This window comes from Harpia harpyja, chromosome 2 (genome assembly GCF_026419915.1).
Source record: "Harpia harpyja isolate bHarHar1 chromosome 2, bHarHar1 primary haplotype, whole genome shotgun sequence".
Classification (NCBI taxonomy): Eukaryota; Metazoa; Chordata; class Aves; order Accipitriformes; family Accipitridae; genus Harpia; species Harpia harpyja.
The window spans coordinates 84277182-84347974 of NC_068941.1; the positions used below are offsets into that span (position 1 = coordinate 84277182).

The 70793-nt window shown below is 47.6% G+C and overlaps 2 protein-coding genes and 1 long non-coding RNA gene across 4 annotated transcripts; 2 read left to right on the forward strand and 1 right to left on the reverse strand.

Annotated features, from left to right (window-relative positions):
• Positions 1-31560: 31560 nt before the first annotated feature.
• On the reverse strand, positions 31561-35247 carry FOXI3 (forkhead box I3). Its single transcript, XM_052780790.1, has 2 exons — positions 34458-35247; positions 31561-33385 (listed from the first exon to the last, which is right to left on the reverse strand). The coding sequence occupies exons 1-2, from the start codon at positions 35161-35163 to the stop codon at positions 32796-32798; spliced, it is 1296 nt and encodes a 431-aa protein (XP_052636750.1). The 5' UTR covers positions 35164-35247; the 3' UTR covers positions 31561-32795.
• On the forward strand, positions 34762-40198 carry LOC128138970 (uncharacterized). 2 transcript variants are annotated; one of them, XR_008234196.1, is made up of 4 exons: positions 34762-34854; positions 36857-36987; positions 37688-37775; positions 38233-40198. It is a non-coding gene; the product is annotated as an uncharacterized LOC128138970 (long non-coding RNA). The 2 variants fall into 2 exon arrangements; XR_008234197.1 differs by lacking the exon at positions 34762-34854 and adding an exon at positions 35768-36566.
• A 14835-nt stretch (positions 40199-55033) lies between these two features.
• Positions 55034-62618, forward strand: LOC128152688 (uncharacterized). Its single transcript, XM_052811263.1, has 5 exons — positions 55034-55275; positions 57765-58153; positions 59614-59751; positions 61506-61635; positions 62468-62618. Exons 2-5 carry the CDS (start codon positions 57913-57915, stop codon positions 62604-62606), a joined length of 648 nt encoding a protein of 215 aa, XP_052667223.1. The 5' UTR covers positions 55034-55275; positions 57765-57912; the 3' UTR covers positions 62607-62618.
• Positions 62619-70793: the final 8175 nt, after the last annotated feature.

Here is a 70793-nt window from a genome sequence, read left to right on the forward strand (position 1 = left end):
AGGGATTATCAAAGCGATGATCACAACAATCAGTTCGCTCTGGCCCAGCTGCATCAATGTGACATCCAGCCTTCGTCACCCAGCAGTGTATTACCCAATGACAAACTGACCCATCCGGCAACTTCTGGGATCTTTTCTGCTTGTCCAGGCAGTGCAGAAATACCCTGAGACACCTTCCCCAGGTGACCTGAGCTCTTCCTCGTGCCAGGTCCTGACACAGGGGCACAAGCCTTGCAAGCTGGGCTGCTCCATGGGTAGTGATGTGAACTTACCCCCCCCAGGCAGATGTACCGTTTAACTGCTTCATACCAGGGAGGGCGTAGGTGGGTTCTTGCTTTCTGGGAGCGCTGACTCACACTTTGGGGCAGCAGTATCCTTCTTCTGTGCTGAGACCTTACCACAGAGCTCCCCATCCACCCTGGCATCCCAGTAGCCTTTCCTCATCCATCGCCTTATTTCCACCCTTTGGGTACCTGGGCCCTCCATGTGCTGCATATATGACCATGGCCCAAAAAACCACATTCCCGTTTCCCCTGTCCTCCCTCTCCCCTGTGTCTCGCCCCCCTCCCCCCACCTGGGGATGAATGAGACGCTCGCTGTGGCTGCAATATATCATTCTTACTATTTGTTATGAGGTTTTAATGAGTGCGGAAGATTAGGATGTTTGCAACAGCGTAACAATAAAATACATATCTCGCTCATTCCTTGCCAAAAAGTACTTACAAATAATAAAAGTGAGGCTAGCTGAATGCATAAATCTCCTTTCACAAGCCCCCACCCACTGTGCAATAATTAGTACAAAGTGCAGTGCTAATAGATCATCTTACTTGTGTGGGAAACTTGACATTATGCTTTGTTTATATTATCCCTTTGGCAAGAATCTGCATGGCAAATCCTGGCAGCCAGCAAACAAGAGGCTCTCAAGGAAGGTTTCCAGACTGTCGTGCAGAACAGCAAGCCACAGGATTGCGTGCTGGTCAGGATGCCGAAACCAGCTGGGGAGCTGAAGCGTTAGATCCAGCTTTTATGGAGTTGAGCTACCAAGTTTCCAGCTGACTAGGAGCAACATCCTGCGACTGATTTGCAAAGGGCTGTTCCCACCCCAGCCACAACAAATCAGTGTGAACCTTGGCTTCAGGATGGTGCCCTTTGCTTAATTATATATTCAGGGCCCAATTTACCGCCTGGGCCTCCTAATGGGAACAGACGGGGTCGCCCAGACTTGAGACAGGCACTGAATACGGCCCCTGCAGTCTCTGGCTGTGCAAGTAGAGGGTTTTCAGCCAGTGCCCAAATAGCTCCAGCTCCCAAGACCCTTCTCCTCCACTCAGCCCCTACGGAGACCTTAGCTGATGGGGGAATCACCTCCACTGGGACATCTGGCTGTGTCCCATGGTCCAGGGTTGCTGCAGTACGACTTGCCCAGGGCATGAGAGGTCTCAAAATGCTGCCGGTAGATGCAAGGGCCGTCTTCAGCTCTCTGATGACCACAACGAGCGGTGGGTCGATGTGCTGGGTGGAAAGCCAGCCCTCACTCCCCGTGCCTGCTGCTCTTCACCCCACAGCCCCCCTCTCTCTGGTTGTGCTCAAGTTCCTTCCTTTTGCTTGTTCCTCCACCCCAGGGAGCAGTGGAAAAACCAGAGCCCAGTGCTTGGACGTAGAGACGCATTCCTGTCCAGTGAATCACAAACCATTAGCACCACAGGTCCAGGTATATTCACAGGAGGGCACATTCTAGGGAGGAAAAAAAGGGTTTCTTGCCAGTTGGGAGAATGGGGAGGGGAAGCTTTCCTTTTTTCCTCTGAGAAACTTGGGAGTCACATGCAAGCTGGCTATTTTGGGAGTTCAGTGAGGGAGTGCCACCAGACTGGACCTTGTCCTAAGGATATATCCCAACAGTGACAGCTTGTGTTTGCAAATACCTTACAGCTCACCACCCAGCACCTTCCTCTGCTGAGGGTCTCCCCAGACTTGTCCCAGTGCTCCCCAGGAGGCTTTTTCCCGTATGCCGGTCTGGGCAATAACAGAAAGCCAACAATGCCAAGCTACATGCTTCCATGTGGGCTTTTTCACTGCTGTCTCATGAAGCACCTACACAATGTGCTCCGCTAGGTCCCTGTGTTCTGCCACGTGAGGTCCTGGAGCATCTACCCCTGACTCAAGCTGGCGTTGGGGTGTGCTAGTCATGGTGACCTTCCCTTCCCTTTCTTCTGAAGGGCATTTGGAAGGACTATCGTGGGAGATGAGCTGATCTGCTAGACAAGCCCCAGCAGCCTTCACAGCGGCAGGTGTGGCTCGGACTCCACCTTTGGACAGGCTTTAGCCATGCACGTCCAGGTTCACTCCTGCTCCGGCAAAGTCTCAGTGTGCCCTCGATTCCCCACTTCCCTGCTGGACCCCTCCTCACTACATCCCACCCACTGTTCTTGCTCAAGGCTAGCCTTCCAAATACACTGAGGTTGTCCTGCTTCATGGCTAGGGAATGGAGACGAGGTGTCTTATCCAGATGGAGAAGTGACTCATCCTCCTGAGAAATATGTGGCGGAGTCGCCCAGTGCAGGCTGCCCTCTGCCCTTCTCCTCCAGCTCTGTGGTGAAATCACCAGGAAAGGGAGAAGGTTTTTACCCACGGGCCCAGTGGACACGTTCATTTGCAAATTTACACCCTGCTTGGTTTTTTTCATTTGGGTATGCATTCTCCCATGGGTTCACAGCAGTGTACTCTACCGCTGGAAGAAATCTGGAACCAATTCCCTGACTTTGCATGGTATTTTTAAAGCTTTAAAATAAGAGTTGGCAACCGTGGCCCCACATGGGCATGACGAAGAGCTCGCTTTGTAAGGCGTTGGTCAACTGGGAAGAGTATTGCAAACATGTGCTCTTCCACGCCAGACCCAGCTTGCTAGAACCACTTCAGATATATTTATTATTTTCTTTATGCCGGCGGGCTCAAGGAATCCCGGTAACGTGCGAGTAATCCTGAACAAAGTGTGAACCACAGAGGCAGCATCGCCATGCTGACGAGGCTGGTTCAGGCAGGAGGAACTGGGCAGAGCCCTGACATTTCGATGACTGGTGAGGTTATTTGAGGGGAAAGCGTTGGGAGCCTGGCGTCCGGCAGCCAGTGCCGGCAGCAGCCTCTCCTGCTACCCGTGTTGACTCTGCTGGCTCAGGACAATGGCAAATGGGCTGAAACATTGACAGTTTCCCCACAGACTCTTCCCAGAGTTACTAAAATTAACCTTTTTATTCCCCCCCACTGGAGGAATATAAAGCTTTTACTTCCCTTAACCTCTCTTTCCCACCCAGCGGGCAAAGAGTTTGTCAGACCTACAGTTAAAATAATAAGTTAAGGGTTTCCAATGGTGCAAGTCAAACTTCACATTTCCTAATGATTCCAGATGCCTTTTTTGTCCTCAGACATTTCGAGTTAAACCTCTATGAAACTGACCTTTTGGCTTGTCAGTCTCTGTAAGGACCCCAGAGATGAAACACTTCTTTCAGTCTGTCACTACTGTCCGTAGACTGCCCCCCCCCTTATCCCCCCTCCTCTATTTTATCAGCAAGAACCCATAATTGAGCCCCTTGACAATAGCAGGACTGTGCATTTCTTTGTCAACAACAATGGGCCGTCCAAGTTCATTACTGGAGATTGTTTAAAAATTGATTCATGGGCCAGTAGTAGTAGCTTATTATACAGCATAAGTGACAGTGTGATCTGGATGAAGGCCGAGTCATTCTTGACCAGTCATGTCCAATTAGAAAGAACATTGCACACATTCCTGTTGGAGCCACATTAATGAATTAGTCCTACCACAAACTGAGAGAAGCTTGCAGGACCCTAATACCTTTTGTTCCTAAGGATAATTCAGTAATTTATAAAGAGAACAGTGCAGAGCACTTTAGCAAAAGAATAGTAATCCCAAGATTCAGACAGTCCTTACACTTGTCCTTCCTTTCAGGTTTCTGGTGAGCTCCGTTCCCTTCGAGCTCTACGTTTCCCCATATAGCACAAACCTCCACTAGCCACCTCTGCGGCTCCCAGGGTTGTGGTTGCAGTGCTGGTAGAGACCAGGGCTCTGCGGGCCTCTGTGCACCTGAACTTGGGCCAAGATCTGGCATCCAGGCTCTGCTTCTCAGGATAACAGAACAGCCCGGGCACACGGTATGTCATCATCATGCAAAAGTCACATCCAAGGGCATTAATGTATTGCGGTGCTTCCTCCTTGCTCTGCGGATACACACTGGTGTAACTCCGCTGTCTTGGCAGAGTTACGTCTGGCCAACACCTTGTGAAAAAGAAGAGAGGACCATTCAAAGCACAATTTTCAAGCTTAGAAGTCTAGAATTGGTGTTTAAGCTCTTAAATCACAAAGCTGATTTTTAGGCATGCCAAAATCAATTTAACTTGCAGGGAACAGCTCCCTGGGATGAGGAGACTTCAGTGGATTTGGGACATCAGACACCCAGACATCAGAGGACAGTTCGTGTGTATAAAGTCCTTGCAAAGGCTGTGTTAGGGGGAAAGATGGAAAGAGGTGAATGTGTCCAGCTTGCCAGGTGCTGACGAAGTCCATGAGTGGAAGGTAGGAACACCTTCAGCTGATATCTGAAGGATGCTGAGGAATTTCTTGCATAGGTACAAGCAAATGCAAATCATGGATTGAATTATTTCGGCAGAAAACATTTGTACTTTGCCATGGGAACTGCAGAAAGAGCGAAATCGAAATAGTATAAACTCCCAAGGGAGAGAAGGTTATCAATCTTCTCCATTACAAAATCGACTCCCAAGAGGAATCCCCCTACCCGGGGATGTTTAGATGTTAACTGCACAAAACACAGTTTAGTTTGCCTACTCAGTGGATGTGATCACAAGTGGTTACTGCTGCCACTGTCTTCTAATATATAACAATTTTTTATATGGAGCAGATTCTGCCTATTGCTTAGTAAATGTCCTTCGTTAAGGACCATAGAAACCCATTCTTGGTTGGCCCACTTGTCCTTAAGTAGCATTAGTGGTAATAGAAGTAGAAGCAGTACAGCAATGTCATCTTCCTAATGACATAATAATATTGAGACTTCTAAAACCACCCGAGCAGATGAAAAGTAAGTAATTCACAGACAGCGATACCAAGCTGTGATATTTTAATAAGAAATGTTATTTGTCATCAAGCTGTCCTTGTTGTGGTTGTAATGTTCATATGCTGTCACTCAACAGCCTGTGAAATTTTAATGTTTACAACTTCAAAAGACCTGCGAATTTTTGTAGCTAGTAATCATTGATCTGCATTCTCCCTGTCTATGGAAGGTTTTAAAAATATACAGTTCACCATATACGCTACATCATACCTGTCTAGGTCGTGCAGTTTTAACCTTGTGTAAGCAGAAATGTAATGAAAGTATATATGTAAATGATTGTTAAATTTGCCAGTATCTCAAAAACCAGAAGAAATAGCATATAATTTGTCTCTAATCTTAACACAGTCACAATTAAAAACGTATATAGTTAAAAGTTCAGTGATGAGTCATGCTACTAAAACGTGTTTACATATCTATTCTGAATGGAGCCTGCATCATCCTGAGGATGGATAAATAAACATTAGCTTTTGAATGAGAATATTTGTTGGAAAACAGAGATTCCACTCTGTATTCAGTACTACACCATTACCACCAGTAAAAAAGTCTGAAAATGAGAGCGTATACAAACACACATACATTCATAGTAGACGACTAAGTACACACACGTGCTGAAGGCTTACTGAACTGCAGGATTATATTCTTGTTCACCATTTTGATAATACAAGGACTTAATGGAGGGCTTCAGCTCCTCTTCAGATTCAGGAAATTTTGGGTTTATGTCATGATTTTATAAATTATGTCTTTTATATCCTGGTCTGGCAAACAGTGGTGTACAGGTAATCCTGATGCCATTATTTTGCTTCTCCTCTGACTAAAATTGTCAACCCAGGGGCATGAATTCTACCATCTCCCATTTAAAAACTCTAGGGAAAAAAGGTGCAGAGATATTAGAAATCCAATTCTCTAACCTATGCCTCAGTTTTTGGCATCATCATTGGACTGGAAGGGACTTCAAAAAGTCTATCTCCACACCTCAAGGCTGTTCCACACATTGGATATGCTTTCTGAAGGTGTCCAGTGATGCAGGCATCCCAGCCCACTCACCAAAACTACCCCACTGCTTCCTGACCTTACTGCTGGAAAGGTTTCCTAATGGCTAAAATGAATTCAGAGACCATTACTGCTTGTGCTGCTCTATGGACACGGAGAACAAACCATTCCCTTCTTCACAGCAGCCTTTTACATATTTGAAGGCCATCAGCCTATTCCCATTCTGTCTTCTCCTCCTTAGGCTAAGCAATCCCAGTTTGTCCAATCTTTCTGTGTAGGTTATGACTGATATAGACATTTTCTGTTAACAACTTCTAGAATCTCTCCAGTGGCCCACATCTTCTTTGAACAGTTATGCTGAGAAACTGAAATACTATTCCAGCAAAGCCCCACTGGTGTTGGAAGGACTGAAGGATTGCTTCAAGGGGCTGGTGTTTACACATCCCAGGATGGTGTTTGTTGCTTTCACAATGTGATGACTTCAACTCTTCAAGCAGCCTAATCCCCAGGTCCTGTCACGAAGACTACTACCCAACCAGGCATTGTATATCTGTGCAATTGAAGTAACAACATTTTGTTTTCTCCAGCCTAAATCTTTGACTTGGTAAGCTCATTCCAAGTCCCTTTCCTCCAATGTGCTGGTGTTCCCTCACACTTGATCCTCAGTGCTGGCTTTCCATGATTATGGCTTGGCACATCATCCCCTGTGTTGAAGGGAGAGCAGATACTTCTGAAAACCTGGATGTGAACCAAAAGTCACTCTTTTGGTAAGCTAATACCAGTCTTCTGCTTCATGCACAGACTCAGTCTTTTCTGCAACCTGCTGTCCTTATGATCGAAGAACGTTCCCCTGAAGCCAACTGCTTTGCTTGCAGAATGGTCTGCAGTACCGAATCCTTCCTAGCATGTCTCTGCTGCTTGACTGAGCCATTTAACCTCACCCTCAGGAGCATCCAAGCCTATTTATTTTTGAAGGAAGTACTGACTTTGCCCAAAGATCTTCCAACCTCCAAAATCCAAGGCTGAGTTCTGAAATGCATCTGCTCATTCCTCTCTGCCTGTACTCAGACTTGTAATTAGAGCTTCCTCCAGCAGATAAAGAAGACAGGAAAGACACAGAGGTGAGTCTTTTCAGATTCCACCTCTTAGAGTTGAGATTTACTACTCTGTTATTTGTAAAAGCTGCAAGAAGCAGCAGGGGACCTAAAGTGGGATCAGTTGAAGAGGGAAATAAGCAGTTATTGAATAGCGTGTGGTCTCTGCAAGTCATTAGACGGTGACCATAATGGCTCTTCACCCACAGTTAATTGTTACCTGCGTTTGGATTTTGCCTTGCTCTCCCTGTTGATTTCATTGTACCCTGCATGTACATTTTGTACTGAATCATTAACAAAATCGTGAAGAACAGGACGGGCAGACTAACTCTTTCAACATATGCCAATTTGCATGTGAAATAATATCTATAGTGTTTACTAAAATTATAGGCAGAGTCATCTTACTGTCTCAGAGAAGTTTTTGGGAAGGGAGGCTATTTGTTTCTCAAGGTGAGCTATCGGCTGTCTATTGTGTGTATTGAACATACATGAGCTCATGTCTTATACAGAAAAAAACCCTCCTCTTCTATGCATAGGGGCTTTCACACTCTAGACACCTGGTCATCACCATGGCTGGCCCCTTGTCCCTGCCTTGTGCCCTGCACTGAAAAAATCTTTCCATTTTTAGCAACCCAACATATTTTAACAATTGACAAGTGAAACAGAAGTATACTTCTGGACTGGTCAGAAGCTCTGTCTCACAGCAGAAGCATCCATTATAGGTAGTCACCTCCCAATAACAAAATGCTGACTTAGGGTCTTTGGACCACGTCTTGGGGAACATGTAATTCTTATTGTCAGGCTGCAGAGGTATTGACCTTCTGGGCTGTGAGAGCTGGTGCGGAGGGAGGGAAGGGGCACAGCAGTGGCCGCAGGAGCTGACCAAATTCAGAGTTATCCCGGCAACAACTCTACAACCAGAGCCCATCCTGACAGAGATCTTCAGGGATAAACATGGAAGACAATCAACAGGAATAACAAAGTATCAATATCTTCATTCGGGGAGCTGGCTCACAGGCATGTAGGTATCTATTCCAAAGCCACGACTTAACTTAATTTTCTGCTTACCAGCCGAGTGCTCTGACCACAAAATTGCTCTGGCTGTGAAAGCTCCCATAATGGTGAAGCAGCATTGAAAACGGTCAAACTCTCATTTGCCTGATAAAAAGAAATGTCTGCAAGCTGGGAAGGTAGCTGTGGGAGACTTGGAGAGCTACTTTTGCAGTAAAAGATGTCAAACCATTTGGCTAAAGGATACCATGACAAGGCTGATGCTCAGTCATAAAGCAGAAATCCATACTCATGGCAAGACAAATCTCTTGAGCATCTAAATGTGAAAACAGATGCCAGAAATCCAGTTTTCCACCATGATGGATGAAACAATTCTATAGTTCATAAAAAAAATTTTTTTGCAAGTTGCAGGCTGTTCAGGTGTGACACGATCACAACCACTTGAGTTAATTTTATAGGGCCAGCTATGAAAAATGACCATGGGCCTCCCCATGTAAGTAAGCGAATGACAGGGAGTGCTGGACCTGTATGAGGAAGATCACCAAACTACTGCAGAATGTTGGCTGTGTGCTCACATTCTCTGGGCATGTTTCAGAGTCTCTCCTCTATATTTCCATGTTCTGTGCACTAAATGATCACCTGGAAGATGCTGAACATGAACAGGAAAATATACTAAGGGTATCTAGTCCATTTTGTGCACACTTAAAGAGTGCAGGAAACCATGCAAAAGCAATTACCTTTTAATACATGACCCCCATCTGGCTGTCTAATCAAGAACCTGCTTGAAGGCACCCTGCTCCATCAACACACCACAAGACCTTTGCAGGGGATGTGATACATCCCATTCTGGGATGGACAGCCAAATGAAAGCATGCTTGGAAAAGGACGGGAAGGAAACTGGAGTGATCTGGAAACTGCAGGGAATTTTGAATACCTTAATTTCTGCATGAGCAGATTTCCGTATGTAATCTACAGAAGCTTTCCCCTGCAACAACAGCCAAACACACACAGGGAAGGCAGATATCTGCGTGAGAAGAAACTCGGATGACTACACATATTTTGAAACACTTTAGGGTTCCAGCATCTGCAATGGCAGAGAATTTACTCATTGCCATAGATGTGGGATCCAGCTCAGCTATGTGCGCACCAGCTGTCACGACTGCACACAACCCATATTGGAGGTACGCGTGCATGGGAGGCACACCAACTCTCCTGACAGTGAGCAGTCCTCCCTAACTATGAGTACATTATCTGCAAGCTTCCCCATATATATCCTATTAAGGAAAAGTTTTAAAGAGTGGGAATTACAATGCAACTCCCTGGGCAGGAAGGGAGGCAATGGAGAGCTGGAGGCAGGAGTCTCTTTATCCAGACAGTTGAATCCAGCAGAGATGTTCCCAGCCTTGGAGTAGAATGTGAATCTCAGGCAAGATCAGGAGCAATGTTATCTAACGTACCTTGCTGCCAAAGCCTCCTTTCCCTTTCTGCTCTGAGAATTCTCTCCTTACCCTCTGCGTTGGGTACTGTGAGTACTTACACACTACGAATGTTGAGTTTCCTCTGAGCTGACTGAGGCTTTGCCAAATTGGGTTTTGTTCCCTTTTGGCTAGTTTTCTGTTAGCTTTACAGCAAAGGTGTCACATCTTTTCTTCAGCTGGGTGTGTTACATTGGATTGTATTAAGGTATATCTGATGGCACTAATATACAGTAAGATTCAAAGTCATACAACATGTTCCGGCACAGACAGCATTATGAATTTACACATAGCATTGTTTAGATCTCGTATCGAATATCCTCTGGCATCAGATCTGAAATGAATTCTATATGGCAACCAAAGAAACACTCTGTCTGAATAACAAAAAAAATAAAGAGAGAAAGAACTTTGCTGTATCACTAGCTCTAATCTGGACAAATGGCAAGCATCCCAGTGAGCAGCAGACAGGCAGCCCCATCGCTGCGAGCCCTGTGCTGTTCCCACAGCCCCCTCTCCCCTCCACACCTTTCTTTCCTCTCTCCTGCCTGGACTCCCTTTCTGCCATGAAGGGCTTTCCAGCCGTCCTGGCACTGGAGCTCCTCTCCACCTTCTTCCAGCTGAACAACGGTCTTGTCCATCGCCTTCCCCTGGTTTGGATGGTGACTTCTCTGGCCATGTTCAAGGCTCCCTGGCTGTCATTCAGCAAGAGTGTAGGCAGGTCTGATATTAATTTAAGCCACTGTTAGGGTTTGGTCAGCAGAGGTCTAGAGGCACAGCAGGCAATCGGTTTCCAGCCCTTTGGAGCCATGAGCAATGCAGGGCACTGCGAGAGCAAGGAGAAGTAATCACTAAAGCAGGAGTTCTTCGGGAAGACAGATGGGCCGGATTGGGTCGAGGTCTGGAAGCAGCCTGAGGACAAAAAAAGCCGCCTGTCCCTTTCACAAAGACCCACCACCACGGTATCTTCTTGAGTAGGAGAGGTTGTTCCCTCGCCCCCAGCACCACAGGGATCCTCAGCTACTCTCCATGGCCCAGGGTGGTTATAACAACTCACACCAGCTACAGGTCTGTCTTGAGACTTACATCTGTGATTCTCAGGGTAAGTGAAGTTTTCCAATGAGCAGTTCTGCTTACACAACTGACTCCCTGTTGGTTTCCCAGTCCATGCCCTAAAATCCACCTCTTTCACTGGATTTCCATTTTCCATCTATCAGTGCCATCTATAAGGACCTCTGTACCATGGTACCTGGAACCAGACAGCTCTGCCACACCAGCTAACACTGGAAAACTTTAAAAACTCTCATCCTGTCTCCTCACAGCAATGAAATTAGGACATGGGGCATGAGGGATGGAACTTGTGTTGAACTTCACAGTTCTTCCACCTCTCATCTGATCTTGTCCAACCTCACGCCAGACTGTTCAGAGCTGAGGGGAAGGATATCCTTGTGACTCCTTCTGCTCTGTCGTGGGCCTTTTACATCACCTTGAGCATGTCAGGAATAGGCATTTAGGCACTTAAATTTCAATAGAAATTGATTTTAAGGGGAATTAGGTGGTCGAATAGAATTGAGGCACTGACATATTTTCAAAGATGTTAATATCTGACTGCCTCTCAGTGGATGGCGAGGAAAAGAAAGCCTGTGAAGATCACGAATACCCTGGCTAGAAGTCCCTATGAACACATGAAGGTGCATTTAAGTGGTGCTGCCTGCGTATGGGCACACGTGAACAGGATTTACGTTCCCCACCTTCAGCCACCTGAAGGTCCAGGCTCTGCTGTGGACTGGTTTCTTTGGTCTCCTCTGAGGGTGAAGGAGAAGAGTGGGAGCCCAAGGAGGGTGTGAGGTCTCGCTGGGGTGGACAGGATGCCTCTGCCTCCCCCTTACTCTATGGGGCTACAGGGAAAGCACTAGCTTAGGCACAGACAACAGATTTGGTGAATCCAAACCCCTCTGTGTGTCCATAGTGGGTGAAATCGTATCCTCCCCCATTAAAACTTTTCCAGCTTTGGAAGGACACCAGGGTTTTACTTCATCGAGCTGCTGTGTGCCTGTATGTACATTTTACATAATGCCATTAGTCCCCAAAGTTGCCTGAACTCGCTCCAGACCTTCCCAATGGGAGTCTCTGGTGTGGAAGGTGACGAGTAAACGTAAAACATCATTGTTGGCCTGTCTGTAACGCTACAACGGAGCATTAAAATTTTGTGTTAAAGTTTCTGAACATGATTTTAGACAGCGTGTTAAAGGAGCTGGGTCATTGCTTTGATAGCTCTGACTGTGAATTGCTCGGGTCTGCTCAAGCATGCAACCCCTTCGTGAGCCACTCTGTTTTTGACAGTGCCACAACCACCGGTTTCACATCACAGCTTCTGCAGCTAGACCTCTCGCTGGCCGGCGTGCCCCACGCGGCTGCGTTTCCCATGGAGGAGACCCAGGTGCCTGACGTTTGCCGAGACCTTGCAGGCTTGTGTCCCTCTGATTCTCCTAGGAGGGTCACAGCTGTCCTTCTCATTGTGGGGACCTGGTTCATAATCACCCTCAGATGGCTGCTGATCTCCCCTCCATCCCAGTAAACTGTGCAACTTCAGGACCGACTTAAGCCAGCTGAGCATTTGAGTGTTTATCGGCATTCAGCTCTGGCTGAGCCAACATCATTTTTCCCTCCGCTATCACAGAAGGCTGTGAGGAGGCCAAAAGGAGAGATGCATGCACAGCCAGAGCTTTCTGGCAGCCACTTTTAGTGCAAATTAACTCATTGCTTACCCCCTTGCTAACTCCAAGCATCATGGACCTCCATGCTCCCCAGAGAGGCTTTCCCTTGTCTTTGGGCTGTGTTTGGAGATGCTCTCCGCAGCGAGGATCAGCAACTGCATTGCCCCACCGAGGGAGGAATTACAGCCACGGGTCAGGCTGTGCCTGCGCCAAAACCAAGCCTGTCCGGGCATCGCTGAGGGCAGCGCTGTGTCTCAGAGAGCTGGATAAACCAGAAAGTTTGGAGAACCCCAAGAGGAGGTAAAAGAAAGCCCTGTTAAATCATTGCTTTTCAAAGAACCTACCCTGGAGCTAGCTAACTGATCCTGTTAGATCTTTCGTAAGTCAGATAAGAAAAATAACCTGGCAGTAGTCATCAAAGGTGGAACGATGCATAAAAAGTCCATTGTGTGGAGACCCTGGAATCAAAGGTAAAGGGTTTGCAGGCAAGACTGGTGGGACTCATGAGCACCAGCCCCATGGAAATTTCCACTCCCTTCCCGGTTGTAGGAAGCAGGTTTGCCCCACTGCCTTTGACTGAGAGCTGCTCTTCCCATTGATAGCAAATGTCTCCTGTCTTCCCTGTCTCACATGGTGACTCATTTCCAGGGAGCTGGGGATGAAGAAAGGAAAGGAATGGCAGTTAAGGGAATAATCAATCCTTTATTATTATTTCAGCTTAGTGGGAAACAAGTGAAGGCTGCATAAATGTAAAGACAAGGGTCTTGCCTTATCCTCATACCCCTTCCCCAAGATCCCGATCTTGGCCCTGTTGGAGGCAGATGACTGGTCCACGCAGAGGGGTGATCTGAGCCAGACTGGCTGCTCTTATGTTCTTCCTTTTCCTGACGATAAGAAAAATACCCAACAACTAGATGGTGCTTTAAAACACTATCTGGCCCTCACACTAAGCTTTGAGGTGGATAAAAGAAGTAAGTATCACTATCTCCATTTACAGTCTGAAAATGGGACAAAAATGTTCTCTGAGATGCTTTATCCCTTGAACAGCTTGAAGCAGTATGGCTCTCAGCTGTGAGAATATGTCTAAGCAATGTCTAAGTCACAACTGGCCAAGGAAGATTGGGGCCCTTTCATTGAAGGCATACAGATGAGACATGAAAAGAAAAACAGGACAGAACAGCAGAAATGGGAGCTGCGCAAACACAGGGTGTTGCCATAGGATCCACCTTATGTCTTGCCAAAATGCCCATAAGCCAGAGATCTTGTCTTAGGTTGCCATATGTCACACACTATACATAAATCAGTTTGGATTTGGCTGCCTGCTATTCCTCTTGTTATAATCTCTTGTGTATCTTTCCATGTGTAATTAAGAGTCAAGCCCTTGGAGGAGAGGGAAAGTCATTAAATGACCTGCTGGCATTTCCTTTGAACAATCTGCCACTTGAGATGTTGGACAAAGGCATGGAAAAAGGAGAAATACAAATAAGGTGGAGAAGCTACACCTCCAGGTTAAAATCCAAAGATAAGCAAGCAGTTACCTTTTTACTCCATTCCCTACCTGTTTGGGACTCAACTCCAACAACAACAAAAAAACCCATGGCATGAAAAAACACCATCAGTGAGGAGGATGGGGGCATGCCCAGGAGGAAGAGGTTACAGATAATTGTCCATCCTCTCCTTCCCTCTGAGATGTTGGTGCTATCTTGGCTGCCAAGCAATCTGCAGATGACCACGGAACTCCATTCCTGCTTCGCAGTTGTGCCGGGACGTCAGAGTGGTCCACCCCCAGACTGAGAACGGGATTTCTGGACATGACCTGCGTAGGGTCACTGGGCTTTCTGGGCCAGGCTGTGAGGGGTCCCTGGTGTTCCTCAAGGGTGTGGTATGCACATGGGGATGAATAATACAGGGTATATATGTCAAACCCATAAAAAGAGATGCTATTAGTGGCCCCTATAGAATTTAGCTGGAGTTGTATACACACCAGAGTTTCTATATCTTTGCTATTACAGGGTTTGAGTCCTCACTTCAGTTCCACGCTGAAAGGGAAATAGCTTGAGGAAAGGTAGCTCACAGTGCTGATGTCCCAGATGTCCAAGGGGGTATATGTGGTGGGCAGTGCCTGCGGAGCTTTCCTGCTCCTGGCCTAGTTGGCTGGCATTTCAGTGGTTTTCCAAGGAAAAGGAAGAGGAACAGCCAAATCAGTTGTGGATAGAGAGTCAGGACTTGTCTCGCCTAATTGCAGATATCTGTATTGTAGATTTCTACTTCTGAGCTGTCCACCCCACCTTTATACCTCCATAGTCAACAAAGCAAAGTAGGGCATGTTTCATCAGTCAGATGCAGATGTTGAATTAAAGAGCGATGGAGTCAGGCTCTGAGAAATCCAGTTTCTCTCCCCTGATGAGAAGAGAAGCCCGGGGGCTAGCTCAGATGGAGGAGCGGGCTGCGCAGACACCTACCTCTGATCAGATGAGCCTCACCTATTTGGCCCCTAAGCATGCTGCACCTCAGTAGGTACTCCAGCAGCAGAAATATTCTTCAGAAAAAAACGAGTCTCCAGGTGTAGCAGAGGGCTGCTCAAGAAGTCTTGATAGCAATGTTGCAATAGTGTCCAAACCAGCCCATGCAGCACCGGCTCAATCTGACAGTGCCTGGAGCTTCCAAAGTCCAACCTGCAGGAGAGACTGGAGGGAAAGAAGCTGCAGCAGCTCTTAGGGACCAGCACGGCCATTGGCATTAGCATCTGCTGTCAGCCAGAGCAAGGGTTTGCTTTTAAATGGCAGATCCTGAAAACAGAAACTTTTCTACAGACGGGGTTCATTTTTACATTTTTCCACAATCATTTCTAAGTCCCATTTGAAGCTGGTTTGGTCCTATCTTCCTGTTTTCTCCCTTCCAAATTGTCACATGTAATTATCAGTTTAAAAAACATTTTTCATTTTTTACCTAAGGAAAAAAAAATCAAAATCAAACAAAACATTTTGGCTTGAATTACTATTTAGAGCATTAAAACACTGAGATTTTGGAAAAAATATACTGAAAATATGTCCGCATGTTGACACTTTATGAACATTTTGCAGGGTATTATTTACAGGAAAATGATGGTATCTTGGCTTTTAATTCCAGTTCTAGAAATAAATAATTGAAATAAGAGAATTTCCTGCAAGCAGGAAATTCTGGTTTTCTGAAGAGGTGTCTTCATGACTGAATCAACTATTGTGCAGAAAGCCATAGTCTGATTTGTGTAATGACCCTCACAAATACTATTGAGAGATCTAGCGTATTTATACATAATTATAATCAAATAGTGTCTGTTCTCCATCATTTATAACATGGCTTTCATTACACTGTCAAAAGAGCTCGTAGCATTTGTTAAACTAAGGTGTTCTCACTCTCTGTTCCTTTTAAATATTTGAAGCTATTTTAAACTCCTGAGGGAAGGGATTTAAATTATCAACAGAAAAAAGAATTATTTTTGAAAGAAAACAATTACTCTGACGACTGCTGTGCATACTAATCAAGAATAGTTTCTTAGTTGAGTTTATGTTTACCAAACTCACTTTTCCTTGCTCCATGCTAATTATGAGGATTGCTAGATTATGTATTTGGAGGTTTTGTTTGACTGTTTGTTTCCAAACAAGGTTAAAGTATCTTTTAGAACATTTGATAATGGAAAATTACCTACTCACTGCCTTACCTGGAGTCACTGATGCCTCTTTGCAACATGCCTTACTTTCTTACTCATTTCCAATTAACGTGGCCCAGAGGTTTGATTACAACCCAACCAAAGACTACAGCCCAGTCAAAGCATTTAGCCAATGCTTTTTATAGCATTCCATCTTTAAAGACTCTAAAGCCCAGCCTGAAGATATTAAAATATCAGAGTTTTAGAGGTTTATTGTGATGTGTAATTACTTTTGCTCCATACTCAGGATAGAACTATATCAACAGTATTTTAAATGAACACATGTGGGAAAATCATTCTGGAAGTGTCTTAATACTTACAAGAGGAACATCTTTTTGCCATCATGATATGCAATGAATCAGGGAAAGCTTCAACCTTGAAAAGAGTCTGGGGGAGATTTTCCTTAATTTGGTTTTATATTACGTGATGCTTAGCAGGGCATTTCTAGATCTCCCCTCAGGAGCATTAATTAGACCAAATGTAATTAGTCTATAGCATCCTTATTAAGGCAGAATTCTTACATTAATCCATAGAAGTTTTGCTGAATTAAAGGATTGTCCCAGGTCTTCTCATAAAACAATACTGACTTGGCACAGGAGCCAGAAAGGATTTAGAGGACAGAGCCAGCAAAATCTGTTGAACCACAGGAAGCATGAATAGAAACTTGAAGTTTTAGCATCATCTTTATCCTGTGGTGGACCTTATCTCCCTTGTGCAATGGTTGACTTCAGTTGACTTCAAGGGTGTTCGTCATAGGGCTCGTCTGCTCATGGAGAGCTCATTGCATTAGCTAACAGTATGAATTGAAAATTCCCACACAGGTGGGATTGTGACCTTCTAGGAGCTCCAAAGAGAAGGATTTCTGGGCAGATGTTGGGGTTCTGTGTGCAGAAGTTGAGCATTCAGCTCTCCCCTGGCACAATTCCTGGGGTACCGCAGGAAAATGCCGGGTGAATACTCCTGCTTTGCCTTTTGAGCTTGCAGTGACCTGGCTGGGGTTCACCGCAGGCTGGCAAGGGAGGTCACACTTGCTGTAACTCCATTTCCCTTAGCTTTGCCACCCAAATCAGAGAAGGAAGAACAGATACTAAGACTGTAGAGAGGTATGATGGCACATTTCTCTGTCCTGTATTCCCTGGTAGAGCAGCAGATGCAAGGTTGCCCTCGGCCTCATGAATCTGATGGGGATTCCTGAGGACACAGCTCTGCGTATCACAGCAGATTGGGTTGGAAGGGACTGTGGGACGTATCTGGTCCAACCTCCTGCTCCAACCAGGCTCAATACTGAATTCAGACCATCTTATCCAGTTGTAGTATAACCAACAGGGCTACAAGAAAATCGGATAGGTACCCTGCAGTTAGGATCCAGTTGAACTTTCTCTGAGAGCACATCTCTTCTTCTTCCTGCTTTCCAAGCAGCTACACTTTTTATCAGGGAGATGGCCTGGCTCCAGCAGCGTGCTCCGTGTGATAGGCACTTACCCTGAGGGTGCTGGGATCGCCCTGAACAGAACTTCTTTTGGGACTGGGGTCTGAGCTTACACTGCCTTCCTGCTCTTCCAGCACAGATAGCTCCTCTCTGCAACTTCCCTTGGACATCAGCAAAGAGCAGGAGGGAATGCATCAGTCCGATGTTTTCACCCAGCTTAGAGAAGCCCATGCATGAAAAAAAGTTATATGGAAAAGACTGGTTTTGCTCCTGGGGTAATGCTCTTGGGATTGACTTGAGGGAATGAGAAAAGCAACTTTGTGTGTGTAAATCTTACAGTGGAGGATCCCGTTCCCCAAAAGGGTTAAAGCAACCTCTCTTTTCCCCCAATAGCTTCATGGCCCTAACAGCTTTCATTGTGAAATGGGTGCAGGTGTGGGCTATGCTTTGTTGATCACAATCCCTTTTGCAGAGGAAGCTTTGAATATGTTTGACATAATCAGCTCACAGCCTTTGCCCGCACTCTTTCATAAACAGGCCATTTTCACATCCTTTTCATGGGATCCGACAAGCGGAAAAATAATTAATGTTACCTCAGCCTAACAGTGACCCAGCTTTGATTCAAGAAGACGGCATGTTGCATAAACTAACCATTTAATTGAGTGATAGAAAAAGCCCACATGTATCAATTCTGCCTCCACGTATTATGATTACTGGGGCTTTGCAAGGATTGTGCTCCCTTGGTCATAAAGCAGAGCTTAAATTCAAGCCCATGAAGTGGTTTCAGAAGGACCGATTGAGCATGAGCTGGGGATTATCTGTGTTTACGGTGGCGGGACATGGGAGCAGGGGAATATGTGGGTACCCAGCCATCATGGCGCATGTTCAGGTTATGTCCAGGTTATGTCACATGCCCTTGTGTGATTTGACAGAGGCCAGACATTATCCAACCACAGCACATTTTGGATGCTGGTGGCACAGCACTGCCACCTTGACGTGACCTCAGGGCCAAAGCTAACTGGTATATAACACAGTTAGGACTACGCCTAATATGAATAGGACAGAGTAACCCTTGAGGTAACCCACCAAAAAGAAATGTCCAAGATGAATCTCAGTTAAATTCAGATTGTGTCTTGAGGTAGCAGTGGCTCATCTAATGAACCATCTCCTCTTGTGGTTGCAGAAAGGCAGCCATTTTAGTAGAAAGTGAATGAAACCAGGAGCCTCTATTACTAACCACCGTGAATGACCATGAGTGCAGTGTGGAGGTGTCATGCACCGGTGGAGCAATGTCCCTCCAGGAGTGGTTCAACACAAGCTCATCACTGGCTCACTCAAGACAGTGCTGGTGGAGCCACTCGTATTCTCCTGGGGAAGGAGACTCTGCAGACCACCCGGCATCCCTTCCTCACTACATCGCACTTTAGGAGCAGATGAAACATCTTGAAATAGCTCTGGTTCCTCTTCTCAGGCCAACCATAGGCATAGACCATATGTTATTGTGATATTAAATGGAAGGACTTTCATAAAAGCAGCCATGCAAGTGAAACCACGTAGGTTTGTATCTCACCAACTCTTATAATGCAGGGGCAGAGGAGTGTTATCACAAATTCAGAGGGAAGACATTTGAACCCAAGGGAAGGAAAAGTCTTTCCACACAGGTGCAGCTGGTCTATCAGACCCTGCTCTATTAGACATCGCTCTTGTCCAGAGCTTAGAGGATTTTAAAAGGTATTGGCTATTTCTATGCTCACAAGAATACGCCAAATTAAAACAGGCAGGGGGCAAGGAGGAGGACTGAAATCCTCCTCTCATAAAGGAGCACATAATAAACAGGAGCTGGACCTTGGTCTGATCCCAGCAAGGCAATAACTATGTTCCTAACCCATCCTACCTGTGGGGATTTCAGGATGCTCAGAGTCCTTCCTCTTGCTATTTGGCATCTGTACAACCCTGCTGGGTTGGCAGCCACCTATGCCAGGCCCAGATCCAAATTTCTGGGACTTGCAAGCACAGCATCATTGGCCAAGCTCGAGTGAGATCCTCCTGGCACTACTAGTGCTTTGAAGGTATGCTGAGAAATTTGCCTTTCCTAGATCCACTTCAAGGAGGGTATTCACAGTGCAGCATGCAGTCAGCATGAAGCCTTGGGGTTGTCTGGAGAGCCTCCAAAAAAAGGTCCAGGTAAGTGGCAAGGCACCCACCTCTTGCTGCAGCTGGCCAAAGATCAGGCTGTGTGTTTTCAGGTTAGGTGACATCCAGGCTCCATACCATATTTCAGAAGGAAATTGTCTTCCCCTTTGACACCCAGCATTGGGCAGGCAGAGGGAATGTCATCCCCTTTGAGCCAGCAAGAGGAAAAATATCTCCAAACAACGCCACCTTCACAACAACCCCCTGTTGAATGCACCACCTTACATGGCCCCTGCCAGTAATTTTGATTCAAGCCCTTCTTGCTTACACAAGAATTTCCCCCTGTAATGTAGGAGGGGAAAAGATCGTCCTTTCCAATAGTCTGAAGCAGGCCAGAAAAGCACTTAGCAAGACAAATAGATCGATACTTGTGAAGCACATTACCAGGGCTTCTGAAGACATACTGATTTGCTGGTGTAAGGACTCTGTGCTTAGTGTGGGTGCAACAGAGGTGGGTGAAATGAAGTCAGTGCGTCTTCACAGCCACAGACCCTCAGAGAGCTGCTGGAGTGATGTCGCAGGCTGTTTGTCATTGAGATGATGTCAAGTGCCTTCATGATTAGGTCAGCTAGGAGCAGGTACAGAAACCACTCTTCCTCAGAAACCTTTAGTGTTCTCCCAGCGGGCCATTTTGTCTTTAGCAAATATTGTCTTTAAATTTATCATAAATACTGATGGAAGAGCTGGGGGACAACCGTTGTACTTCAGCTGACTGCATTTAGTTTCATACCCACCAACACAATGCTCTGTATTCCCTCCCTGTCCTTTGACTCTTCATACCTCCAGGTATTGGTCATGTTTCTAGCTTGTCTGCCATGCTATTCACACTGAATTACTCTCTCTGTCTCTCACTCACTCGCTTAGCTTTTATGTTGGCCTTCTCTGAATTTTTTTCACAGCTGTCCATGTCTTTTCCATGTCCAGGTATCCCAGTCCAACCTGCTGGGGAAGGAGGGCCTGAAGAAGCAGCACTGATCTCTGGGTGTTTGCCAGTGGTGGTGGTGATAGTACTTGTGGCCACAGGAACCAAAATATTGTTCCTCCACTGGCTGGTGCACAACCCATGAAAGGGAAACCATGGAGGAGGCCTCCACTGTGCATCTTCTCAAGGAAAAGCTTGATGGCACTACAGGAACCAGACCTAAGACTGGTTGCTCCAGCTCCCAGATCTGTGCACAGATGGGGCTGGGTGACTTCTCCATGTCTTGGAGACAGACATGACCTTCCTGCCTTCCCTGCTATGCATACTGCCTCTAAAGTAAGTCTGCACAGGCAGGGGCTTATACTTCTCAGCTCTTCAACTTAAAATCTGTCCCCAGCACGGACATGCCATGTAGAGAGTATCCCAAGCTTTGCTGCTTAATGCTCCCAGCCTGCCCTCCTCTGAGCTGCTCTCTTCCCTCATCATGGGGCCGTTACCCCGAAGTCCTGTGGGTGACCCAACTGCAAGAGAGTTGCGCTATCCCTGGAGATGCCTGCAACGGGGCAGCTTGCCTGGGTGGGCTGGGGTGTCCCTGTGAGCTCCTGAAGCTGAGCACTGCGGGAATTAAAATGACTAGGTGTTTCCCAGGGCATGGAGGTGGGCAGCGGAAAACAGGTCTGAAGTGCTGCTTCCACGTAGTGACGTTCAAAATGTTTTGGGAGGAAACTATTCAGTGTTTGTAACACAAAAGCTCTACAGTGACACAAAAGAAGGGCTTGTTTAAATCCCAGTAAGTGCATCAAAGACAATCCTGCAGCCTACCAGCCAGCTCAGGGAGTGCATTCTCCTCACCTCTGATTCCTCCTTATTAGTCCCTAATGCACACACCTTCTCCAAGTACCTCTCTATTTTATATAATCAGTCACTGCATAATTTCCATTCCTTTGTGTTTGGGAAGTCAAAAGGCTGCAGACTAGGATGCTCTTAAGTGCCTAATTCCGCCCTCATAGGAACAAAGTAGGGACAACACAGGTAGCTCAGAGATATTCCTCGGAGAAAGACACAGGCAAAATCCTGGCCCTGGTGAGGTTTTATCCTCAGCTGGAACCAGAATATGCTTTGAGGTATGAACTGCACAAACTGTCTAAAAGCAGTGCCATCACGTTCACCTTTATTTTGGAGGAGGCTACAGTTTTTATACCCTGCGGGGATGGAAACTTGCTTGAGGACTGATCCTGCCAACCCTACTTACAATGGGTATTACCTTACTCTGCCTGTTCATTCCCGCAGAGCACTGGTAGAGTAGGATGCTGTTCAAGATGAAGGTGTGCGTGGGGGGATCAGCCCTCGGTAGAAGAGTTTTAACGTGAAATAAGATCAAACATCACTGCCACACCTCTACCTCCAGCAGTTTCAGCCTACACAAGAAAGGGGAACGTGCAGAGGAGCAGAGTGCTAGTACTGGTGTAACTTCTGGAAGGGTTTAGAAAGGAATGAGAATAGGAGAGAATGGCATGGGAAAGGGAAAGGGGAAAAGAAAGGGAAAGGGAAAGAGAAAGGGGAAGGGAAGGGAAAAGGGGAAAGAGGAGAGGGGAAAAGGGGAAGAGAAGAAGACAAGAAAAAGAAGAACAAGAAAAAGAAGATGAAGAAAGAAGAAAAAGAAGATGAAGAAAAAGAAGAAAAAGAAAAAGAAAAAGATGAAGAAAAAGATGAAGAAAAAGAAAAAGATGAAGAAAAAGAAAAAGATGAAGAAAAAAGAAAAAGAAAAAAGAAAAAGAAAAAGAAGGAAAAGAAAAAGAAGGAGAAGAAAAAGAAGGAAAAGAATGTTTGGAGCTGAAAAGTGAGTTTGGCTCTCTACTAACACCCATGGACCTAATTGGATTTACTGCCTGAGTGCAGGAAAACTTGAAAAGATTATGGAAAGAGAAAAGAATTTGAGATTAACACATACAGTACATTTCAATACAGGTGGTGGGACAATTAGAAATGTAGTTAAGCTTTGGAAAATCTTTATAAACCTGGAAGGGATTTAAGTCTGAATGTGATTTGGTGTGCCCAGCCCTGATTTTTCTAGACCAGCCAGATGTTGGAAACACAATGTGAAAGGATGGTTTGGGGGCTCTTCCTCCCCTCCGTTGAAAACCTTGAGGAGAGGGGAGGAAAACACAGAGGACCTTCTGCCTCCACTGGCCCCTGGAAAGGACAAAGGGAGATTTTCCCCTTGCCTCGTAGGACTGGGGGTGGCGGACTCCAAGCAGCAACGCTGGTGGAAAGCCTGCATCGGTTGGAAGATAAACCCGCCTGTGTGTTTCCAGTGAAACACAACTGGAGCAACGCACTGGTTAGGAGAGCCCATGCGGGCTGTTTCTCTTCACTGCTTGAGTGGCATTTAACAATCAGAGCTATTGAATTCTATTTCTCAGTGTCAGTCAGTCAACCTGGGCCCAGCGTGGCTCCCTGTGCTGCTTTCAGAGCAAATGAAGTTGTCCGTACTGTGAATAGTGGGATGTATCCAGGGGAATTTACATCAGAAGAGGGACTTGGCCTCATTCCTTCAACAATTAGAGAAACACAGTGGTTTCTCTAGGTGTTAGAGTGAAAGAAAAAAGACCTCTTCCATGGGCAGTGAAACGAATGAATTGTTCCTGATGGGTTTGTCTTATCTCGCTTAACCCCTCTCTCCCTCCACATCTCCCACCTCGCTCTCTGGGCACACAGCAGCATGGTCTGAAGGCCAGGGCTGCTGAATTATAACTGTTTCCCTGAGGGAGGCACTAATTTGGGTCTCTGCCTTCTATGCCCTTGACGGCTTTCACGATATTTGCAGTACTGCAGGGAGGGAACCGATCCGACTAAAGCAGACCTGCCCCCCTCCATTTGCAGTAAAGATCTACGGACCGATTCACCCATTCCTGAAGGAGACCTCAAAAAAACCCAAAGCAGGTGCATCGCACCCACTTCTCTACTTCAGCTCAAAAGGGAGACAAGGGTGATTAGCTCAGATGCCGACATCTGTGCTGGAAACACCTTAAGTTGGTGAAACTAATCCCACTCTTAGAAAGAGGAGTTTTGGTGAGGATCTGAGAGCCAGGCATGTAGGTGGGCAGGGAGGGCAGGATGCAGCTTGCAGGTAAGACACTGAATCGTACGTGTCTGCAGGTGGGTGTCTATAAGTGAGCGAGGTGTCCAAGTCCTATAAGAAGCAGGGGAAATATGCTCTGTACAGTCAGAGGAGCCAAGGGAGTGAGTCACACAGTGAAACGTCTGACGCAAAGTGAGCTGGGGCAATTCCTCTGCTGCAAATTGACATGTTTTCCTAGACTTATTGAACCAACACCTCCTAATAGCTGAGGATCTAGTCGTGGTGGCTTGGCCAGGCAAAGGCCACTTCTGAGGTCAGTTCAGAAGTCATCCCTCCTCCTGCTTCCAGCATTCTCCCCGCGGAGGCACTGAGCATCACTTTCTCCTAGTGGAAACAGATTGCCCGTAGCAAGGGGGAAAGCAGCATTCCTGCATCCAAAGCATTTCACCAAACCAGAGTTCAGGAGCTCATCTGTCCACCAAAAACTGGGGAAAAAAACTCCTCCCACCCCTGGGAACAGGGAGAGCAGATGCTCTCAGTGCATTGCAGCAGCTACCTGGCGGTGCATAAGTGCAAGCAGCTTGTGTTACGTGGGGAGAGAGGCTGCTGCTTGGAGAGAGCTTAAACTGGGTGGAATCAGATCGGTATCACTCCTGGATGCAAACATGATTGCACTGGGGGTAGAGAAGGGACCTGAACTGCTGTAATTAGATTATCAGATCTCCAGAGCAGGATTCTGCTCATAACACATTTTAACCCTTTCTTCTAAGATTGTGGCGTGCAAACTAAATATTGCTACTGTAAAACCTGAGCAGGTTTGTAATGCGTGGAAATGGATTACAAGTTTCTGGTTACTGCGGCTCCCAGGTGCTGCTATTATTTCTGGCAGGTTTAACACATTTCCAATTGTCCTGTGGTTAAGAACAGGTCTTACACACTATGAAAATCCCTTGGGAGAGAATCAGTCTCTAGCTGTGCAGGCAGCTTGTGGGGTTTGGAGGGAGGAAGATTAAGTGCTACTGCATTCCCTAGGCAGGAGCAATGTTCCCCCAGCAGCACCCATGCTCCTGTGTAAAGCAGCTATAGGTAAGATTTAGGCAAGAAATGTTGTGAACCATTGTGCTTTCCTGTAACAGCACCAAGGAAGGATGAGTTTGGAGCCATGTCAGAGTGTTTCAGGCTGACTCAGCAGGGACAGTTTTGTGGTGGAGGCATTGGGAAGTATGGATTCGACACCTAACTCTGCTATAGCACTGTGTGACCTTTAGCAAATCACTTTCCCATGATGTTCCTCGACCTCTTGCAGTAAAATGGGGCCAGTAACACTTCCTTGGTCATACTTGCCTCTTTGGATTGTCACCTTTCCAGGGTGGGGAATGAGGTTTCATGCTGTGACAAGCAGCTGCTGTCTGGAAAGAAACAGCATTCAGAGCTATGATAAATGACCTTAATATTCATGACATGCTCATTGCTCTAGTCTTCAAACTGCTCACATATTCCCTGCCAGGGACAGTGAAAATAAATACAATCCCTCGTTCAATTATAATAAACGCATTCCCTGATTCTTTGAAGGGTCTCATTGGTTTCTTGTCAGGTCTGCTTCCCTGCCGTGCTGCCAAGGATAAGCTGCAAATGTTGGAGAGGAAGACGACAGTAATTTTTTCTCCACTGAAGTATGACAGCTCTTATTATCTTTTGACAACATATATCCACATTTAGGCACACACTGCCTTGGCTACCAAACCCAGCTGTTCTCCATTAGCTCGCATGGGTTTACATGCAAGCAGGGACAAAATGGTCCCTACCTTTCGCATGAGCTGAGAGCTCTGTCTGCAGAGACTACAGTTTATTTTCACTTGCTAACTTACAGGAAAGCCACAAACTCACTAGGATGTAAATCAGTTTCCCTGAACTTGAAGATGAGCTCTGGTCTAGCGAAGGGCCTTAATGAAGCTTCACCAGTGCAAGGCCAGGGCATCTCGCCATAGCTCTCTCATGAGTGTTGCTCTCCTGTTGCCCAGCAAAGGTTGTCCAACCTTCTGCCACTGAGACATCCGATGGTTTTGATGCTACTGATCAAATAATGATTTGGGCTTATGATTTCAAAACTGCTGCCCCAGCTTCTGGGGACAGCTTAAGGTGCAGTCGAGCTGCAAATATCGGTGCACCACAATTCTCACCTCCTGCTGTGTCCAGCCAGGCTGCCCTTCGCAAACAGCTTTTTCTATGAGAAATGCAGAGCAGACTGGACATGTAGGAAACAATATTTCCCTGAAAAACCAAAAGCTTTACACTTCATGAGCAGTTCTTGTGGCAAGGAAGAGAGAATACATGTGACATATTGATCACGTTGCACTGCTGGTAGGTGCCTACACTGATTAGGGCAGTGCATGAACAAGAATACAATAAGTAGAGTTAAAAAGCTCATCAAACCTTCCTGTCCCATCTCAAAGAGATTCCCTGGCTCTCCCCAGAACAGAATGAACCAAAGCAAGGCTGAGATGCTGCTTTGTGGGAGAAGGAAATGCTATGCAGGTGTTTTCTTCTCCCGTACCTCTACCGTGACTAAGGAAGCTCACCTATGGATTACAGCTGTGTCTTGCTTTGAAACCTCCTTGGAATCCTCCATCTCTGGTGGCCACGGTACTATTTGTAACCAGATATAAGACCACATGTGACAGATGCCCCATATCTGCACATATCCATGCATTCCTGCCCTGAGGGAGGTCTAAAAGCTTGGCCTAAATTAGCTCTCCAGGCTTCCTCTGCATTGGATGGAGAGAAATAGGCACCTGCAGAGAGCAACTTGTCTGCCCTAACTTAGCCAGCTTTTTTTTAGGGTGAGAACTGCTGCAGCAAGCTGAGTGTCTTCAGTGCTCATGCAAATCAATAGGATTGGCTAGAGCTCTGCATCAGCCTGTGCTAAGATGGAAACTTGAAATTATGCTTTCAACTGCACTACTGTAAATATAGGAACATAAAATGGTTCTGTTGGATCAGACTGTTGAACTCGCTGTCCTGCCTCACAGTGCCAAAAGGTGGTTGCCTAGGGAGGGCTGTCCCATACTTCCCCCAAAATATATTCCCATGCTCCAACACTTTGCGGTTCAGGAACTTTCTGCCTAAAGGTGGGGGTCTTTGCATTTCCTAACCCCTGCTGGGTTTCCTTTCTGTGAACCCGTCATGCTTCCCTACCAGCTTCCATCCTCCTGAAGCAAGGAGATCCCCAGGATACCTCCACCTCCCCTGGTCTGCTTTGAACCTGTTGCCTGGCAGCTTCCCTAGATGTCCATTGTTTAGACTAGAAGAGCAGTTACATGGGTGTAAATATCATTTCCCCCCCCCCCAATATAATTTGGCCCCATTTGAGTATCATTCACTTTGCTGAAGGAAGTCCAGGCTTGGTTCTGCTACGTGTTAGCTTTGACTCCCTCCTCCTTCTTGGAGTTGAGGCATGTTTCAGGATCACTACTTGTGGTGGTCCCAAAGTGGTAGGGTGAGGTGTGGGTTCTGCAACTGGCCTGGGAGGGAAATGGCACAGCTCAGCTCTGCTATTTACTTTAATTAGATATAAAATCAGCACCACTCGAAGGGTCCAAGGGCAGATTAACCATCGGTCCTGACCTGATTTGTCACTGTTTATTGCAAACATGGACCGGCCGCATGGCGAGAGCTTTGCTTTGTCAATAAATCCCGGACACAATGGACTGCAGGAAAGGGAAAATGATCCGAGGAGCCCAGGCGGACGGGGGAGACGGCTTCCGCTCTCCTATGGCAGCCAATTACCTGGATCAGGCCTACGATGTTTAATTCACAAATGTGCAATCTTTAGCTCCTTTTACGTGTCCCCGGGCAGTCTCGTAGACACCACCTGAAGTATATTAGAGCCTGGCTGATTATGGGTCTGCTCCAAAGCCCTCTGAAGTCAGTGGGAGTCTTTCCCCTGACTTCACTGTGTTTGGGGCAGGCCCTGGATTAATATCCCTCAGGTTAGACAGTTTAATCATCCATTCAGCAGTACACAAAGCAGATCACATACACTTTTAGCCTGCATTGTATGGTGTTATGAAATGAGAAGATTATTTGATATGATTCAGAGATAGCTCAGGTATAAGGTAAAAAAAAAAAATAACACCTTTGATGTTTTACATTATACTTCAGTTATTCCTTGAGGGGCAAATTCTCGTCACCTTACCCAGGTGAATATTGCGCTCAGTAATTTGGTCAAAAACATTCCATCAGCATTCTTTTTAATAGAAAATGTTGGGGGGGGGGAGTTCAGCTTGATAGAGATTTCTGCCAAAAAAGAAGGAAAAAGAAAAGATAAATCCATGTTTTGTTTCTTTCAACAATCAGAGAAAAAAAATAATTGGGAATAAAAATCTGTTTTGGAGGGATTTTCTAACAGGACAATAAAACTAGTCTTTTTTTTTTTTTTTTTTTTTTTGCCAAAGCCTAAGGAGAAACAACAATTTCCCACCAATTGCAGTGTCCATCTGGCATAGCTATTTCTAGCTGAGGCATCAGCCATCAGCCAGGCCTGATTCTCATCTTGCCTCTCTTGGGTCAAGCTACAAAATGAGGCTTTGTCCCTCTTATTTTGTGTGCTGTCAGAACGAGACTGACAGGACAACCTTCCATGAAGGAGCAGGGCAGAATTTAGGTACATCGCATTCAAAGTCAGGTGAGATCTGCAGGGCTTGTTGGGCCTTATCTCAAGAAGTCTGATGAAGTTTTTCTATTGCTAGAAATACAGAGAGGGCAAGGGCAGGATACCTGTAGTTTCCTTGAACACTACTACATCTTTTGAACTATTCCTGAAGATTTCAGGGAAAAACCACCCTCAATCAGCATAAAAAAGGCAATAAAACCTTCTGTACAGGCACAACATACTGTGGCCAACTTTCACGGACTTTTTGAGTGACAGCACAACTCAAAAGCCTCCTCCTTCAGAGGAGATGCAAACCACAGTCCATGGCCAGTGGCAGTAATTGAAGCCCTACTTCCAAAAGAGTTGGCGGGCGATGAAACCCAGCGCGGATGGCTATGTTCTGCCTCTTGAATCCCCTCCCACCGCCCCGCAATATAGTTGGTGTTGCTGGGGGTGGGGGCTTTAACTTTACTGGCACAAGGGTTTCCTTTGTTGATGGGAGCTGGGTCTCCTCTAGGGGACTGGGCTGATCCAGCTGTACTGGCAAAGCCTTTGTAATGTGGAGTAGCTCAAGTGCAGACCTGCAGTGGATGCCTGCCTGAACCTTTGTTGGCATGTCGATAAGGCCAGCGCTGAGCAAAGTTAAACGACCCCGTGCTGGAGAAGTGCCACACGTAGGAGCCAGCATGCATCTGTGTTACTGATCCAACGCATCTCTTGAAATGCCTTTGGACTGTGCTTCTTTTCAAGCAGGGACTGCCTTTTTTTATTAGCTGTGTGTGCTGGAAGGGCCACGGTCCTTGGCTGGGAGCATCAGAGGGTACAGGCAGCGCAGGGCAGAGGTACCAGGCAGTTGTTCTTGCAGTCATCAGCACGAGCATGGTTCCACATCGAGTACCGCTGCGCTGCATCAGTCTTGCCCAGTTGTGGTGGCATCTTTCTAGGTGCCTAGAAAGAGTGGAGAAACCAAGCAAAGATGAGACTTCCTGCAATGCTTAGCTTTAGCGTCCAGCAGCCAGGATCTAGGGGGTCCCAGCTAATGCCCATGAGATCACTGCTCCCTCAAAGCCAGAAGAAGTCATTTTACAGGGTGATTCCTATGGCTGCCAGAGCAGAGAGGAGGGAGGCCTGAGCCTCTCTCCAAGGGAAGGACATTTCTGCGCTGACTTCCCTGGGAGCAGGCTATGCCCTGAGCTGCTGGGCTAACACACCTGACCCAGGCTGAGAAGAAGCTCATTGTCATGGAGAACTGCCCATCTAGGCATGGCCTTGGCATTTAGAGGGGAGTCGGGAGGGGTGGGACCAGCAGGCTAATTGCCTTTGTCTTCCCCCTCCTTCAGTGGGGGAATCACAGTAAATCCCCAAAGCCCATGACAATAGCCCTGCTTCTTTTAAGTGCCTTTCATTAAACCCAATCCTCTTGCCCTCCCTCTCCCAAGATTTGCTAAAAGAAGATTCTCTTTTAATGACAAAAGGAAACCTAAAAGCCTGCCATTAGCTCATTCACTTTGCTCCTCTCTGCAGACTAGGTGTCTATTTGCTGTAATCTACTCTTAAGTGTTCCTTGGGCAGGTTGCTTTAGCATGAGCACACCAGCCTTTGGGGTGGTGTGTCCGCAGGAAGGGCCACAGCCACCCGGTTCCAGCTAAGGGCTCGCTTTCCCTGGAGGGAGCAGGATTTGGTGCTCATGGCAGGAAAGGTGCACTGGGGACAGTTAGACCTGCCAAAACCTCCCTAGAGCCCACCACCGTCCCTCACGAGCGGGGCTGGAGCACTGTGGTGGGTGAATCCTTCCCCGTCTCTGCTCTGGCAGGTTCTGGCTATGCCACCACCCAACTGATGTGGCATGAGAAGGTCTGTTGAGCCATGGGGTATTTGCTGAGGACATACTGCCAGAGGCAGACGTCACAGCAACACAAATTTGCAGATTCGGGATCCTCAGGAGCAAACGTTTGTGGGTACTGTCTGCAGAAACACAGAGGTGATGGAAGTGGCAGAGGGTAAATCCTGAAACAAATCTGGGTGGAAGAACGTGAGCTGGACACATGCAGGTGTCCCACACTGGCTCGCGGCTTGCTAAGGTCTGGCAACAGGCTGGTGGAGCTGGGGAGGGGTGCAATGGTCACTTAGATACATGAGTAAGCAGTTCCTGGGTTACTTAAGGGCTGGCTCTAAATCTTTTGAAGGTGTTGGGAATCCCTCCCCTGCTTTTAGATCAAACTCAGCAGTCCAAAATCCAAACAAACAGAGCTATTCCACACCTGGTGCGATTGAACTCCAGCAGGACGAGACTGACCACCTTGTCTTTTTGCTAGTGGGCAGTCTGCCCTTTCCCTCCCATTATCATTATCACTGCATCACCCGAGACGCAATTAAAAATCAAGACACGGAGGAATTAACCCTAAAGCCAGGAAGATGGTATCTGTGCTGGGAAGGGGTGAGCGAGAAGGGGATGAGGCGGGAGTTGCCACCCGCCCACTGGTCTCAGATATTGCACAAATGGAGGTTGGCCAGTGCTGGGACAAGTACTCAGTCCCGATCCCAAGCACATGGAAGTCATCTGACGTTTCGTCATGGCTTCGTTATATTTTGGATCAGGCCAGTGGTTTGTCTTGCATCACTACCCTGTATGTTATGCAGGTAGCCAGTGAAGAGGCGCTGCGTCGCACTGCCAACAATTTTGTTTTCTGAATAGCCTGCGGGGAGGGCCTTACATCACGGCAGATGCATATATGTTAAATAGCTGCAATTTCATGCTTAACTTCATTATTGATGCTACATTCCTCATGAAGACATTTATATTTATGCTCTACCCGCACACACAGCGCCCCACAAACAGCTTATGCAAACAGCAAGAATTGGGAGTTGATCGTTTTGCATAATGGCTGCTCTAGGATGGATTCTTCTTTCCCAGCAGCATGAATCAGGAAGGAGTCTCAGGAGTGCCTGTTGACAGCAGACATTCCGCCTGGCCCGCTAGCCGACGGGTCCGATTTCTCAACTAGCCTGTCATTTTAAGCAGGTGCAACTCTACTCAAAAAACAGATTTGCAAAACCGATCGAGCCAACAGTCAAGCTCAGACTTCGTACCACCTGCTAGCTAGCACCACGCTGGAACCAGCCCCGCTTCTTTTACTTTTGCAAGCTTTTATTTTTTTTTTACTAAACCAGGCTGAAAAAAGACAGTTGTGATTCAGACCGTTGACAAAAACAAACAAACAAAAAAGCCCAGAGTGCCCACTCTGCACAGTGGGACTACAGAGAGGCTGCAAGTCAGCTCAGATGCGTCTCCTTTGGGCCCAGAGCAGTTTTTTTCTCTTACTGCGCAGATGAAATTGTTCATAAATCTTTGCACCTTTTATCCCAAACCACGTGAAAGCAAAACCTGTCTCCCACAGAGTTTTGAAATACCTCAAACATACTGAGGAACAACCAGGCAAAAATCTAACAATTGTTAACATTTTATTCCCAACAGCTGTTCAGCCTGAAAAGTTTCATTAATACACTAACGAACAAAAACAAAACCAACAAAAAATTCAAAACAAATAAAACAACAAAAAAGGGGAAACAAAGTAAAATAAACTTTAACAAAGTTTAAAACACATTATAAATAAGTACAGCTCCAGAGCATAATTTACAAATATAAAACCACATAGAAACATATGTACAGAAGAGTTACATTACGTACAAATATGTATAAAAATACCCCAGTGTTTATTCTCGTGCTAAAGCTGCATGGCTAGAGTTATCTTTGGTACTAAGCTCCGGGAAAAAGATTGTTTTACAAGACACGGCCCTGGCTGTACAATATGCCATACACAGGAAGACCAGAGCAAACCTCCGTGGGTTTCGAGGAGGTTTTGGGTGGGTGTTTACCCAAAGTATCCCCCCCGTGCATCGCATATTGCAGGATCAGGGCAGAAAACAAGGGCTTACAGAGGCAATTGCTGGCAGAAGAGTTTTTTAATACATTGTACAAGGCACTTCATAAGAAATCTCTTCATTTTTTTTTTTCCTGTTCTCTTCTAAGACTCACTGGATGTCTACACTTGGCTCTTGCTGGTATCGCTTTATGGTTATAGTTTTTAAACTTCTTATTCTACATTCAGGATTAGAAACCTCTGAAAACATTAATTCAGTTTGCTTTCATCTGCAGAATTTAGATGGCGAGCCATCTAAACCACCTAACATTTTCCAGGATGGGGAAAAGACTTTGCATCTGCCTTCTGCTGGTGTTTAAGGGGTGTTCTTATTTTGAAAGGTGAGAAGATCTGTCCTCCTGGAAGAACTCCTGGGAAGTGTCCACATTGAAATGCTGTTTGCAAACGCATATGGTCCTCCGTGCTGCCAAATACACCTGCAACTCCCATTCCCTTTGCAGCGCTCGCCGGCCGACTGCCCCAGCATCCTACACCTCCGTTCCATCCCGGGTGTAGATGAGGCTGTTAACCGTGAAGTTGTAGTAGTGGTTGTACTGGGCTCCCTGGCTGCTGCTGCTGGGATGGAAGGAGCTGTAGTATGCAGGGGAAGGTCCCGCAACCCGCTGCAGCTGGTCTGGTGAAGGCACCTCCTGAGAAGAGCTGCTGGAAGGGGTGAAAGTGCCACCGCTCAGCTGTCCAGCAGAGAAGTTCCTGTGATGCAGGTCGCTGCCGAGACCCCCTGTCAGCCAGCTGCCTCCGCTGCTCAGGGAGCTCATGCCGCTGAAGAAGGTGCTGAGGCAGCTCGGGGTGGATGAAATGATACCGGAGGGAGAGGAGCTTTTTGGATGGTCCCTGGCAGAAGGCGAGGGGTCCAGCTCTGGGGGCGGGCTGTTTCCACACGGTTTGCCTGCGGCTGGGATGGGTCTCTCTTCCTCGGCTTTCAGGCCCCCCAGAGAGGAGGCCGCAGAGGCGGTCGCGGGGGCGTTGGGCTCAGAGCGCCGTTTGCGTTTGCGACGGAAGTTCCCGTTGTCAAACATCTTCTCACAGTTGGGATCTAAGGTCCAGTAGTTTCCCTTCCCTGGTGGAAAACAAGAGAAACAAGAGAAAAAGTCAACTTCTGTGACAGTGAGCCCCACCGCAGACAGATAAGCAATATCCATGTCTTGCCCGACCGGCACAGAACCCACATCTCTCCTACACCTGTTCCTCCTCCTCCGCCTGTTGTCCGGTACAAGGATCCAAACCCTGGCTCTAGGACATCATCACCTCCACCCCTCCGACGCCCACGTGAACCTTAAGGCCACATGGAGGAGAAGAACCTCCCCACCACAGAACGTAAACCTCCCCGGAGGATCTGCGCCTCTGCCTCCGGCCTGGCCGAAGGGAACGCGAAGCCGGGCTCCCCTTGCTCTGGCTGCCTCACAGCAAGCGGGGGCAGTTGCAGCCTTCTCCGCAGTGGGTGACACGGTGGTGCCCCTGCCATGGCTTTTCTCAGAAGAGCTGGCGGAAAGGTGGGCTGGCGCAGCCAGGTGAGCGCTGAGCTGCGGGGGCTGCAGGCGAGCTGCCCCACGCCCAGGACTTAGTGCGAGGGGGCTGCGGTGCTCTCAGCTGTCCCCACACGCCTCTTGCCCGGGCCCGAGGGGAGCAGTGACCCCACAACGTCCCCCCGCAGAGGCTCCAGACCGGCTCGTCCCCTCCCTGCCGGGCCGGACCAGCGCTGCCCGGGCGCGCCTCCGCCCACTCCCGGGCACCGGCGGTGCCCCGGGGCCGGGCCGGCGAGGGGCGGGCAGGGAGGGGAGCCGTGAATCACGGCCGAAGGAGCCGGGCCTTGCACAACCGGCACTCCCGGCCTGCTCGGGGAGGGGGTGAGGGCTGGGGCCAGCCGCCCCTCGCCTACACCTCCCGCGGGGGCCAGCGCCGGGCCAGACGGGGGCGAAGGGGGGCCGCCCTCCCCACAGCGCCCGGGCTAGAGGCGACGAGGGAGCCCGCTCCCCTCACAGCGCCCGCCCCGAGGGGACGAGGGAGCCGCCGGACGAGGGGACGGCTGCCGCCCGCTCTCCTCACGGTGGTGCCGGCGGCCCCGCGGGGTCTGCGCCCGCCGCAGCCCACCCTCCCGCCCGGCGCGGCGCGGCGCGGCGCGGCGGCCTCACCGGGGTCGTCCTCGTCGCGGGGCACCTTTCGGAAGCAGTCGTTGAGGCTGAGGTTGTGGCGGATGCTGTTCTGCCATCCCGCCTTGCTGCGCTTGTAGAAGGGGAAGTTCTCGGCCACGTACTGGTAGATGTGGCTGAGGGTGAGCTTCCTCTCGGGGGCGCTCTGGATGGCCATGGCGATCAGCGCCGAGTAGGAGTAGGGCGGCCGCACCAGCTTCAGCAGCTCCTCCTGGCTGGCCAGGCTCAGCCAGCTCAGCTCCGCGCCGCCCGCCGAGGGCGAGCCGGGCGCCGAGGGCGAGCCCACCAGCTGCCCGCCCCGCGAGCAGCCGTACGAGGCCGGCGGCAGGAAAGGGGCGGCGGCGGCGGCGGCGGCGGCGGAGCCGGGCGGGCCCTGCAGGTAGGGCGCAGGGCTGTTCATGCCCCACAGGTAGCCGGCGTTAGCGGGCGCCCCGTAGTCCCCCAGCGCGTAGCCGCCCGCCCGCTGCCCCGAGGAGGCGGCGGCGGCGGCGGCGGCCGCGGCGGCGGCAGCGGCGGCGGCGGCGGCGCCGGGCGGGTGGAGGCTGGGCTGGGGGTAGACGCTGAAGTTCTCGCTGCAGTACACCGCCATGTCGGGGGCTTCCTGGGCGCTGCGGGGCTGCGGGGGCGCGGGGGCGGCCGCCGGCGCCGAGGCTCTGGGCTGCGCCTGCTGCAACTCACCGGCGCTCATAATCCCTGCCCATGCAGGGCGGCCGGCGCTCCGCGCCGCTCCCGTCCTCTCCCGCGGACAGCCGCCGGCCCCGCCGTCGTCGTCGTCGTCCCGTCGTTGCCCCCCCCCCCCCCCCCGCGGCCCCGGTGGCCCCAGACCAAAAAAATCCCGGGGGGCTGCGGCGCGGCACCCTTATAGGAGCTGCCGTGCGCCCGGCCTCCCCGCCCGCGGCCGGGGCTGGGCGGGCGGCGGCGGCGCGCAGGGAGCAGCCAGTAGCGCGGCTCCGCGGCGGGGGAGGGAGGCGGAGGGGGGCAAGGCCGGGCCCCAAAAGCGGCGATAGGGGAGGGACCGGGGCGGGGGGGGGGGGGGGGTGGAAGCTGCGGGAGGCTCCAGGGATTTGGCTCCCGGCAGCGCGGGGGCAGCATCCCCGAGCCTGCACCCCCCCCCCCCCCCCCCGCTGTCGTCCCCGTCGCGGGGGTCTCTCCGCCCTTGCCCCGGCGCTCAGGGGTCCGATCCCCCCTTCCCAGGGATGCCATCGTCCCTGATCCCTTCGGTCCCGAAACTGAGGTCCGGGGGGAGATTAGCATCGCTGCGGTTGCCCCGACGGGCGCGCGAAGGGTGAAATTCGCTTAAACTCGTGTTATTTATGTGTAATTTTGCCGCCCGTCTCACAACAGCCGGGGCTGAGATGGCAGTTAATTAGCTCGGGATAAGGAATTGCCCGAAATTAAACAAACAACATCGGCGTGTTCGCTCGTACTGCGGGAGGAACGGGCTGGCAGTCGCGGGGCGCGATTGAATGAATAAAAGTCGATTTTCCCCTTCGTGCCTCGGGGAAGCTCGAGGGAAAGAAAGCGCATCCTTTTGCAGAGAAAAAGCTGGCGGTATTCCTAACGATCCCGAGACCCCGCGGTTTATACGGGGACCAGCTCCGGCAAATCCTTCCCGTCCGGGGCGAAGCACACCATCGGACCCACACGTATAACAAGAAACAGACGGCCAACGGTGCGGGAGAATTTAGAGAGTCTTTGTCTGTCGCTTAGAAGATGTAAATCCCCGAGTCTTAAACGGGTTCGTTACTCCGTTCTCTGCTGGTGAAAATGCGTAAAAATCCCCTTTCTGGGTACAGATGCCAAGCGCTCTCCCCAGGGTTGCAAGCGCCGGGTGTCTTGATTTGACGTCAGGATTTTGGGGAGAGAGGAACGTTTGGGAAAAGTCTTTGCGTTTTATGTCTTCGATAAAATAGTTATAAAGGCACATGTAAATCAGTGAAGCCGGATCGGGGCAGCTTTCCCGGGCTACCTCCAACCCCAAATTCTCATCCCTCGTGTGATCTAAGCAGGGATGTAATAACTGGAGGATTTTCGCCATTATATTTCGTTTTAAAACAAGTGGACAGACGGTTTGGAGACAATCATTTAAAAGTGAGTGTGATAAAGAATTATGATTTTGGGTTTCCTTCTTTAATCATAAGAGGATGTGTTTGGTTTTGGGGTTTTTTTGGTGGGTTTTTTTTTTGGAGGGGTGGTTTTTTTTTTTCTGTTGTTATTTTGTTTCTGTCACTGTTGCTGCTGCTGATTTTATTTTGCATCTTTTGGGGAAAGAGCTTACCGTGTGTATGTGGATAGCCAGAACAGCAGGAGAAAAATTTACATTATGTTTTGCAAGGTGCTTTTTCCCTTCTCAGCTTCCTTGCCTTTATCATTTTTAACAGCTCCTCATCTCTTTGGAGAAAGGTCGCACTGGAAAATGCTGATCTGAAGTCTGACCGGACAACAGGCATCTAAAACAAGCAGTTTATGGGGAAATCACAGCTAGAAAGGACATCTAAAGGAAAAGAAACAGGTAGATTTTTAAAAAGCAACTTCCCTCTGTGTTTGAAGAGCTAAGCCGAAAAAGTTATTCTCTAAAATTACAACAAATCTGTGTTTATGCGTTTGCTTAAAAAACCCACGATCTTTGCAAGAGGGAGAGGTATCACCCACCGTATATCCCTCGAAATTGCGATTTTTTTGCTTCAGGGATTTGATGTATTTGGGCAAAGGCAGAGCCATCTAGAGGAACAGCCCGGCTATGACGAGGCAGGGAAGGCAGTTTCCCTCAGAGGCATGGTATGCTGCCTTCGAGTTTTCTTTAGTTGATTTCTCTGCTTCCAACAAAGGAAATGGGTGAGAAAATAATGCTGAATTAGCTCTAATAAAAATGCGTGTCCTCAGAAAACTCCAGCTTGCTTTACCAAATAGTAAGGAACGTGAAACAAAAATAGCTTTAGAGAGGTTATTACATAGTTGGGATGGCACGGATATGCAAACCAACACTTAATTTAAAGAGTGGAGAGAATAAAGCTTTGATGGTGTGACGGCTGTAAAAATGTTTAATTTTCTTAATGCGCTTATTCTGCAAGTAGCACGCCGTGTTGCCTCGAAACATCGTCAGCTCTCAGTACAAACCTGTTGCTGTTCTCTTCTGCCAAGGCACGAGGAGAGCAGCATGAAGAGATCTAGCACTCTGCCTCTCTGCTTTCTAAATGCTGCTTTTTTTCCAGAGAGGTCTGGGAGATGTTTGCCTTTCAGAAACGCACCGAGAAGCTGGCAAGCGAAGTGCCGAAACGCAAAACTGAAATCAGTTTCAAGGTAAGAGTCTGAGGCTACTGTCCATCACTGCGAGCAGATTCGGGGTTGGGCTTGAGCAATGCTGTGAAATTACTCTGTTATTACCGAGTCGCTGGGACATTTGTTAGCGCTGGCATTACAAGTGTGGCAGTAAGTTCTGCCGGGTACAGGAGCTCATGGCACCTGGGAGTCGGGGCTGAACCGTATCCCCAGCCAGCTGCGATTACGTGCAAACCTCTCCAGCCAGCTGCCTTGGAAAGTGTTTCAAGACTTCCCGAGGAAAAGTGCTGCAGGAGAACAAGGTCCTCCCCATCCTTGCCTTGTGCTAGCCACACCATTCGCTTTGGTGTTGCGCTTGTCCTTGTCATGCATGTAGCAAGCACTTTTCCCCCTGCTAGGAAGACACTGTCTTTGCCTCTAAGGCCCTGCTCCTCTGAACATGTAGGTACAGGCTTCACTTTCCTGTTGTGAATCTCAGGTGTGTACAACTGAACGCGGAAACCTGAAAATGCTTCAGACCTGAGCACCCAGCCTCGCAGCGGCAACCGATACCTGCGCCCACCTGGGTCTCTCTCTGTCTCCCGAGGATGCTGAGGTCTAGGTACAGGGAACGTTCTGGAGGATCAGGACCTAATAGCCCATATTGGCTGCTATTGACTTTACCGGTAGGAGAGAGAGACCAGGATCCCTTCAATGGCTCCGAACTGCTGCAGTGAAGCAGGAACCACAGGTTTGGTTTGTTTTGGCTGCATCTGCAATATAAGTCTCACTTTCTCCCTAGGGCTGGCAAGAGGCAAGGCAGTAACTCGATGGCCCACATATAAAAGAGTTCTTCATGTGCAGATGGTATCTTTCTCCAGAGTCATCAACGAAATTGGGAATGAGTTCTTCATCCTCAGGGACAAGACAGGAGAATTATCTTTTCTCTCGCAGTGGTCCAGGACTGTGGCTCCACTCTCAAGAACATCAAGGAATTGACTAAGAACAGCTCAAATTAAATTTAAACTGTAGTACCACTCCCTTATTTACAGCTAAGCCTATTCCTTCCTAGACTGGGTGCTTTACACCTATTAATCTGCTCCAAGTAAGTCTCTTTTTTTCACTCACCCTCTGATTTGTCCTGTAAATGGGTAACAGAGAGAGAATATCTGATGGTGTGCAATAGATGTTTCACTGCCATGAATTTGGGAAGGGTGTTCTCTGTATGTGTATACAGGTTGAAGTAATTTTTATCCCTTACCTAAAGAGAATAATGTATATTCCTCCCTCCCTGTATCTAGTCATCTATTGGACTGAAGTTCTGGTGATCAAATTTTGCCAACTTATCTTATGATATGATCAGAGGTTTTCAAATATTTCTTGATTTTTGAGACCCTACAACATTTCCTGGGGACATGTCCTCATTCCACGATTTTCAGGCTACCGACAACAGGCTTGGTTTGGTTTTGTTTCCAGTTCACAGTCTCTGTAAAAACACTGCGGGCTGCAGACTGAGGGTTAGCATTTTGGAATAGCAAATGTTTTCCTGGTGCGTTTATATGGTGCTGAGCATGATGGAGCCCCTGGACTCCGCCACAAAGCAAGGAATAAATCATAATTGATCGCAAGCTGTAGTTACTCCAGCACTTTAGGCTGTCGTGAGCGAACACCAGTGCTGAAAGAAGCAGTTCTGCTCTGTGTCCACTCCTGGCTGCTTTTTCTGGCTGCTGTGCTCGCACAAGTGTTTCTGTGGCTGTGGACTGGGGCACTGATCCAGGTTGAGAGGAACACCCTCTTCCCAATCCTATTTTTTTTTTTTCTCTTTTTTTTACCCCCTCAGGTTAGTTTTAGCCTGGGCCTGCCTAGCCCCTTCCTGAATGAGAGCTTGTTAGTGACTGATTAGCCAAAGTTTTGATAAAAGCTTCATTGTTTGTAACCTCTGTAAGCTACCCGGAGCTGTGCTCCTAATAAAAGTGGGATTAAATAGACAACTTGGGAGTGAGACAGTTGCAAGTGGGAATTTCAGAGTTTTGGGGGACAAAGGGATGTGGCCAGGCTTCAGTAACTCTGCGTATCAGAAGTGATTTTACCAAAACCGGGAAAGAAGCCTGACTTTGGTTTTGGGGGGAAAGAGGAGCCTGGTGGGAGACAGAAAGAAGTCAACTGTTTGTGGGTGGATTAAGCACACACTCCAGGTGTTTGGAAACACGTCTGCAGACACTCTCATTGCCCTGCATTCCTCCTGGCTCTCCTTGGGCTTAAGATTCATAAAAAGTATTTAAAAATCCCCACTCTGATCCCACAAATTTAATCCTTCCTCATTTTATTTTTGCAACAATAAAAAAGTTTGCCTGACAATGAGGTGTGACTAACTCAGTACTATCGGATAGTGTCTTTTCTGAGAGGAGTGTTAAGCAGGGGGCTTCATCCCTCCTGCTTGAAGCTAGAAACTGACCTGGGCTGAAATAAAGCAACATCTTTGTGCTTTTTACTTGTTTTTGATATGTAATGGGATATTTGAAATGGAGCTTGGTGTTCTGGGCTTGTTGCCCTATAGTGATCACTCCTACTGAGTAAGGTAAAGGCCAGTATTTTTGGTCTTAAGTCATCTGAATAGGCCGCCTCTGCCCTGGAATGAGTAATGGAAGTAGAAAAACATAAAGATAAATTTATGGTCAGCTAAGGTAAAAATAATCAAAACTATTAGTAGATAAACGCAGTAGCTGCCATTACTACCACCACAAGTAAACGGAGGAGTATTAAATTAATATTTCTTTTCCATGTTTGTCTGGGGGAGAAAATCAGATAGTGTATTAGTATCAGGTGCTGGTGAAAGACCATTTTGGGCTCCATTAATAACTAGGGATTATGTTAAGTAGCAACAACATAAATTAAATATTTTATGATCAGCCAGGCCCGGTAATTCACAGCCAAGAGTTTCAGAACTCTTGGAACCAGGAACATATCGTGTGGGCCATTAACGCTGACTTTTTATTTTGGGACACTAGAAGGATTTTAGAAGACTGAGAAAGCTGATACTGGCTCATGATTTAAAAGGATTGGGCAAATGATTTGGGTAATGCTAAGACTGTCAGCCTGTGACTGTGAAAGGCAAGAAATAGTGGGCACATCGCTTGATTCATGAATTCTTAAAGGAAGGCAATGAAACTGATCCAAATGAGTGTGCGTATATAGAAAATAGGCCTTGTCAAATCAATTTGCTGTTGTTCTCCAGTGAGAGTGAGCAACTCTTGATGTAACTGATTTCTGAAAGTATTTGGTTAATACCATCTTGGAGGTGTTTTTTTAAAAAATGGTATAAAATCAACATGGTGCAAATTAAGTGGATCTAACTGGTTAAACCGAGATCTCAGAATGTCACTGTGAAAAATTAATCCTTGAGTCTCTTTGCAGGGAAATCCTGTGGAAGCTGGTTCATTATTCTGTTTCTGTCATTGATTTGGGGAGAAAATAAAGAATCATTGTCTACTGAATGTGTAGGAGTCTAAAACTGGGGCTATGGAGTGTTTAATGAAGAGGACAGTTCACTGACAGCGATACCTTGATCTCTGCATGGGAACTGGGAGAAATGGGCAGGGTGCATTTCAATACGGAAAAGAAAAAGGACATGTTTAGGAAAAAAATCTGAGATTGTTGAGGTGATGGAGTCCATCTCAGAAGTTAATAATTTTTCAAAAAGTTCTTCTGGTTCTTGTGAATAATCAGCTGTTCCTTGTTGTGATCTTGGGGTGAATGAGGCACAGGAATAAGGAATTATAATAATTTCATATTGGCACTGCATCAAATTATGATAGCACCTATAAAAATTGTAAGTAGCAGGGTAAAGTAACAGGGATGAAGTTTTTTACTGTCCAGTCAAATACAAGAGCTATGAGACATCAAATAAAACTGGTAGGAATCATGTTCCTGAGGAGAAACCACTGCACACAACGTGCAGCTATGACTTGGAAGCTTCTCAAGGAACTCTCTTTAATTACTTATGGGAAGGGAATATTATGGGTGACTTGTTTTCAGTCTATAAATATCTATGCAAGAGCAGAAGCATGAGGGTAAAGGACAAACTCAGAACAGGAATCAGTGGCCAGAACTGAAGCAGGACAGATAGAAGGGGCTCAATTTAGCTGCTCACACAGGGGTAGCTGGGGCTATTTGAGGTGCTTTGCAGTCTCCAGTGGTCTCCCACTGGTGCTGTTTCAAATATGTCAGGCACTGCAGACATCGAAGATATTCTAGGGAACCTCAGACAGCTCTGAACACCCTTGTGTGCAACTGAATTAAGTACAAAGTATCAATTTTTACTATTGTGCATAATTATTAGAACAACTTACCAGGACTTATTGTGGATTCTCCACCAATTTTAAAATCAAGACGGGACATTTTTTTCTAATACATACTTGAAAGAAGACAGCTACTAAGAGAAATCTTAGCCTGGATCCTTCTGCATGTATGTGGGCCATCCACAGTGATCTCCCACGTTCCCATTTCCCCACCAGCAGTCCTACCTTGAACATTGCACTATAATCCAGCTCCAGACTCAAAGTTTTCCTCAGCTGGTTTGCTGTCTTTGCACTGTGCTTATTTGGCCCAGTACAGACAAGCTCAGTGTATTTCTGTCCAGGCTTTATCGCCCAGCCAGGCAGGTGATTTTGGTAAAGTAGGTACTGCTGTGATGCCTAAATAAGAATTGCCCTCTCTTGGAAGTGTGGCTCCTATGAGAAGTGCTAAGTACCTTGTTATCACCTGAGCCAAAAATCCACTCACAAGAAGTGCTCAAAAGATGCAGGGCAACATGTGCTGAGACCCACAGGGCCGTGTCTGCCATGAAGGCTACTGGCAAGAAACATTTTGAGCTCTGTTCAGTCTTCTTGGCCATGTAGATGCTATCTGATATCTGTAACTAGGTCAGTGTCTGATGAGGGTAAGTGGTCCAGCGAAAGGATTGCTGCTAATGGAAGCTTTGGCCAGCAGAAGCAGGAATCTGAGATCACTTTGGGTAAAATCTCACTGCTAATGAGCAGGTTAGAGATGTACCAGCATAATACTGTACACCTTTTGAAAATCAGGTGGACAGACAAAGTAGCGATGCCATGTGGGAAAACCTTGTTTTAAGGCAGTGATGCAAAACACAAGAGGGGCATCAGCAGGAATCACAGTAATAAGAAGAAAACCCTGGTCATCTCAAGGTTCAGAAATCAGCCCTTCCATTTAGGGCTGTGGAGCAGGTTCTGTAGTGCTTATAGACGTATGGGGTCCTATGATAGATACTGAGGAAGAATTTCCTTGATTTCTTTGAAGAATTTCAGGCGATTTTGCTACCAGTCAAGGCATGCCTAAGCCATACCTTGGGAGTGAACCATTCATATACCCAGTGACTGATGTTCGTGACTGATGGGCACATGCCAAAGATTGGCAAAGACAGTACTAACCAGGAGCAAATATGGCAAGTGCCTGCAGGCTTTCATGAGGCTCTACAGACTCTACATAGGCAAAAAGAGGTGCAAGTGGAAACTAAACAGGCAGCAGAGCTGAAAAGCTCTGACTGGCATTTAGGAAGACCAAAATTAGCAAGTAGAGGAAGAGCAAGCACTGGCTATCCCCTGGAGCAGTGGTCTTCTGCAGTCATAACCTCATCATCTCTCTCAACAACATTTATTTAACGTGGCTTGGTGAGAATGAAAGCAAGCCACTGAGCCTGGGTGTTGGAAGACATTCTCCACCTGGCCAGTGCTAAGCAGAATGCATAGGTGAAAAGACATACCCTGAGCAGGCATACCCAGAGCTGGGCAAAATTCAAATAGCAAGGGCAGTCAAGGAGAATTGGTTTAAAAAGCAAGGCAGCATTAAAATGTTCTTCTGAAAGTCCAAATCAAGATGGTCTTTTATGATAGACACTAAGGAAGAACTAGCGTATCCTCCACAACATTAATGCTGAGTAGAGCTCCCTGCTTTCAGAAAAGGACAGGCTGAGTAGATGGGTGAAATTACGAGTTGTTACAGATGACCGATCAAGAGATGAAGAGATTCTCAGTGTTTCAGAGATTATAACGCTTCAGGAACAGGATGACAAGAAGAATCTTGCTAGCAGAGGCTGAAAAGAAGGGTCAGGAGACTGAAGAAATCTGAGGGGCTGAGAATTGATTGATGGGGTTGTAGCATGGGTCATTGACCCAGCCAAGCAACTGTATGTTACCAGGAAAGAAAAGATCCCCTAAACAAGGAAAAGTGGATCCTAGTAAGTGAATTCCCACAATGGTAACCTTCCAAATTCTGTGCATTTTCTGATACATAAGCAAATTCCTCACTGTGTTCCTTGCTGGAGGATTCAGAAGGTAGATTCAGTTTTCACAAAGCAAGAGGGACAGTATAGCAAAACCAGTGCAAGAGGCTGGTCACTGGCAAGTTCAGAGACACCAAGAACTTCAGTTGCACAATTTCAAAAAGTCATTTGACCCGGTGTTTTGCAATGGGTGTGTGGAGTGTCCTAGGGCTATATGATATGTGTAAGAAGCTGCTGAAAAACATTATGAAGAGGTGAGGTCAGCAGTCCTGGTCAAGAGCAAGCTGAACAACTGGTTCAGCACAATGACGGGTAGCACCCAGGGTGACTTGATAATTTGCAGTAACTTCTGGAGCTACCTGTAGAAAGTGAAGGATGGAGTTAAAGTCACCAAAGACTTTGGGCAAAGTCAGACAAGGAGATCAAAAGCTTGAGGATGATCACATCTTCAGTGGTGGTGCCAGTTCATCAGATGCGCCAAGTCAGGTTGCTCTGTCCCACGATGAATGACGCAGATCAAACATTGGTGTGAACCAGACAAAGACCAAGAGGAAAGGGAGAAAGGATGAGAACTACACAGGCAGGCTGCAGCCGGGTGGACAAGATGGACAGCCCCATTTATCTGAGAAATTTCACCATGCAGGACAGCAACAGATCCCTCTACAGAGATCTGAAGGAGGATGTAGCTGGCGCACGTGGGCGTAGATCATCTGAAACGGTAATGAAAAGGCACAGGCAAATCATGGAAGCAAAAATCAGGCTACTCAGTAGGTCCCTGTCCTTGCTCTATGTGCAAAGAAATGGATGGTCAGGAAGGCAAAACAAAAAAAGACAGCTGGTCTTTGCAATGAAATGTTAGAGATTGTGAGACCATGTCAGAAATGGGTCACTCAGCAGTACGATATACAAAAGGGACCGTCATCTGTGTGAGGAAACTGGCTGCTGGCTGGCTGGATAATCACTTTCAAGGTACCCTGTTCTTTTTTCTGGTAAAGGGAAGAGGATTAAGATCCTGATTGTAGGAGAAACGAGATTATTGGTTTTCATTCTGGTTTTTCTTTTTTTGTTTTACAATTCTCTCAACAGAGGTGTGGACCCCTATGTACTGAATTTACACTTACTTCTGTAAGCTGCTGCTTCTTAATCTTCCTTCATAGACCCTTTGGGTTTGCAGTCTGTGGATCGAAGGGGTGGATGACATAAGAAAATGAGTCTGTATTTGCTGAACACAGTGGAGCACTTGAGAATGACTTGTAACTGTCCTTTATGGTCATTAGTCTGTGAGACAAAAAAATAAAGAAAGGGCAAACCTCTCTGAAAATGGAGATAACAAAGAACAAGAGAACTGAGAGGGAAAAGAGGCAAACAGAAGATTTATGCATGCAGGAGTTTCAAGTTCATCCTTGAGCAACGAAGCCACTTTGAGTTTCCAAACACTGGACCTATGACACCAGATCACTCTAATGGGCCAGGCAGGCAGACCCCTGCCAGACAGCAACCAGCACCAAGTGTGCAAAAGAAGAGGCAACATCCAACTCAAATTTCCACACTCTCCTCTTCATGGGTAATCTGGCTTTTTACAAGTCAGGAGGTTTCTGCAGAGCGGTGCATTCACATTGTGTAGTCCCAAAGATTTGGATGGGACACTAAAAAAAAAATAAATAAAATAAAATGTGCAGGTTGGAGAGAAACAGATGATTTAATCGGGGTTGTAGGAAGCGTGAGTGAGATAGAGGTGATTGAGCAGCATCAAAGGGTGACAATCAATTTGAATTTCCCCAGAAGTGATGTTGATGCCTGCGTTGCTTCTCCCTGTGCTTTTTCTTTAATTAAATACTGAATGTTCTATTAGTAGTTGGAATAACACGCTGTTCTTGGGAAAAAGAAAACCCAAGTAATCCCTTTATCTGCTAAAATAGATGATTTCTAGTAGATTAAACAATGGCCTTTCAGCTACCAGAGCATAGTTCAGGCCATAATTGAAGTCCTCTCCTTGGCCTTTCCTTGGTCCCTCGCAGCCAGTAGTCCGTAGAGCCCCATCATCAGACATAACCTCGGTGACTCTTGTCTGCAGTGAGTGTTTCTCCAGATGAGGAGATTAGTCAGAGATAAAGCATATTACCTGAAAATAATAAGTGATTACAGTCCCGGACTGTCTCTCCACATTCATTTCATGCTGGTTAACCCTTGCAAAACTGGCTGCTGGTAGGCTTTAGGTCTTTAAAGAGGAGGGAGGGTGAGGGAAGGTTTCCCACGTCTGAGTGAAAAAGGAGAAATTTCGCCTTTTGGTTTCTGTTTCTTGCCCTGGGTGGGAATTTCTGGGCACAGCAGGAGGCACTCGGCTCCTTGCATTGCTGCAGCCCGCGGTCCGTGGCGTAGCCGGAGCTGTGCCTTGCAGTGTCCGTGCGGGTGCCATCACCCTCTGCTTCCCCGTGCTGGTCAGCTTGAAGCTGTGAGGTCTTAAAACTCCCTTGCAAGTCATCTACCATTTACTTGATAGCAACACAGAAAAATACTGGATGCCCGGTACGTACACACTAGCTGTATTTCCACTGCTGCATTAAACAGGACCAGGTTGTGGGCCAGCCGGTGACCTGCAGTAGTCTGTGTTTTTAAATTACTAGCATGGGCCAGGCATGTTTTGGGGTTAACAGTACTCTCCCATGCCCAGGCATGGCTCAGAGGCTATAAACTTCTCAGCGGGCAGTTTCCATGGGGCCAGTCTGCTACAGGGAGCGCTGGCTGGGCTGTGTGGATGTGAGCTCGGGGCCAAAGAACAGTCCCTGGTATTTTTTCCAGCATGGATGTAGCTACTCTGACTTGACAACACAGAATCATTTATAGTTTCCCTCTTCATTCATCAACAGGAGATCCAGAGAAATATGAAAACCTCGCAAGGTTTTTATAGCAAATTGTCAATGTGTCTAGGAGCAAAAGATGAACATGTTGTGGTTTTCTAGAAATTCAGGTTGGTTGCCTAGGAGGATGAAGAGAAGAAATGTAAAAGAAAACTCAGGTTGAAGAAATGCCTTGAAATCTGCTTATGGGGCATTGCTGTTGTTATCACTGCTGGGAGTGAGCTCCTATGCTGCAGAAAGCAAGTGTCCTGATGGGAAGATCTTTTCCTTGGTCTCGCTGCAAATATTACAGGTGAAGTCCTGGCCCCGTTCAAGTCACTGGGAGTTTTGTTAACGACTTCATTAAGACCGCTGCTGTTTCATTCATAAAAGGCGTCTTCCCAGCTCTCGTACCATTACAGCATCCTCTGTCTGTCATCAGGCTTGTCTCTGTGAGTGAGGGACGAGCAGGTTCATCCTTCTTCCTCTAAATGCTTCATCAGCCGCTCCCTTGAAAACTGTAAATAAAGGCCGCTGGGGATAGCTTTTCTGCTTGACCCCTCACCTGAAATGAAAATAAAGGTGACTGAATTTCATCCTGACGCGGAGCTCCTTCCCGGGCTGGCTCTTTCCCGTAGCTGTTGACAGTTACCTGCCAAGCCCCATGGTTACCTTTGATTTTGCCGTAATGACATCTCAGTACTTAGGATGGCTCTGGGACTGTAATCCTCTCTGCAGCCTTAACCAATTTATGGGGTAACCTGAGACCAGGCTCTTACTTCCCCGTGATTTCGCCTCTTGCTAACACTCATCGAAGATATCAACAAGCTAAATGCAAAGGATTTATTTTATTGCATGCCCAGGGTTGGCAAATATCTGCATACATGCCTGCTGTAAATCTCTGCTTTTAGAAGGTAGCTGCGTGCGCTTGCCACATTAAAACTGCACAGTATTTTATTTCCTCAAAGTGTGCTGCTAAAACAAATGCTTTGTTAGCAAAAACCAGGCAGTGCTTCAAGGAGCTGCTAAGAGCAGAAGTGAGGATTCAGCAAAGTGGCATTTATCCACAGTTTTGCCACAGATTTTCCGTGTGATCTGTAGCTTGCTTTATCTCAGAGTGCTTTGTCTTTAAAATCCTTCAAGTCATAGTCCTTTATCTGTCTTGTGTGTTTAGACTGTAAGCTCTTCAGGGCCAGGGCTTTTTTTGTTTGCATAACAGCTTTTATAATAACTCTCCTCTGATCTTTAGAGGACCTACCTGTGCGTGTATAATACAGTTATAAAAGAGCAGTCTCAGCTTCATCGCAGTGAATGATCCTGGCATTAGAGGAGGACACAAGTCCTGGTCCCTGCTCCCTAACCTGTATTAATTGGCTTTTCTAAAGGAAATCTCAGGGCAGATGATTTACATGGTGGCGGAAGTAGGAGGAGGATCCCTGGGGAAAGCAAACACTTGAGACTTCAAGGTGGGATGATTTCGGTGGCACACTTCTCTAATGACCATCTGATCCAGGAGGTGCCCACTTCCTAAGCACAGATCAAAGACAAAAGGTGACTTCTGAAATGACATGCAACCACCTCTCGCATTGCTTAAATTCTCTCCTCCTGCTAGCGTTTGATCTCACTTTACTTTTCCTGTCACTGGAAGCAGGTGGTTGCTTTATTCTCCCCGACAAGTTTAGATCAGCTGAACAGCTAATGGATGCAGTGGGAAAATCTCCCAGTTGCATATCCAGTCCAAACCTTGGTGCAGTCAATGGAAAGGCTCCTCTTCACTGTAGTCAGTTGTGGATGAGGTGTAGATGAGCTGATTTGGAGTGGTCGTTATCCTGCCAAACTTGCCTTTAAGAAGTAGATGTGATTGTATTGCAAGGTGAGACTTAAGGGAAGTCCAGCTGGCTGAAACCCATAGGTGCCTCCAGGCGTGGGCATATGGCTTGAGGAATTTTCCATGATACGCTATAGATGCACATTTCCCCTATATTTACTGCTAGCAAAGGCTTGTGCTTGTTATTCTGGGCCCTCAGCTCTACACGGTGGCTCCACTGACTGCTGGTGAAAATGTCAGGCTCTTGGCCACCATGAGATCTGTGATGGATGTGACTGCAAGTGACAGGCATAAGTCAAACCAATGTCGTATTGTAACCAGAGTTATGTTAGATCAAGAGCCTCCCCGAGACTTGGGTCACTTGCATGCACTGCTCTGGATTTCATCTGTTATTCTTATTTGTCCAAACACCAAGGTGCTGTTCTGCCATACTCGTGTGAGCCTATCTCTCATTTTAACCTTCTCCTTCCAAGGAGAAAGAGAAGCAGAATTTACCTAACAGGCAAGCTCTTAACAAAGCCTTGGATATCTGATACACATAATGGTCCCAGAGGCATGTTTACTTTGGACTGAGTGAGTGAGTGAAAACCATTTTGGAAGGACTTTTTCACCTCTAGTGACTTAACCTAATGAGGAGAAAAGTGATGTGGTTAAAGGGCTATTTAAACAACGGCATTAGTGAGCAGATTTAGGTTCTCCAACAATACATATATGTATTTGCCTTACACAGGTGCATAAATATGCATTGATTTGTATCACAGGGCACATCGCATAGACAGTGATGAGATTTCAGCCATCCTTTGCTGATGGATGCTTTTTTGGGGGGAACCGTGAGCAAACAGCTGATTGTTTCAGCAGGTTACAGCAGAACTGCCCAAAGATTTGGGACGCCACCATTGAGTTCATCAGCTGCCCTTGTCTTCTGCGGAGAGGAGTGTCTGTGTAACAAGGAGTTTGACTTTGAGGGCTCGGTCCTGTAAGTGATTTACGTGGCTGGAAGAGAACTACAGGTGCCTCAGATTTAGGCTGAAGGACACTGCTTGTTTCTGATCACACGATGCCATAAATGCTCCCACCAATTTATCAGGAAAACTGAGAGAAGCATGAAATAAATAACTCCATGGGAAACCTTCCCATGCTGGATTGCCACACTACCACGAAAGTTCATGTTTTTAGACCCAAATGGATGACTGACCTCATGCTGACAGAACAGGCTGTCAACACTCCTCCCTCGAAGAAGAGTCTCCTCTTTGCGCTTTGTCTCCTCGTGGTGATAACCTGAATGGAGATTCACAGATTACACCCTGCCTCTTTCATGCGATGGGGGTCCTGCTTACCGATCACTTCCCTCTTTCAACATCCTCACAGGGGCAATGAATCTTATTCCTAGCCCAAAGAGCACTTGTCAAGAGCTGGGTTGACAGGGAGGTATGTCCTCCTTGGCCATGTTTTCTTGCATTGAATTGTTAATAGCTAAGATGGTTCACCTGAACCCTGCTGGTACCCAGTGCAGCGCCTTGCAGAAGAGCAATACAGGCTTAGATAGCACATTTCACAAGTAGAAAAAGACAGTAAATGTGGGAAATTAGGGCCAAATTGATGTGAAATTCACCTCTGTGTCATGTCCTATATGCTACTGCAGTCTTATGGAGGCTATGAGATTGACTGTCCAGAGATATAGGTACCTCTAAGCACAGGGAAACGTCCAGCAGGATGTCAGGAAGGAGCTGCACAGATCAGGTACACAAATCTCATTGTTTTACTTTATAATTAAGGTCCTTGATTTTAATTTAAACTCTTCCCATCTGATTTTAAAGGACCTGAACTCAGCTGTCATGCATTTGGGCCCATTGAAGAATTCTCCCACGTGCTACTAAAACACATAATTGTCTGCTTTTGACAATCTGGTCCCAGCTGGCTTGTTGCAACTTCCTTGTATCCATGCACATAGCATGATGTGGAGAGGTCAAAAGCACCAGCACCCTCTGAAAACTGCCCTGGATGTTTGGGGTGATCATTGCCTTGAGAAAGAGAGGCACTTCCTTTCGGGTACGTGATTTAGGCTCCTGACCCTCAGAATCTCAGCTATCGCCTCCCTGGAGTATTCAGAAAATAAACCAGTTATTTAAGAGCAATTTTCTCCTGCAGGTGTTAATAGCACAGTGTTGCTCTTCAGTAGTCACTTCTGTTTTAGAGGTGCGCAGACAGCTGCACAGACAGCAGCCATGCAGTGAGCCCTCTTCAATAAACTGCTCCTAGAGCAGGGAAGCTTTAGAAAAACATATAGAAAGTATTTAGTTGGGGGAAGGTGGGGACGAAAAGGCACAGGAAAAGCTGCCTGGTCAAAAAAATGCTGACAAAGCAACCCCATGGCTGAGATTCACAGGTAACACTGAAGTGCCCAGTGCTGCTTTGTTTAGCCCAGCAGAGTTTGAATGATTATGCAGCAGTTAATGCTGTAAGGAAGGGGCAATTCCAGCTTATGTGAAGCCAACACAATATTTCCATTGACTCCAGTTGGATGTCTCCCTCCTGGTGCTTCTCGTGTGCAGCCCGTGATGTGTGCGGAGATGCCAGGGGAGGGATCTGACATGCAGGAGCATCCTTCTGCTGAGTTTCCATGTATCGGGGGGCTCAAGAGAAATCTGGGACCTTTGCAGGGAATTGGTATCGCAGGAGAGATAATGGCACTGCAGCCCACAGGCATCTGTGAAGGAAGTTTAAAAACAGTCCGTATGTATAAAAACACTTTAAAAAAGAGGTGTGTGGCTGGTTTACGTGTTCTCCATATCTGAATTGAGGAGGCAGATAAGCTCTATCGGAGGTAGAGGAAGATGAGAGCTGGGAGTTTGGTTCCTACCCACTTCTAATTGGGATTATGTTGGCAATCATCAGCCCCATCATTAGGTATTTGGGAAGAAAAATGGGAAGCTGAACAGCAATAGTGGGCTGCTCCTGCATGAACTATCCTGGCAAAATGCCTTTTAATTTCATGTGAGCTGCGCCTGCAAGAAGGCGGAAGGATCAAGCCATCATCAAGGAAGATTAGGATTTGGAGCCAGGTTTTGGAAATTGTCTTCTATCTCAGCAATGAATCAGACACCTTAGGTGAAATTCGGATCCTACTGAATAAGCATTTTGGTTTTTGAGTTTAGCAGGGCCAGGATTTCACCCCTAACTTCAAATATATCCAAACACTGCTGGTGCCTGCAGCTTGGAGCTAGTTACCAATGTTACATCCTAAAATTGCATCTCATTTATCTTAGTCTTGTATAACCTGATTCTGCTCCCCCTGTAACTGATGGGGGTTCAGATGCTGAGTTCAAGATGATGGGACTGTCCCTCCTTTACCGTGTTACTTTACAGAATTATGATATTTTAAAAGTAAATCTTCTGAATTTATATTATTCCTGATGATTCTAGAGTGCAGACTTGGTTTCATTTACATCAGAAATAGGATCCATTTTCCCTGCCCTGGAAGAAAGACACTCTCAAAGCTTACTGATATTTGTGTGTTTGACTTTAAGGCAGAAGTTTGTTCCTAATTAATTGAATAAGTGCTTTAATCCCTGGCCTGAGGGCTTCCCATAGAGCATTAGCTGTATTAAGAAGGAAATGGAGTGTAATCCCTTTAATATAAGCACAGGAGAACACGAGAGTTTCACATTTCTGGAAATAATTTCTTTCCTTGTTGCATCATTTATTCTAATATTAATTTGCATAAAATACAGTGAGGACGAAGCGCTTCTCCTTCTGCCTGATTCCAGTGCTGAGCTGTTAGCAGCACACAACCCTTGCCAGAGCATTAGCATCCTTGGGCTCCAGTTATACGCTGGTGCCTAACAGTGGGCAAAGAGAAATAACTCTAGAAATTTGCTCATTCCGACAGTGCCTGTGAACACAGGTTCATGACCGGTTCTCCTCTGTGGAGGATCCTGGAGCTGAGATGTCATCTTTCTGACTCCTGCTTCATTACCAGCATTTACTGCTATTTATTTGCATTACTGTAGTGCCAGATAATCTTGTTTCTGAACCAACAGCCAGGCTCATGTGTAGCTACAGAAATTGGACTCTTGGATGAGATTCGGCTCACCAAACCCAGGCTTTCTGAGAAAGCAGTTTATTTCATCCCCAAGTACATATCTACATTGGTCACATGAATTGGGCTAAACGAGCCAGGAAGCCAGGAAGGATCAGCTCAGAGGGAGACATCCTCTTTGTGGACATCTAAAATTAGGTGAGATTAGTCTTGGATGAGGTGCATCCAAACCTGGTTAACACTTGACATTTTTTAAAGAGTAAACACTGCTTTGTGAATCTGGTCTGGTGTTCCTGTCCATTCATGGGACGGAAGACTAAATCTGAGTATCCCGTGCTGTCTTACGTTGCAGGTCATCAGAGGAAGAGAACTGCAGCATCTGGATGGGACAGTTCAGGTGTACTCCTCTGCCCTCCAAGACCAAGCAGAAATTCCTGCCTGCCTTGCTTCTGCAATGTCTCCCACCCTTCCATGCAGTGAGGTAAGGACGCTGTTTTCTTCCGCTCAACGCGCCCACAAAGTAGGTCCTTTCCTTCCCAGTTTCCCCGTTTTTGCTCCCATCTTTATCTTTAGTGGGAGCTGGGGGATGCTTCAAGAGCTTATGAAGGGCAGGCTTTGTCCCTCTCCTGGCCACGCGTCCCCAGCATGGCTGGCTACAGCTGAAGGAGTGGGTAGCAGCTCCCCAGCTATGACTGTGGGGTGGCTTCTCCTCCAAGAAGCCCTCACCCCACACCTTCTTGGCCACCCCCCCCTCCCACCAAGGCCTCCAGGGTTCTGGAGTGCAGGCGCCTCACAAAGGGCTGGAGTTTTCCCTTGACCCTGGAAACACTGTGGCCACGCAGGCGCTGGTGGATCCCATCGCACATGTACCCTATCCCCGGAGAGGACACCCGTGTTCACCCACTGGTTGGCTCTGGGGCTGCTGGTGGTGGGGTGCCGCCGTCTCTTCCCTGCTGGGTCCCACGAGGCTGCGTCCCCTGAGGTGTCCGGCTCCGTACGTGCTGGTTGCTGGACTGGATGAGTATATTTTTCATTGCTGAAGTTGGATGAAGTCAATCATACTCTAACTGCCAATTTGGGGTGCACAGGGCTCTTACAGCCCCAGCTGAATCCCCTTCCTCTTGCCAGTATCCAACTCCAGGTCTCTAGATCCCTTATCCCTTGGGGTGGTGTGGAGGAGAGGATCTGGTTTGCTGGTTGTTAACTGAGTGACTTTTCTGTTCCAGGTTCGTGGTTCAACATGGTGGACACAAGGAGGAAAACGGTGCACTCGAAGGTGAAGTACACACGGGCCTCTCATCCTCACTGGTGTTTCAGTAATGGGTTTGCAGGGTCTGCCAGGCTGGGAAGGTAATAGGAGCTGGTGACAATGAGGTTCTGGGCCCTGGCCAAAGGCAGCCACTGGTCTGGGAAGCCCAGAGGGGGAAAAGAGTAAAATGTTAGAAAAAAGGGATGAGAATATAAAATATGTTCTTGCCCATAATGAGTGACGTTGTTGGCAAGGCACGAGGAGCCCTCCCTAAGGTGCTGTGTGCTGGTACAGTTATCGGTTCCTTTTTATCACAGGGACATGGGAGCGCAGACCCATGACTTGGCTGGCCAAGCCAGCCCTGTGTGGTGGACGTGTTCATGTAGCAGCGGAGAGTGCAGTAACACCTTCAATTACTGCACAAGAGCTCATCTGGCCCAGCCCTCTGCCATGCATTGACAAGTTAGCACATTTAACACTTTAGCATAAAAACAGCTCTCTTGGGTCAGCCTGAAGGCTCATCTCACCCGATTTCCTGGCGCCAGCAATGCCCATGGTGGATGCTGAGGGAGAAGACACACATGTAGTGCTTTTTCCCTAAAATCCTCTCCCCATCTCCAGAAGTTTACACTGTAGAGATTTTCAGTGTTAAGGCAGGTGTCACTGGCTTAATATCCCTTGGCAGAGTTTTCCTCCATAATTTCTCCGATCGATTTGCAGAATGAGTATTGACATTAGCCAGCACTTAACTTTAAATATGTGATAAGCACACGGGAAATATTACTGAAATAGAAGATGGAAGCACATGCTGATTTAACCTGAGTGACACTGGACCTCAGCAGCTGATCAAAGTATTTCAGCAGCTTTGCATTAGTCCTGTGCCCAGGGGCGTCTGAGCAGTCAGAGGAGACTTGAGAAAGGCAGGAGAAAGGTATTTGTTGCAAGGGACCACCTGGGACAAGAAGAGCCCCAGAAACCATTGCCAAAAGAGCGTAGGACCTTCCTGGCCACCCTGCTTGGAGCTCGACTGACCAAGGGGTTACCCCTGTTGGACCGGCCCCAGGTTGCCCAGGGGATGGAGGTTATGCCAGAAAGAGCAGCTCATCCTCTCCTGATCTACAAGGGAGCATTTGGGGTTTGTATCACCACTTTTGAAGGGTTACCCCAAGTCCTAGCAGCTTGCCTCCTCTCATTTCAGCCGCCTGTGTCACCAGACATGTACAGGAGTTTGTACAAGAGAGACTACCCGTGGTGCAAGCAGTACAAGCCACCCAACAAGGAGGACATGCAGGTACCATGGGCTTTTCTTTGCTTGGCATTTTAGCCCATGGTGTCAGGTCCCCTCTCATGGCTACAGGACAGCCGGGGACTGGGTCGGTGCCAAGGGGACAGCAGGCATGGGTGCTGTCTGCACCGGCAGGGTCTGCTTTGGTCCCCATCGCTGTTGACCCACCAGCAGGTCACATCATGCCCAAAGGCCCTTGGCTTGTGTCCCCATGCTTATGCGGGAAATCCCCCTTGCACCCTCCGGTAAAGCTGTTCGGGGCGGGCGATGCTAATTACACTCATTAAGTCAGGGCACTAACAACTGCTTGCTGAACCGGTGCCGAAGCCTTAGACTCCTATTGCTCCCCGTGGGGCTGGTGGAGTGTGTCAGGATTAGACCCATCCCGGTACCGCCTTGAGGAGGGGGATTGCATTTGGGATGGAGATGGCTCCTTGCCCTGACACAGGCCTGAGAAGACTTCTGCGGGGAAGCTGAAGTTGTTTTTTTTTCTAATCTCCTTGCAGTGCGAGCGACCCCCTGAGCTATTTAATCTGATTTGCCTCGCTCCGCCTGCCCTGGCTTAATTGCTTGTGGCAGCCCGGTGGGGACAGCTGCGGTTTGCACTGGGCCACTGCGGAGAAGTGGCGGGGGGCATGTTTGGTTGCTAAAGTGCTTTGGGCTCATACACTCACAAGAGAGGGGAAAAAAAAAAAAAAAAGAAAGTTCAGGCTGGGGAGGAAAAGGGGGGACAACAACAGAGAAATCATTGTGTGAAGGTGCCTTCTGGGGCAGAGGGGCTGTCTGCAGCCACTGCTGCCATCCTTGCCTGGGCAGCAGACTGGGGAGCCCTCTCCTCTCCTCTCCTCTCCTCTCCTCTCCTCTCCTCTCCTCTCCTCTCCTCTCCTCTCTCTCTCCTCTCCTCTCCTCTCCTCTCCTCTCCTCTCCTCTCCTCTCCTCTCCTCTCCTCTCCTCTCCTCTCCTCTCCTCTCCTCTCCTCTCCTCCTCTCCTCTCCTCTCCTCTCCTCTCCTCTCCTCTCCTCTCCTCTCCTCTCCTCCTCTCTCCTCTCCTCTCCTCTCTCCTCTCTCCTCTCCTCTCCTCTCCTCTCCTCTCCTCTCCTCTCCTCTCCTCTCCTCTCCTCTCCTCTCCTCTCCTCTCCTCTCCTCTCCTCTCTCCTCTCTCCTCTCTCCTCTCTCCTCTCTCCTCTCTCCTGCCCCAGGGAGCGGTCCCGCTGCCAGCAGCCTTCATTAATGGTCCTGCTCAGGGCTCCCACTCTCCTCTCCCCTCCCTGCTCCGGGGCTGGCGAGCACCTTCCCAGGCAGCCCCAGCCTTAGGTGGCTGTTCAGCTTCTGAGATCCTGGCTGGGAGGGTAGGGTTTAACCCCTGCCTGCTGGAGTACAGTTTCCAAGCTGTGCATCTCAATTTCTTTTTCTTTTCTGCTTTTTTTTTTTTTTTTTAAATTTTTGGAAGGCTGCACGTTTCCTGTGGAGGTCATAATGTAGTTTCGGAGATAAGAAGGGAGGGAGCACCTGAGATATGTCTGCTTTCCTCGGATTGCAGCTCCCTTTGACTCTTTATTAACTCCCAAGGCCTGAAGAGGAAAGCTGTCCCACTGGCTAGCGTGATGGTGGGGTACCCGGGAGGCCCAGGTTTCCCTCTTAGCCCTGCTAGGATTTAGTGTTTTAAAAAAACCCACTGTGGTATTTTTATCTGTGAAATTTCAGACAGTAGCCTGCTACCAAGGGGCAGGTGGGGAGCTCCTTGGGTTAAGGCAGAAGGCACTGGCTGGTGACCCATCCCCAGTGTGGGCTCCTGGAGGCTCCTGTCCCTCTGGAGATGCCTCATGAGGAGCTCTGGCCATCCTCGGTGGGGGAAGCCCCCAGATCCAGGTAGTTCCCGTAGCTCTGCAGCCTCCACCTGCCCTACTGTCAGCATGGCGAAGGAGAAGCCACCTTGGGGAGAGCCCTGAGGACCTTGGCAGTTGAGGGGCAAACAGAAAGCCCTGGAGATCCAAAAGAATGAAGGACAAACCCCATGAGGATGGTCCTTGCCAGCCCCAGGAGCCTGGCAGAACTCACAGCAGGAGGGTCTCTTTCTGAGCCCCTAGAAAGGAGCAACTGGCTCGTGATGGAGCTGTAGTGTGCAGCTGAAGAGGCTGGAGCCACCAGAGCCCCCCAAGAAGCCCCGTTAGCCTTGCCCTGACATGAACCCTGAAGCCATTCCCTCTCCCACATCCAACTGGTGCTTGTGCCGGGGCTCCCTCCCTCCCTCCTACTGTCCACCCCGGGGCCCAGCAGAGACCCAAGCCATAAGATGGGCAGAAGGAGGAAGCCATGATGGTTTGTGCATTTTTAATGACAGTTACGGAGCTGCTTTGTGGCCGTTGTATCCCCAGGGCTGCTGACCCACCCAAAGCCCAGGCTTCGCTGTGGGCAGGTAGCGTTGCTTGATGATGCTTTAGCAACCGTCCTTCCCACTCGCCGTCTCTCCATTCACGTGGGACCTTTTTCTGCAGAAGCTGCAGATTGCAGACTCCCAGCTAAAAGCCAAGGAGTTTGCCGTACCCCGTGAGGAGCGGGCGATGATCTACAGCAACAGAGTTGTCGGGGAGAGGAGAAAAGTCATCCCAGCACCAAGCAGGAAAGCCAGCAGTCGTGCTACTGATGCAGGAGGGAGGCAGGCAGAAGGCAGTGCCTCCAGCCCTAAAGCCTTGCAGCAGAGAAAGCACTTTACTTCGGCCCTTCCTGGTGCAGAAATCTACCTGCCAAAGTACTACTCTGCCACCAAACTGGCAGCAACCCAGGCAGAGAAATCGGAGAGGCTGCAGGCTCTTGCTGAGCGGGGAGAACGAGCTGTCTTATTGCCAGCGTCTTCCAGCTGCTGCTCAGACTACTGGAACAGCAGGTAACCCTCCACGCTGGCGCCGGCCGCTTGCAAACAGCTGACTGGCCGTATCCAGCTACCCGAGGGGCTGTCTGCCTGGGTCTTTGCCAGCTGAGCCCCCCCCGCCCATGGTCCACGCTGGCCGGACACGTGCGGATGGCAGCACCCTGGTGAAGCATCGGTGCTGGACTAAGCCCGGGGAGGATTAGCAGCATGGGCACAGCACCCTGTCACCATGAATATGCAGCTCCCAGGCCAGCTCAAAGCACAGACGTGGTGAGCTGGAGTCTTAGAAACATCGCAGAGCCATGCTCGGTGCGTGAAGAGCCCCTGCTAGCGAGGCATCGGCACTGCAAAGTCTCTGGGGGTTTTATCTTCACAGCTCCTTTGGGATAGAGGAAGATGCAGTTAACGCCGTGTTGCAGGTCATGAACAGAAGTGCAGGGAGGCAAAAGGATTCCGTGGTTGAGCACAAGGGACTTGGGTGTTCAAACCAGCAGCCCTTAGTGCCTTTCTGCTGGGGATACCTGTCTGGCAGCAAATGCAGCAAGGGGGCTGGTAGCCAGCCCTCAGCCATGCCATTTAACAGCTTGCTTGCATGGATTAAAATGCCGATGGAAGTCAGGAAAACAAAATTAGTGGTCACCAAACATCACCCAGCCATGCTGAACCTTCCCAAAGCAGCAGAGATCTTCTTCTGAGCTCCTGTGTGAGAGGGAAGTGGGCAGCATTGCTCAGCAATGCTCCAGGGTCAGACAGGAGGAGATGAGCAGGGGTGTTCTCTCTGTTCCCTGAGCTCACCTCTCCCAGCCTGGGACATCTGTGTCTGGATCTTTTCATGATCAGTAGGGAGAAAAGACACAGCCATCTCCTGTACCTTAAATGCCACCTTGAGAATGAGGTGAAGTAAGCCCTGGCAGGTTTTCTCTCTCTCCATTTATTAGAAGGAGAGTCTGGAAAAGCAGCTCAGATGAACATGTCTCCATTTGGACAGATGTCCGTTTGGACAGTCCATTTAGACTCCATGTAACATCTGAGGGCTTCAAGCATCTCCTTGCCAAGCCCTTCTGAAGCTGTCGTGTGCTAATGACAAAACTACCGTGAGCTTTTCCCTCCCTGCTCTGCCCCTGCGTAGCCCAGCAGCGCAGTAGTTCCCGCAAAGTCTTTCCTTTTCATACACAAACCTCCTGCAGAGGGTCTCAGCTCCTTTTAGCACTCCAGGGCAACATGGAGACAGCATGGCTCCTTCCACTTCCTTCGCATCACCATAAATCCTTCCCCTACTGGCTTCACGAACCAAATCGATGCAAAATTGATGCACCTCAGCAAAGCTCTGCTGAAGTGAATGGGTCTCCCCTGATTTATGCCAGCTGAGGCTCCAACGTGCTGTTGTTGTTTGCTTGCTCCCACCCAAGGGTAAGATTTGGGTGAGTAATTGATGGTGCTTCCTGACTAATGCACCCTCTTCTCGCATCTCTCAGGGATGTTCCTGCGTAGGCAGAAGCTGGCCCCAGGCTGGGTCACCTACCAACAATTCACCCAGGAGATGTACCAGACAAGGCAGCATGATGCTCAGCAAAACAGGAACATGATCCTGGGCTCATCTGTTTTCGTGGAAGGTCAGTGGATGGAGGTTGTGGCAGCTGCCCCATGCGGGTGACTTGTGGCCTTCAGCCTGGCTTTGGTTTTTTTTTTAATTTAACGCAGTGTCCCAGTTTTGGCGGGAATAAAGTTAATTGTCTCCTTAGTAGCTGGTATAGTGCTGTGTTCTGGATTTAGGATGAGAATAATGTTGATAACACACTGATGTTTTAGTTGTTGCTAAGCAGTTTTTATACTAAATGTTGATAACACACTGACGTTTTAGTTGTTGCTAAGCAGTTTTTATACTAAGTCAAGGACTTTTCATCTTCTCATACTGCCCTGCCAGCAGAGGCTGGGAGTGCACAAGAAACTGGGAAGGGACACAGCCAGGACAGCTAACCCAAACGAGCCAAAGGGGTATCCCATACCATATTACATCATGCCCAGTATATAAACTGGGGGGGTTGGCTTGGGGCACCACAGCTTGGGGATTGGATGGGCATCCATCATTGGGTGGGGAGCAATTGTATTGGGCATCACTTGTTTTGTATATTCTGTTAGTATTATTAGTATTTATTTTCCCTTCCTTTTCTGTCCTATTCAACTGTCTTTATCTCAACCCATGAGTTGGGGGTTTTTTTTTTTCCTGATTCTCTCCCCCATCTCACTGCGGGGGAAGTAAGCGAGCGGCTGCGTGGTGCTTAGTTGCTGGCTGGGGTTAAACCACGACACGCAGGAAGAGACTGAGGAAGGTAAAGGGAAGGTGAGTGACACAGGAAAGGTCCACAGAGTCCCTGTAACCATCTGCCCATCAGTGGGGAGAAGCAGGGCAGAGAAAAACAATTATCTTCCAGAAGAGGTTGGAGCATTGTAAATAACGTGGTTTTTATCCCCGTTTCCATATGGGCCACCTCATGCAGCGCAGCCCTGCTCGATGTGACCTCCCTGGAAATAATGTCACAGCACGGGAACTGCTGCTGCAACTGCTCAAGTTGCATTAACAGCCTGCCGTGGTCATGCATGTGTGAAATACCTGTAACCTCAGCCTCACTGAAAACAACAAAAATACTTTACTAATGACTTATTACAGGAAGATGTCATTTTTAAAATACATAGAAAATCCAAAATGTTTACAATCGGCAGCTCTTCTTTGCGTGTCCTCCCTGCTTCGTTGAGAGAGGTAGCAGCACGTTTCTCCTCAGGCGTATCTGCTCAATCGGAAGGACACACACACACAGGCTATTGACATACAGATGGGGCATCTCTGGAGAGCGGGATAGGAGACGGCACCCCTTCAAACCAACTCCTACGGGGATTTTTGGGGAACATAGCACAACAGATGTGGTGATCCTCACCTGGGGGTTAAGTGGACCCTGAATCTCTTGCCTGGTTTAGTCCCTGATTAAATAAAGCAGAGATGCATTGCTCTGGCATGATGAAAGAGAAAACCTAGACAGTAGAGGAAAATATATACCAGCTGACAAGTCAACATCCGTAAGGGAAGAACACAAGATATCATTTCCAGATCTGCCTTGCATGATTTCCGTCATACATAAAAGGCTATAGAAAATAAGGGCTGAATAATCATGTCTAAAAGACCTTATCTACACCAGGGAAGCGCTTCTTGCGTTTTCCCTTGGCTAACCCTTTTGTTGTGGTAGCTCCAAGAGGAGCGCTGAAAGCATAAACAGCCAATGGAGCTCAGGAGAAGGGGAAACACTTAGACTGTGGGATACAGAAGATAGAGACCCAAAAAAGTCTTTCAATTATTTGGACTCTCTTTCACCAGAGTGCTTTGACTTTGACTGGAGAAGTACCTACAAAACAGATTTCCAGCGCTGGCCAGGAGCCTATGGTGGATACTGTAGAGCAAATAAGAGCCTTTCTCACATTTTCCCTGAAGATGAGCACTTAAACCAGTAAGGGAGAGGTGGGCTGGGGGGAGAGGGTGGCTGGTGGGAGTGGGGACGGCGTAAGAGTAGGGCAGGGAGGTTTTGGAGCTGGTTGGGTTTGGAAGGTGTTTCTCAAGCGTATTTCTCCGTGTCTGTGTTATGCAATAACTCAAATGAATTCCCTCAGGGCCAAATCCTTTCTCAAAGCCTGCTCAGCCTTTTCCTGAAAAGTTTTGCAGTGGGGTTGTTAGGAGCCAGGAGACTTCTCCTGGGACAGCCTCGTCCCATGGAAGGAAGATGCCAAGGTCCCTGTGGGGCTGGAGGTGGGAGGCATGTCTCAACATTTCCACACCTGGGCTTTCCCTGGAAAAGGGCTCTCTCAAATCAGACAGGGCAGGAGCTGTTTGCAACGTGACTCATCTGCACACTATGAACAAACAGGCATAAACTGCTCCTGAGCTCTCATTTCTCACCGGAAAGGCAATTCCTCCCTGCTGCCTCATCCCCCCCACCTCCCCCTAACACACACACATCTATTTCAGCTCTGCGTTGAAGTCTCGATTTTGATCTACGATCCTGAAGTTATGCGTGGGCTGGAGACCGAGCCTGTGTAACGGTTGATCTAGGTGGGAGATTGGTCCCAATGACAGCCATGTGTGCTGCAGTATCTGCACCGCTCCTGATGGAGACGGGCTGTTCCCCCTCTCCCCCACGCCATCGGCATGTGCTTTCGTTTGCTCTACGCAGTTTCCTGGCCGGGTGGTTAACCGCTGCGGAAGGGGAGGCAGGTCTCCTGTCCTGGTGCGCAAAGCAAAGGATGGAGATCCTCTTCTTATCCCCTTCTCCATGTTCTCTGCAGGAACCACTGGGTATCTGAGTACAAGGACAGCTACAGCATTTCCTTGCGGAGGCTGAACCGGTCATCTCAAATCCCTGCTGTGGGGCTGTACTCTGGGCTGTCCCCTCGGAAGAGGATTGCAATGGGGACAGCCCAGTGAGTGGTGCTACAGGTGGCCGTGGTGAGTACCAGGGTTACCCATTTTTGCACTGAGAGCTGGGAGTAATGATGGGATTTCAGGGGTTGAGGCAGTGGGAAAGACTATAAACAGTCGTGAGACATGGTACAAACCATCACGAGACCTGAGATAAAATGGTAAGAGCTTTACTGCTGGAATATTCTTCTGAGTAGCAGCGTTACTACAGGAAAGACATTGAGCTGCTAGAGCGTGTCCAGAGAAGGGCAACCAAGTTGGTGAGGGGCCTTGAGCACAAGTCTTAGGAGGAGCGGCTGAGGGAGCTGGGGTTGTTCAGTCTAGAAAAGAGGAGGCTGAGGGGAGACCTTATCGCTCTCTACAACTACCTGAAAGGGGGTTGTAGTGAGGTGGGTGTTGGTCTCTTCTGTCAGGTGGCTGGAGACAGGACAAGAGGAAATGGCCTCAAGTGGAGGCAAGGGAGATTTAGGTTAGATATTAGGAAAAGTTTTTTACTGAGAGGGTTGTCAAACATTGGAATGGGCTGCCCAGGGAAGTGGTTGAGTCACCATCCCTGGAGGTATTCAAAAAGCGACTGGACAGGGTACTCCAGGGCATGGTTTAGGGGGCTGGTTAATGGTTGGACTCGATGATCTTGAAGGTCTTTTCCAACCGAAATGATTCTATGATTCTATGATTCTATGATTTGTCCCTGCTTGTTGTAGGAGGGTTGGACTAGATGATCCTCAAAGGTCCCTTCCAACCCAAACCATTCTATGATTCTATGATTTTCTGGGCTCCTAGAAAGTGATTTTCCAACCAGATCTTATTAAGAGAATATTTTTCACCATGAGGATGGTCAAACACGGTCTGGAGACCGGAGAGGTGGGGGAATCAGAGGGAGATGTTCACAAGGTGACGAGACAAGATCTGAGCAACCTCATCTAAGCTGGCCCAGGACACCTACATTATTCCATGATTTTCTGATTTATTTTAGGATGCATTACCTATGCTGTTTTGTGATTACAGCTCCTTGGCCCTCCAAGCTGTCTGTGTGATACTGTCCATCAGAGACCCTGGAAACTTCCTCTGTTCCAAATCCAATGTGAAATGTTTGGCAGAGACCTTTTTAAACACGTATTATTGTTACAATCTCCCAAGAACCTTTTGGGCTTTTATCGTTGTCAGAAAAAGGCTTTTTTTGCGTTAGTGCAGGCTGCAGAGCTAATATCACTTAGGTAGTTTCAATTTATGTACTTTAAAGAAAACTTACCAATAAACTCTGTCTTGCAGCAAGAATTAGTGTGTGTTAAACCGCATTGCTTGTGTTAATTTACTCTCTAAAGCCTTGTGCGCTGGCAGGCAGGGAAAAACCCGTGTTACCCAGGGCAGCTGAGTACCAGCCTTGCAGGGCTCCTTCCCCTCCTTTGCGTTTAACACGTTTTTCCAGGGTTTGGCCACCAATTTCAAATAATGCTGGGGAAACCGGAATTGAGTTTGCGGTGTCCCTTTGGGAGATTTCTAGGATTTCTGGAAGGAGCAAGGCTGCTCCCAGCCTGAAGATGGCAATGCAGAGCCGCCGATCCGAGAGCTGGGGAGGGCTGATGTCCTCGGGCAGGATCGTGCCCATCACAGCCTTTATGCTGAGCCCTGTGGCTGTAGGGATCTGACTCTGGGTTTTCTGAATTGATGCCAAAAGTCACCTGGAGTGAATGGTGTAGAGAACTCTTTCCCTAGCACCTAAAATGTTTTGCTTTTAATGAGACATCTTTGAGGTATTCGGCAAGAAGAGATTCTTAACGGATACAGCCAAAATATCAAAAGATAATAACGATGACAACAAATAACTTATTTTACAGTAATATCAAGCATACCTAGACCCAGTGGTGACAGGGACTATGTAGACACAGCAGCACACTGGTCCCCGCCCCAAGGAGTTTATCATCAAAGGGAATCACCTCTCCTGCTTCCTTAACACTCCGCAGGTGTTTCAACCCATCACCACATACCCATGGCAAATTTTACCATTAACTTGCTGCAGGACCTTAGGAAAGTCATGTGCAGGGCTGTGTTTCCCTGCAGGAAGAGAAGCACTGGGGGAGTTAGCAAAATGATGTCTGGCAAGGCCAAGCTCCGAGCAGATGATATAGGGAGGTACAAAGGTCCAATGTTTCTGCAAAGCTGCTGCCTCTCCCTGCTCTGGCATGGGACATTACTGATCACAGCCTATGCAGTGTTTAGGTGGCAGAGAGTATTTTCACTGTAGCTAAGTATAATGGACTAGTGGCTGCAGAATTTGGAGGGCAGAAACAATGAAACTGCTTTTAACTTAAAAATAGGGGAAAAAAATGCTTGCTTGCATCAGAGGCTCCTGAGGAGACCAAGAGTTTTATTTTTGGGGGGAATGAGACCATGAGGATAGCGATGGTCTTAATGGGACATGTACTTCTGTACCACTTAAAATTAATCCCATGGCCTCACTGATAGTTTTCTCTTATGAAAAAACATCATTATCTTGTTTCCCCGTGCTGGAGACAGGCTCCTCAAGCTGATTTTGACGTTGCTCCGCTGCAATGGTTTGTTACACTGACAGGGGCTGTGTCTAGACAAATGCTTAGGGGACATATACAAGGTAATTTCAAGTCATCTTCACCAGGAAAAAGTATGTTGCTAAATGCTAATCAAAACAGTCAACCATGGTGGTAACAAATGGATGAATCAGAATATATGGTTGTGATACACCCTGTCAGACACACTAATGAGGATATTCAATCAGGCAGATGGATGCTGGATTTGCTAACATGGTCCTTAACTGTGTGCCAGGGAGGAGGAAGGAAGCTGCTGATATTGAAGATAAATGTCCTTCCTGGATATTCTGGCAGTATGCTTATTTAGGTGCTTTCTAGCTTTGGAGACCAGGCTTAAAGACGGGGCTTTTGAAACCTGCGCTCGCACATTTCAGCCCCCGCACCCGGGATCCAGCCTGTTGCATCCCCATCTCCTGCCATTTCTCTTCACAGAATTATGTTTATTTTCTTTCAAACCATTGTTTCTCCAATTGGTCTGTCTGACATGGCAGTGATCACTGTTAATCCTTTTTTTTCCCCCCAACTCCCTGCTATGGAAATGGTGGTGGTCCCAAGGCACTTCAAGCACACAGAAGGGTGGGCAGCGGTCAGCACCGGGCAAAGTGTGGCTTCAGCAAGTGTGGGAGTCACAGCCGTGTTGTAACGGGGGACATTCGGGCTGCATGCAAATATATTCAGATGACAGAAGGGATCAGCCACAGAGTCGCCTTCCTTATTTCCCTGGTGCGTCCAGTGATGGTGCCATTTTTCGGTGGATGGAGCGCTGGGGTCAAAAAGAAGTGAGAAGCTCTAGCTAACACTGGCATTACCTCAACACCATCCATTTTTAGTCCTTTTTCTGCACAGCCTGGGCTCGTGGCACCAGATAACACCAGCCGTGAGCGCAACAGGATTCAAAAAGGGATGCAACATTTGTATGGCGAACATCAGGTTTTACACTAGCAACAAAGTCTAAGGGAAAAAAAAAACCCAGCACAGAGAAACAAGCTGGGCTGGTGGAGATTAGGAGACGTTTCCCAGAACTATGTTGCCTCATTATTGCTATGGTTGACCTTAGGCATATTTTTTCAAAGCATTTGGTGCTGCCCTGTGTCTGAAACAGAGGAACATCCCTGGATGGAGGCTGCTCTCATCCCCCAGTTCTCTGGTGGGAAACTCACTGGAGCCACAAGGACAATCCACTTCAAATCCAAGTGATAGCATCCACAGAGCAGTCAGAAACGTGTTTGCTTTTAGGACACTCAGTTGGTCCCATCACAAGATGCACAACCCACTGAACACAAATTTTGCAGGTTTTCTCCCCGACACACAATTTCAGGGAAAATAGGTTTTTGGTAAGGCTGAAGTGATGCTTTTTGTGTGAGTGCCTTAGTGCCATCTCCTGGGTGGAAGGGGAAATTCTAATTTTGGAGGTGCAACATGTGGTCCGAAGACCCTTGGCTGTGCAGGTTCAGTCATTTTAGCAACTGGGTGTGTGAGTGTGGCATTAGGATACCACACTCTGCCTCGTCCTGCTAAATTGCTAAATAAATGTCTTCCTTAAGATATGTAATGGAGATGTCTGTTGAGGGAAAAGGATGCTCTGGATTCATCCCTCATCATCACCAGGAATTTTCAAGTAGCATTTTCCATCTTTAATTTTGTCTTTTATATTTCCCAGCATGGAAGATCAGACTGAATACTAAACTTACTTCATGCATCCTTTGTGGGAGAATTCATTCAAAACTGTCGGAGGTTAATCCAATGATGACTATTTCTCTATTTTGAGGCATTCTAGATCTCTCCGCAAATTATCTCATTGGACATTAGAGGTGTAAAACCTCCTTGCTGAATAGTTTAATGAATTACACAGTGCTGAAAGACAGACTAAAATATGTCTGTGGCCATGCTGGTCCCTGCTCCAGAACATCTACTTCACCAAGGAGTGACCAAACCCTCAAATGTGTTTGATGCTGTCTGCAGCTTGCATAGAAACAGGCAGAAATCCCACTGCAACAACTTCCTTGGAAGAGCAGGGTTAGGAAGAACTAGGGGTTTGTGACGGAACAGGCATAAAATTTCAGAGGTGTTTGTACAAATGTAATTAGGAGTTGAATTTAGCCCAGAAGAGTCAAAACAGGGATGCTTGGGATCTCATTGTTATAAGGTGAAATTTGTAAAAGAAAAGCACTTGCAGTAACACTGCTTGGACACCTGCACTGCTCTGCAAACAGCATTGCTCACTGAACACCATCATTTCTTGGAAGGCTGCAAGGACATTCAAGAGCCAATCCTCAGCTCCATCACCGAGCAATCAACTTTTCCTCCTGTTTCGAAGAAAATTCTTCCCATGGCCACCACCCAACCCGCAATTATGCCATAAATCATTCAGCATGTGCTTGATGTTAAGGCTTGTAAATAGTCCCACTACCCTGTTTAGCAATTAATAGTTAGAGCAAAACACCTTTGAGCACATCTGTAGTCACACAGCTTCAGTGGGCTGAAAAACAGAGTTCCCATGGATCACTGTGGAGAAGTGCTTTCCCTGAAGAAGACTCCACCAGTGCATCATCTCTGATCTCTTAATCACAAGACAACTAACCACGTGCTTAAAGCTAGTGTGTGCTTGAAGAGTTTTGTTGAAACAGGTTCTTCATGTAATATTTTATAATGTAGCGGTCATGGAGAGGGTGGGACATGCCCTTCTTCAGCGGGGGCTGAAGCAGCAAGAGTTAACGATGCAAAAACACCATCTGCTGTAGCCAGGTCTCCTCTGGTAAGTCCTGCCCATGGCTCAGCCAGCAACCTGAGCAGAAATTATGAGCAAAAGGAAAGAACCTGCCAATTAACATATTTCACCAAACTCTGATTTTCATCAGGGATGATGATTAAACAAAGCTTTGGGAGTAGTATAGTTTTAATGAAACTTTCTTGGGCCAATGACAGAGCTCAAAATAGACAGAAAGAAAGAGAGAGGAGAAGCCAGAAAGGCTTATTGTGAAGTAACCGATGGCTTGGCAATTGAGAACAAAAGCAACTGTCAGCCACTCCCCCCAATTTTCCTAAAATCAAGCCTTTTGCTTTCCAGCCAGCCTCGATTGGCGTCATGCCTGTTTCCCTGTTGTTTCTCTGTGTAGCAGCTCAGGTTCTGTTAGCATCCAGGATCACGTCTGCTGGGCTTGAATCTGGGACACTACCTTCATAGAAATTCATAAGCACCAAAGTGGTCTTCACTGCCCTTATTTGAGCTTGCTTAAATGAAGAAAGGTTCTTTGATTTGGTTAAAAACAACATGAATCATCCAGTAGAAAATGAAAGAGAACATATTACTGAGATGTAATGACTCCATTTATGGTGTACAGATCTCCCCGATGCTGCCGCAAGATAAAAATGAGTTTACAGTTATAAATGACTACATGATGATGGCAAGTACTCTACATGCAACTGCTTGGCCTGTACTCAGCTCAGAGGCAGGTACCAAATGCTTTGCCTCAATCCTCCCTCTTTTGGAAGAAAACACGCATGCCTGCCATTGGGCTTGGCACTGGCACCTCTGTGTGCTTCGCAGTCAGCTTGCACATTGCTTCCTGGATTTGTCTCCATCAGATATAAGCCATGCTGGAAAACTGTTGGAATTTTCCACTGATTTTTTTTTTGTTTGGTTGGTTTTTTTAAATTGGAAACAACATATTCTGTAATACTAATGTTTTGATTTTGCCCGTACTTTTCAGTTCTCCTTTGGTGAGATCAAAACAAAATGTTTCAACCAAGGGCTGGGCTGACCCCAATGCCTTACTTTCCTCTTTAGCTCCTCAGTCACTGGACCTTGAGAAAATCGTCTTTTGGGCGGCCTGAGCCTTCCCTTTACGTTGCAGGTTATGTCTGGTGCAGAGGACACATCTCAGGTACGTTGGGATCATATGGCCTCCGTAAGACCTAAGCATTGCCGTGCTCCCAGCAAACAGTGGTGCCATCCAGCCAGGCGTATCCTCCTAAGAGGGAGCCAATCTTACATTGAACTAAGCCTATATGACACAATTCCTTTTTTTTTTTTAACATCATCAAATTGAAACGTGGTATAATATTTGCAAATTCAGTTCTCATCCTTCCATGGCCAGCTGGAGACATACAGCTGTATGTGTTACTCAACAGTAAAATGAGATGCCAAAGCAATAGGAAAAGGAAATAGATTTTATTTCTCTATAGGCTGCATATCTGGGGAAAATATTCCCACAGATTATACATGGCTCCTGGCTGGGTTGCTGATAATGAGGCAATTAATTAAATAGGTTAGCAGGGCAAACAGTCACATCAGAATCAACACGTGAGAGTCTTCCAGCCTGGCTATGCCAACTGCTTGTGCTTTCAATCTTGGTTCACAGTATGAGATTTCACTGTATTTATCCAAGGAATGTGCATATAAAAGACAGCAATAAATATAAAAAGTGAAAACAAGCACTTAAGTATTTTATTTCAAACAAGCTGTCTTGAGTGTCGTGTGGGAGAGCAGGTACAGGCTGAGATTTCCTACCATGTATAATTATCTACACCCTTTTCAATTCAGCTGTGACAGCTTCTTGTGAAAAACTAATTTACCTGGAGGGCCAGATCAGCCACATTGCACCACACGTGACAGAGAGTCTCCCAAAATTAGACTGCATTTCTCACTATGGCATGATGCATTCTTGCAGGGACAGATGGGCTCACATACCCTGAAAGCTGCATCCAAAGGCTATTGAATTCCCTGGAAAGATTTCCACTTATTTTGAGAGACTCAGACTTTATAGCACTTGAAAAAAAATTAGTGGCTCTTTACTTGCAGTCCCATGGCTGAAAGCACTCACCTTCTCCATTGCCCTTCCTCGCCCTGGTGCTTGCAGCGGTCACAGCTCCCTGCGATAGAACCAGTAAAACCAATATTGCTGCTACTAATACCAGCCTGCCGGTTTTATCCTAACTATGCCTTATGCTAGCTTTGCAAGATGCCACTGCTGAGTTAGGCTTGTTTGCATGATCGTGCTGCACAGCCTGGTGCTGGGTACCAGGTGTGATGGGGCTTAAAAGATGGGTTAATAGCAGAGCCCTTAAAAATAGGGGCAGTGGCTCAAAACAGAGCCCTCAAACCTACAAACAACCCCCTGAGGCTGTTGGAGAAGTATAGCTTTGAGGACTGGAAGAAACTGCTTCAAGCCTAGCAAAGAAATGAAGAATTGGTAAAATAAAGGAAAAACAGTTGAGCAGCAGCTGATGTGCCTGGGGAATAAGATGCCCTCTGAGTCCACAGTGCACAGGGGATGGGGCAGAGCTTGATGGCTGAGAGCTACACAGAGACTTGGACATCTTATACAAGGGCAAGCCCTTGAGCTTGGATGAGGATGAGGGGCTCATAACAGCATATGAAGGTCCTCCTGGGGTCACTCGAGCAGCAAGCATGCTGCCTGCCCCGGGGACCCTGATGTTTCAAGGACCTTTTGATGTGAGGGAGGATGATGGAGGACTTAGTATGGTGGTATGTGTGCCTGAGTCAGATGCTGGTGATGAAACCCTTAGTTACATCAGTATATTCATGCCTGTACAGTACTGCCTTGAAACCCAGCCAGTGCACATACAAGGAATGATAGGTATTTAGCAGTCGTGTTGCTTGCAT

Coding starts and splice junctions, on each gene's coding strand:
- FOXI3 (XM_052780790.1), bottom strand. CDS start 35,163: ATGAGCGCCGGTGAGTTGCAGCAGGCGCAGCCCAGAGCCTCGGCGCCG. Junction 33,386..34,457: donor CCGCGACGAGGACGACCCCG/GTGAGGCCGCCG, acceptor GTTTTCCACCAG/GGAAGGGAAACTACTGGACC.
- LOC128152688 (XM_052811263.1), top strand. CDS start 57,913: ATGCAGGAGGGAGGCAGGCAGAAGGCAGTGCCTCCAGCCCTAAAGCCT. Junction 59,752..61,505: donor CTCATCTGTTTTCGTGGAAG/GTCAGTGGATGG, acceptor CTCTTTCACCAG/AGTGCTTTGACTTTGACTGG. Junction 61,636..62,467: donor GAAGATGAGCACTTAAACCA/GTAAGGGAGAGG, acceptor TGTTCTCTGCAG/GAACCACTGGGTATCTGAGT.